The sequence below is a fragment of the Petromyzon marinus genome, unplaced genomic scaffold (genome assembly GCF_048934315.1).
Source record: "Petromyzon marinus isolate PM22_M1 ecotype Great Lakes invasive population unplaced genomic scaffold, UKy_Petmar_22M1.pri1.0 PM_G_Scaffold_19, whole genome shotgun sequence".
In the NCBI taxonomy this organism is placed as follows: domain Eukaryota; kingdom Metazoa; phylum Chordata; class Hyperoartia; order Petromyzontiformes; family Petromyzontidae; genus Petromyzon; species Petromyzon marinus.
In genome coordinates, this window is record NW_027422750.1 from 1,673,342 (window position 1) to 1,741,191 (window position 67,850).

Consider the following 67,850-nt stretch of genomic DNA (forward strand, 5'->3'; position numbering starts at 1 on the left):
ATAATAGGAATGCGGTTTTGAGCATGACTATTGATTGATATTTCGGACTCATTTATGACAATAGATTGATGATTAAAGTGCGATTTTGTTTTGCTCATCAATCAGGATACTGTTAATGATGCGCATGCCCATAAATTGTTGAAATGACTAGAAATGCAAGTTGTGTATACTCTCCAACCCCATTCCTCTACCTACCCATTCCCTTGACGGGCTCCGTGCCCACTTAAACCCATGACGATGGCGGTGATGATTCCACCTCTCGCTGTAACAATCAAAGCACCTCCAACTTCTGAATGCAAAGGTGCTGGTTGGTGCAACGCCAAAACACATCGTCAACGCCGCTCCCAAGCCCGCCCTACGTTAGTTCAATCGTTAGAATCAACAAAATAAAAAGTTCCACAGAGGAAACTAAAATGACATTACGCAATCCCCAAAGTCGCACGAGGTAGGCTACACGACTCAGAGAACAACGTCAGACTTCAACACTTGCATCGCCATCATCATCATCATTCTTCCTCTCCACAAGTCATCGCACGTCAATATTCAATAAGCTGCACACACGTGCAAGTAACCTCTCGACCTGCCACCTGCATAGTTAACGCGATCAGACCCGGGGGTCAAATTAAAATTGTGTCGTCTTTGGTGACGTATTGCAATCGGTGTAATTTTAATGATGTACGTACAGCAACTGGTGTACGTACATCAAATTATATCGTTGACAACGGGGTCCGCTTTTGTGATATCTGCGTGCGGTCTTTTAATAATATATAGATACGTAGTCAGTTCATTAGTATGGGGTTCCTCTATAAGGAATTGTAATTGTAAAATGTATTACTTAATAATACGATTCCAGGCCGCACTTAGCTTGAAGCAGTCAGAGCAGTTAAAATGACTGTACATGTGTAGGTATGAAATAAGATACATTTAATTTAAATACATTTTATTTATTAAAGCATTTAATTTAACGTAGGTATAAAATAAATGTAATTTAAATAAATTTACTAAAAAAAATTTAACATAGGTATAAAATAAATGTAAATAAATGTAATTTATAAAAAATTTAATTTAACGTAGGTATAAAATAAATGTAATGTAAATAAATGTAATTGATTACAAATTTAATTTAACGTATGTATTAAATGTAAATAAATGTAATTTATTAAAAATTTAAATTAAACGTAGGTATAAAATAAATTTGAATAAATGTAATTTATAAAAAAATTCAATTAATTTAACGTATGAAATAAAATTTAATTTATTACACATTTAAATTAAATTTAACGTAGGTATAAAATACATTTTAATTAATTTAATTTAAATTACATTTAACGTAGGTAAAAAAATGTAATTAAATTAAATAATAAATAACTTTTATTTTCTACCTCCGTGACTTTACCGAAAGACACAAAGAGTGTGGACCCACGTGACATCAAGGCTGTCCTAGTCTAGGCAAGGCCTCAGGGTGTACCGGGCCTTTCACAACAACAGCAGCAGCAACAACGGTTCTCTTGAGAAAATGCTTTAAAAAATAAAGTCAACGTAGCTTACCTTGACACTCGCGAACTTTAATAATTAAAATAATTAAAACAAAACTAAACACTCACACGCACTTGGGCGCGCGGCGTTCAGCGTGCAGGGCATTAAAAACTACAGGGGCATCTCACTCCTCAGTGTGCGGGAAAGGTCCTGGGGAATCTCCATATGGTACAGATATAATCGAAGGCTGATCGACGCCCGGGTGCGGTCAAGGGATGGCTCCCTATTGCTCAACCACGTTATGTATGCTGATGATTTGGTAATAGCTGCTCATTCAGAGGAGGAGTTAGAGACGCTGTTGCTGAGACTGGAGCGTGCCACTAAGAGGTGGGGCCTTACCATCAGCCCCACCAAAACTAAGCACCTGCCTGGGTATTTTGTACCATCGGACACTCTGCCCCCACAACTCCCAATCGGTGATGGGGCCGTTGTGGAGAGAGTGGAGAGTTTCCCATACCTGGGCAGTGTGCTTATGACTGGCTCCAGTTTAACAGCAGAGGTCTCACTCCGAATCGGTCGAGCGGCAATATCTTTCATCGGTTGCGTAACGCTGTGTGGAAGCTACTTGGTCTGTCGCTCCACACTAAGCTTCAGGTCTTCTCGGCCACGGTCATTCCCTCCCTTCTCTACGCTTGCGAAACGTGGACCCCCCTAATGAAACATCTTCGCCGGTTAGGAACATTTAGGCTGGCCTGCCTACGATCCATCCTGGGTTTAACCAGACTGGATTGTGTGAGGAGCTCAAAAATCCTTGAAAGATCTGGGCAAGGTCCCATCGGTGAGCTCCTCCGGCGGGGAAGGCTGCGATGGCTGGGTCATGTAGCCCGCATGCCCAGCCACCGCATGCCGAAACAGCTTTTGTTCGGCCGGATTGAGGGGGCTAAGCGGGCGTGGCACGGGCTAGAGAAGAGATGGAGTGATGTGGTACAGGAGGACGTGGAGCTGAGTGGACTTGCCGATGACTGGTACCAGCAGTGTCAAGATCGGCCTCTGTGGAGGAGGCTCGTGAAGGACGCTACTGGGCAGTTGGAGGCAGTCGCCCTCCAACAACAACGGAGGGCGGAGGAGCGACGCTCAGAACAACGAGCGGAGCGCCGGGTGGCTAAAGCACAGCAGGTTGCCGCAGTCAGTCGACCCGTGGCACCTGGGTCTGCCCCGTGACCTCCTGCCAGCGGGCGTTCGACACTTCACGTGGCCTCAGGGTGCACATAGCCTGGCACAAGCGTCGTGGTGACGTCACCGCCACTTAGTGGCAAATGGCGGTTGTTGTTGTTGTTGTACGTGCGTGTGCGTGCGTGCATGTACGTGCGTGTGTGTGCGTGCGTGCATGTACGTGCGTGTGTGTTCGTGCGTGCATGTACGTGCGTGCGTGTGCGCGTGCGTGCGTTCGTTACCCAGCACGGTGAGCCTGATGGTCTCCTGCTTGATGAAAGTGCCGAACTTCACCTTGCACGTGTAGACGCCGGCGTCGCTCGCCCGCAGCCCGGCGATCTGCAGCGACGCGTCCCTCCGCGTCACGTTGCGGGCGAAGCGCACGCGGGACGCGAAGTCCGGGTAGATGTGCCCCTCGCCCCCGGCGAACGTGGCCACCTGAGGGCAGGGGGGTGGGGGACGGACAAAAAGGGCTCCGCCATCGCCACCGCCGCCGCCGTGAGGCTATCCGCACGTACAAACACGGAGACAATTTCAACTGAGGAGAAGGATTCTGGGCTTAGCAATCGTTGGAAGGATTTGATAAACCATTTCAGGTCTTGATTGATTGTTCACGCTTACGGTTACCAAGAGAGATTCGTTCATGAGGCTATCCGCACGTACAAACACGGAGACAATTTCAACCGAGGAGATGGATTCTGGGCTTAGCAATCGTTGGAAGGATTTGATAAACCATTTCAGGTCTTGATTGATTGTTCACGCTTACGGTTACCAAGAGAGATTCGTTCATGAGGCTATCCGCACGTACAAACACGGAGACAATTTCAACCGAGGAGATGGATTCTGGGCTTAGCAATCGTTGGAAGGATTTGATAAACCAATTCGGGTCTTGATTGATTGTTCACGCTTACGGTTACCAAGAGAGATTCGTTCATGAGGCTATCCGCATATACAAACACAGAGACAATTTCAACCGAGGAGATGGATTCTGGGCTTAGCAATCGTTGGAAGGATTTGATAAACCATTTGGGATCTTAATTGCTTGTTCACCCTTACGGTTACCAAGAGAGATTTGTTCATGAGGCTATCCGCACGTACAAACACGGAGACAATTTCAACCGAGGAGATGGATTCTGGGCTTAGCAATCGTTGGAAGGATTTGATAAACCATTTGGGGTCTTAATTGATTGTTCACGCTTACGGTTACCAAGAGAGATTCCTTTTCCGAACATAGATGGACTCGTCCATCTGAACAAACTTCCAAATCGCTCTCCGTGGTGCTGACGTTAAAAAAAACCCGCCACTTTTATTCAAATTGTTCTTGCTGTGGTTTTCACACCTGACGATGATGATTGCTTCTTGTGTTGCAGTCGAAACGTCGTGAGAATTTTTTTGTTTTATATTTTTATTATTTTATTGTTTCCCTTCTACGTGGCGGTGACTTTACCGAAAGAACCAAGAATAAGACCCTAATAGTTCAGTGGGCTTTACCAGGTTTAAATTTATATTTATTTTTATACTGTTCAATTGATTTGTTTTCCTATACGTTGCACTCCTGTCACGTGTTCTTGTAGCCGTTTGTTGTTGGAACGTTTTGACCCACCCCATCTGTGAACAAAGAGCTTTACAGCTCATTGGATTCCTCCTGCAGTGTAGATACATATTCCGATTCTGTTTCGATTTAAAGCTTTCATGACTGCAGGGATTCACATTCTTGGTTCTTTCGGTAAAGTCACCGCCACGTAGACTGGAAATAAAATAATGAAGTCAAGTAATAATGCAATTCTCACGACGTTTCGGCCACAACACAAGTGGCCTTCTTCAGGTGAAGAAACAGGGCTATCAAGAAGACGGAGCTTGAATGAATGCTGTTAAGCAAGGACCGCGTCTTTTGAAGCTGTGTGGGCGGAATTTTGATTTAAAGCTTTCGTGACTGCAGTGATTCATATTGTTAGCTCTTTCGGTAAAGTCACGTTGAAGGGAAACAATAAAATAATAAAATATATATAAAACAATAAAAATTTCTTGTTATATATTTGATTATTTTAATATATTTTATTATTTTATTATTGCCCTTCAACGTGACTTTACCGAAAGAGCTAAGAATATGTGTGGGCAGAGTTGAATTAGCATGTTACCATCCCACCTCCCTCTCCGGATGTGAGGCTGGTAACATGCTAATTCAACTCCGCCCACACAACTTCAAAAGACGCGGTCCTTGCCTGACAGCGTTCATTCAAGTTCCGTCTTCTTGATAGCCCTGTTTCTTCACCTGAAGAAGGCCCACTTGTGTTGTCGCCGAAACGTCGTGAGAATTGCATTATTATTATTTTATTTCATTATTTTATTTCCAGTCTACGTGGCGGTGACTTTACCGAAAGAACCAAGAAGGTGAATTCTGATTCTGTACGAGCCTGGGGGGGCGGCTTCTGTGTAGGAGCCTGCTGGTGTCTGTGTAGGAGCCTGCTGGTGCCTGTGTACGAGCCTGTGGGGGCGGCTTCTGTGTAGGATCCTACGGGCGCCTGCATAGGAGCCTGCTGGTGTCTGTGTAGGAGCCTGCTGGTGCCTGTGTAGGAGCCTGTGGGGGCGGCTTCTGTGTAGGAGCCTGCTGGTACCTGTGTAGCAGCCTGCTGGTGTGTGTGTAGCAGCCTGCTGGTGCCTGTGTAGGAGCCTGCTGGTGTCTGTGTAGGAGCCTGCTGGTGTCTGTGTAGGAGCCTGCTGGTGTCTGTGTAGGAGTCTGCTGGTGCCTGTGTAGGAGCCTGCTGGTGTCTGTGTAGGAGCCTGCTGGTGCCTGTGTAGGATCCTACGGGCGCCTGTGTAGGAGCCTGCTGGTGCCTGTGTAGGAGCCTGCTGGTGCCTGTGTAGGAGCCTGCTGGTGCCTGTGTAGGAGCCTGCTGGTGCCTGTGTAGGAGCCTGCTGGCGCCTGTGTAGGAGCCTGCTGGTGCCTGTGTAGGAGCCTGCTGGTGCCTGTGTAGGAGCCTGCTGGTGCCTGTGTAGGAGCTACAGGCGTCTCTGAGTAGGAGCTACGGGCGTCTCTGAGTAGGAGCTACAGGCATCTCTGAGTAGGAGCTACGGGCGTCTCTGAGTAGGAGCTACGGGCGTCTCTGAGTAGGAGCTACAGGCATCTCTGAGTAGGAGCTACGGGCGTCTCTGAGTAGGAGCTACGGGCGTCTCTGAGTAGGAGCTACGGGCGTCTCTGAGTAGGAGCTACAGGCGTCTCTGAGTAGGAGCTACGGGCGTCTCTGAGTAGGAGCTACAGGCATCTCTGAGTAGGAGCTATGGGCGTCTCTGAGTAGGAGCTACGGGCGTCTCTGAGTAGGAGCTACAGGCATCTCTGAGTAGGAGCTACGGGCGTCTCTGAGTAGGAGCTACGGGCGTCTCTGAGTAGGAGCTACGGGCGTCTCTGAGTAGGAGCTACGGGCGTCTCTGAGTAGGAGCTACAGGCGTCTCTGAGTAGGAGCTACGGGCGTCTCTGAGTAGGAGCTACGGGCGTCTCTGTGTAGGAGCTACGGGCGTCTCTGAGTAGGAGCTACAGGCATCTCTGAGTAGGAGCTACGGGCGTCTCTGAGTAGGAGCTACGGGCGTCTCTGAGTAGGAGCTACAGGCGTCTCTGAGTAGGAGCTACAGGCATCTCTGAGTAGGAGCTACAGGCGTCTCTGAGTAGGAGCTACAGGCATCTCTGAGTAGGAGCTACGGGCGTCTCTGTGTAGGAGCTACGGGCGTCTCTGAGTAGGAGCTACGGGCGTCTCTGAGTAGGAGCTACGGGCGTCTCTGTGTAGGAGCTACGGGCGTCTCTGAGTAGGAGCTACGGGCGTCTCTGAGTAGGAGCTACAGGCGTCTCTGAGTAGGAGCTACAGGCGTCTCTGAGTAGGAGCTACGGGCGTCTCTGAGTAGGAGCTACAGGCGTCTCTGAGTAGGAGCTACAGGCGTCTCTGAGTAGGAGCTACGGGCGTCTCTGAGTAGGAGCTACAGGCATCTCTGAGTAGGAGCTACAGGCATCTCTGAGTAGGAGCTACGGGCGTCTCTGAGTAGGAGCTACGGGCGTCTCTGAGCAGGAGCTACAGGCGTCTCTGAGTAGCGATGTGCGTCTCTGAGTAGGAGCTACAGGCATCTCTGAGTAGGAGCTACAGGCGTCTCTGAGTAGGAGCTACGGGTGTCTCTAAGTAGGAGCTACAGGCGTCTCTGAGTACGAGCTACAGGCGTCTCTGAGTAGGAGCTACAGGCGTCTCTGAGTAGGAGCTACAGGCGTCTCTGAGTAGGATGTACGGGCGTCTCTGCGTGTGCGATGGGCATCTCTGAGTAGGAGCTACGGGTGTCTCTGAGTAGGAGCTACAGGCGTCTCTGAGTAGGAGCTACAGGCGTCTCTGAGTAGGAGCTACGGGCGTCTCTGAGTAGGAGCTACAGGCGTCTCTGAGTAGGAGCTACAGGCATCTCCGAGTATGAGCTACAGGCGTCTCTGAGTAGGAGCTAAGGGCGTCTCTGAGTAGGAGCTACGGGCGTCTCTGAGTAGGAGCTATGGGCGTCTCTGAGTAGGAGCTACAGGCGTCTCTGAGTAGAAGCTACAGGCGTCTCTGAGTAGGAGCTATGGGCGTCTCTGTGTAGGAGCTACAGGCGTCTCTGAGTAGGAGCTACGGGCGTCTCTGAGTAGGAGCTACGGGCGTCTCTGAGTAGGAGCTACGGGCGTCTCTGAGTAGAAGCTACAGGCATCTCTGAGTAGCGATGTGCGTCTCTGTATCCCTCTCTCTTCCTCACGTAGATGTTCGTAGTGGGCATCTGCAGGAACCACTCCACGTCCAGGACCTCGGTGTCCGTGGGGTCGCCCGTCCAGGTGCAGCCCAGCACCACCGTCTCCCCCTGCACTTTCTCTATCCACGAGACGGCTGCAAAGAGGGGGGAAAGGGGGTGGTGGTGGTGACACGGTTGTGAAGCAATATCTTCAAGTAGACTCACACAGAGACCCGTAGACTCACACAGAGACCTGTAGACTCACACGAAGACCCATAGACTCACAGAGACCCATAGACTTCACAGATACCCGTAGACTCACACATATACCCATAGACTCACACAGAGACCTATAGACTCACACAGATACCCGTAGACTCACACAGACACCCGTAGACTCGCACAGACACCCGTAGACTCACACAGAGACCTGTAGACTCACACGGAGACCCATAGACTCACAGAGACCAATAGACTTTACACAGATACCCGTAGACTCACACATATACCCATAGACTCACACAAACACCCGTAGACTCACACAGATACCCGTAGACTCACACAGAGACCCGTAGACTCACACAGAGACCCGTAGACTCACACAGAGACCCGTAGACTCACACAGAGACCCGTAGACTCACACAGAGACCCGTAGACTCACACAGAGACCCGTAGACTCACACAGATACCCGTAGACTCACACAGAGACCCGTAGACTCACACAGAGACCCGTAGACTCACACAGATGCCCGTAGACTCACACAGAGACCCATAGACTCACACGGAGACCCAAAGACTCACAGAGAGCCATAGACTTTACACAGATACCCGTAGACTCATACAGAGAACCGTAGACTCACACAGAGACCCGTAGACTCACACAGAGACACGTAGACTCACACAGATACCCTTAGACTCACACAGATGCCCGTAGACTCACACAGAGACCCATAGACTCACACAGAGACCCGTAGACTCACACAGAGACCCATACCCAGAGAATTACATGGGGACCTATCGTGGCCTCTTGCGTTTTCACCCGCTTGAAACAAAATCAGCTAAGGTGACCCACTCCTGGGCGGAGGGGTACGTCTATATGCACGCTGAACTTCTTTCGCACCACCGTAACGTAGCCAACCGTGCGAATCGGAGGTGCGGGGGAAGGACAAAAAACTAAACGTTAAAAGCAGATTGTTGTTGTGGTGGTGGTGGTGGCTAGACTCTCGTCGCGAAAGCTCCCTCCTCGCGGTGGCCATGAACAACACAGAGCTGCCTCTGAGCTGCCTGCTTCTTCAAGTGACTCTCTGTGGTTCACTGGGAACGGAACCCGCGGAAGTGGACATCACAGAGCTGCCTCTGAGCTGCCTGCTTCTTCAAGTGACTCTCTGTGGTTCACTGGGAACGGAACCCACGGAAGTGGACATCACACATTGAAGTGTCACCTATGAAGTGTCACCTATGAAGTGTCACCTATGAAGCGTCACCTATGAAGTGTCACCTATGAGTATCACCTATGAAGCGTCACCTATGAAGTGTCACCTATGAAGTGTCACCTATGAAGTGTCACCTATGAAGCGTCACCTATGAAGTGTCACCTATGAAGCGTCACCTATGAAGTGTCACTTATGAGTATCACCTATGAAGTGTCACCTATGAAGTGTCCCCTATGAAGTGTCACCTATGAAGTGTCACCTATGAAGTGTCACCTATGAGTATCACCTATGAAGCGTCACCTATGAGTGTCACCTATGAAGTGTCACCTATGAAGTGTCACCTATGAAGTATCACCTATGATGTATCACCTATGAAGTGTCACCTATGAAGTGTCACCTATGAAGTATCACCTATGAAGTGTCACCTATGAAGTGTCACCTATGAAGTATCACCTATGAAGTGTCACCTATGAAGTGTCACCTATGAAGTGTCACCTATGAGTATCACCTATGAAGTGTCACCTATGAAGTGTCCCCTATGAAGTGTCACCTATGAAGTGTCACCTATGAAGTGTCACCTATGAGTATCACCTATGAAGCGTCACCTATGAGTGTCACCTATGAAGTGTCACCTATGAAGTGTCACCTATGAAGTATCACCTATGATGTATCACCTACGAAGTGTCACCTATGAAGTGTCAACATCACCGTTATCATCACCATCACTGTCATCACCGTCAACATCATCATTACCATCATCACCGTTATCATCATCACCGTCATCACTGTCACCGTCATCATCACCGTCACCATCATCATCACCACCACCACCGTCATCGTCACTGTCACCGTCACGATCATCACCGTCATCATTACCATCATCACCATCACCGTCAACATCATCATTACCATCATCACCATCACCGTCAACATCATCATTACCATCATCACCGTCATCATCATTACCATCATCACCACCATCATCATCACCATTACCGTCATCACCGTCACCGTCATCATCACCGTCGTCACCATCATCATCATCATCATCGTCATCACCATCACCATCATCAACCTCATCACCGTCATCATCACCATCATCACCATCACTGTCATCATCACCACCATCATCACCGTCATCATCACCACCATCATCACCGTCATCATCACCACGTCATCACCGTCATCACCGTCATCATCATCACCGTCATCACCGTCATCACCATCACCGTCATCATCACCATCACTGTCATCACCACCGTCACCATCATCATCACCGTAATCATCATCATCACCGTCATCATCACCATCACCGTCATCATCACCATCATCATTACCATCACCATCATCACCGTCACCATCATCACCATCATCACCGTCATCACCGTCACCGTCATCATCACCATCACCGTCATCGTCACCGGTGGACCAAGCAACTCTCCTCACGTGACCCCTCAACAACAATGGACTACACCCACGGGCGGAGTTTTGGGGTGGGGTGGGGGGCAATGCCCCTCCTAACCTGCACACCTTCATCAATGTATGTTCAGTAGTTTACAAGTTAGGGGCGGGGGGGGGTGGAAGTTTTATTAAATGGACCCGCGATTCCGAACGCGAGGGACAAAGCGAACTGGAACCCAACTGTGCTTCCATTCCGCTGCATCTTGCATAGAGAGCGATGCAAAATAATCCACCGCATTCTCCTGTTCAAACTCGACAAGTACTTATTAAATTACACAAACCCCCTGCCACTAACTACCACCCCCCACCCCCCCCCCCCCGGTAAATATGAAAATCAAACGCTGCCTATGAATACGACGCAAATCCTGATGCAGGTTTCTGTCTCTAGATCATCGGGCGTTCTTCATCGCCCCCAGGGGGGATGCGAGATGCCCTCTCTGGGCGTGCGAGACGACACGGCCAGACGTTTCTTTAGAAGGCAAATCGGAAACACAAATCAGGCGCGGGCACGTTGGCGTTGCAGCTCTTTCTTACGTCTCAACGAGAGCATCGTGGGGGTGGGGAGTGTTTGAGGAAGGGAGGGGGAGCGGTTGTCGTGCATGGAGCGACCGGTGACAGTGCTTTAGTAGCAATGTGGAATTTCCACAGACCAATTCAGGACCTCATATTCTTGGTTCTTTCGGTAAAGTCACCGCGTAGAAGGGAAACAATAAAATTATAAAAATTAAATCACGACGTTTCGACAGCAACACAAGCAATCATCATCAGGTGTGAAAACCACAGCAAGAACCATTTGAAAAAAAAAAACGCCACTTTTTTCAAATTTTCTTGCCGTGGTTTTTCACACCTGATGATGATTGCTTCTTGTGTTGCAGTCGAAACGTGGTGATTTAATTGTATTGTTTTATATTTTTATTATTTTATTGTTTACCTTCTACGTGCTGGTGACTTTACCGAAAGAACCAAGAACATGAATCCTGGAGTCACGAAAGCTTTAAATAAAAAATTCAATTCAGGAGCGTGAACAGGGAAGAGGCGGTGACGGAGCTCAGCGCTCGCTTGAGGCTCAGTCTCTGAAACGAGACACTCCGTCGAGTTACGGCAGACACACGGTCGGTATGAAAAACATCACCAACGTTTATTCAACTCGCCATCGTACAGCACGCTACGCACGGTCACACGGCAGCGGTCACACGGCAGCGGGGGAAATGAACAACCTTCTTTGGTTCTTTCGGTAAAGTCACCACCACGTAGAATGAGAATAAAATAATAAAATAACACGATAAAATTCTCACGTTTCGGCCACAACGCAAGCGGCCGTCTTCAGGTGAAAGAAACAGACCTGTCAGGACGACGGAGCCTCTTCTCTGTTCACAGAGCTACATTGAAGCTCTGTCGTCCCGGCAGGTCTGTTCCTTTCACCTGAAGAGGGCCGCATGTGTTGTGGCCGAAACGTCGTGAGAATTTTATTGTGTTATTTTATCATTTTATTCTCATTCTACGTGGTGGTGACTTTACCGAAAGAACCAAAGAAGATGAATCCTTGCAGTCACGAAAGCTTTAAGTCGAAATTTAAAATGAACAACAATTATAGCGCAACGCATCCTCACGCAAGCACCCTCCTGAAGCGTGCGTCCCGAGACTCGGGCGAGGATTTCCCGGGAAATCGACGACGCATCATCGTCATCATCAGAAGAACGGTTAGCGCGCCGTCCTCTGAACCCGCTGACCCGACCTTCATTGCCGGCCGCGGTAACTTAAATGGCAAGCGATGTCCGGATCGGTCCCCTTCAGCAACCCGCGCCGACCGGCACGGTGAAGTATGGCCTCGCAACCCCCCCATTACATATCTTAGCTCTTTCGGTAAAGTCACCACTGGCAGAAAAACTGACACCTTTATTCAAGGCATCATGTTTGCAATAACCACGACACAAGCAGTCAAAATGCAAACAAAAAAAAGACAACTCTAATAATAATATTGGCACTGTCCTTGAATTTGATTGGTCCACACCCGAGACAGCTTTTCTTAGAGCCTAGTCTCCAATGGTGTTGGACCAGAAGACGCCAAAAGGTCCAACACCAGTGGAGACTGGGCTCTAAGAAAAGCCGTCTCGGGTGTGGACCAATCAAATTCAAGGACAGTGCCAATATTATTATCAGAGTTGTCTTTTTGTTTGTTTGCATTTTGACTGCTTGTGTTGTGGTTATTGCAAACACGGTGCCTTGAATAAAGGTGTCAGTTTTTGTGCCAATTAAAAGGGTAAAACCTATTCCTATATCTTGTTACTGACAAAGGAGGTCTCATAATGAGAATGATTCTGCGAGGCTGTTGGCGATGGAGGTTAAGCCCATCGGCTCGCCGTCAACTCGCCGCGCGCTCGCGCCGAAAGGGCGAGCCGTGTCCGTGAGGAACCAACGCCGGCTGAAGCCGCGATCGAACCGCGGGAGTGGAGCCCGTGGTCCTCGGTGGTCCCCCAGTCCACTGACGGAGCTCAGCCCCTCGTGGACACCCGCCCGAGGTACACGCAACAACCTCCTTCCCGACGTGCGACACGCGACTCCGTCACGATCGCGCCGCAGAAACCACACCGTGGATTTCGTGGTGGTTTCCATGCCGTTCCCGCCCCACCCCCCCCCCCCCCCCCAAACATTTTTATATCATTAGAACGTAAAACAACGTAAACAACGCATTATAATAATCTAATTATACGATGTGCATGGGCATCGTTGGGTATTCAAGAAAAGAACGAGGTTTTGGTAACGGATGCACCGGGGCTTCCCAAACTTGTCTCCGTTGTCTTGTGGCACTGGGCGGAGTCGGGATGCCCTCCAGATGTCTGCACTTTGACGCCGTTTGCAAAACCTTAAAGGGAAAAGAACCCCGCCACAAAGAACAAGGAATGAAGATCCGAAGGCCGGCGGTCCCTCCCCACCCATCGGCGGTCCCTCCCCACCCACCGGCGGTCCCTCCCCACCCATCGGCGGTCTCTCCCCACCCACCGGCGGTCCCTCCCCACCCACCGGCGGTCTCTCCCCACCCTTTCTCATCGTCTTCATCGGCCAAACCTCCACTTCCTCCCCCTCTCCTGCCGGGAAAACAACAACAATATATAATTGTTTTTTTACCCTTTTATCTGGCAACAAAACTGACACCTTTTGTACAAGGAGTCGTGTTTACATTGACGACAATACCTGCGGTCGGAACGCAAACACAAAACACTGATAATGTATGTGGCACTGTCCTTGAAATTGATTGGTCCACACCCGAGACAGCTTTCTTTAGAGCCTCGTGCATACATTATCAGAGTTGTTGTTTTGTGTTTGCGTTCCGACCGCAGGTATAGTGGTCAATGTAAACATGACTCCTTGTAAAAAAAGGTGTCAGTTTTGTTGCCAGATAAAAGGGTAAAAAAAACAATTATCATATTTTGTTACTGGCAAATGAGGTTTCCAATGGAACAACAACAACAATTACCATCGTCATCGTTGCCTGTAGATGGTTGTTGCCTTCAATGCCGTTGCAAAGTACCTTCGTCTTAGAGAAATCAATGTCGTGTGAGCCCACCACTTTAAAACAATGATCAGCACACGGCCGAGGTATTGGTCCTACCGTGTTTCAGATCTGACTTATTGTCACGAGAACGGTCCGAGACACGTCGCTTAGTTTCCCCAATGTAACGACAGCCTCAGACACAGCTTAGTTTGTAGACGCCGGGGTATTGCATGTCAGGGATCACATCCTTCACAGATGGGATCAGATCACGAATTTTATGTGCTGTGTTAAATCGAACCTGAATTTTGTGTTTGCTCATTGTTTTTTAATTATTTTTGGTGACCTCTTGCTATGTATGGCAAGGTGATGGTTTTGATTGGGTCCTCAGACGGTTCTTTCCCAACGGTTGGGGTGATAGCTTTACGGATTGTGTAGTCTGAATATCCATTCATCTTGAGAGCTTGGTGTACGTGTTCAAGTTCACTGGCTCGGTGATGACGGTTGGAAATACATTGAGCTCCATGGTGTAGAGCTTTGATGAGGGAATTCTTCTGGGAGGGATAGTGGTGGGAGTCAGGTTTTAGATAAGCATCCCGTATGGGTGGCTTTCCTGTAGACAGAGTGTCCCACTGAGCCATCTGGTCTCTTGCCATCCTTTTCCACTTCCATTGTGAATTTGATGTCTGGGTGTATGGAGAGTTGATGCGGTTGAGGAATCTGTTTAGTGCTGGTCGGCCATGTGGCTAGATGATGAATTTGTCATCCACGTACCACAAGGATGAACGTAGGGTGGATGCCTGGACGGCATTCCTTACAAAACTGTCCATGATAACACTGGCTAGGATTGGAGATAAGGGAGAACCCATTGGGGTACCTTCAACTTGTTTGCAGAATGTTCCATTCCAGGTAAAGTAAGCGTTGGTGAGGCAGTGTGTCACCAGGGCCGGTACATCAGCATTCAGCCCTTGTTGGACCAAATCTCCAATGCTTGCAATGGTGTCAGGCACAGGAACTTTGATAAACAAAGAGACTACATCAAAACTATCGCCAGCAGCAGTGGCGGCGGTGGTGGTGTTGGGAATGGTGATGGTGGAGCTCCTGGTGGTGGTGGTGGGGGTGGTGGTGTTGGGAATGGTGATGGTGGAGCTGCTGGTGGTGGTGGTGGCGGTGGCTACCTACACTTGGCAGAGACGGCGTCACTCATCAGCAGGCACTCGGGAACCAGGATTGGGGCGCTCCGTCGCTCCCTCGCTGGGGGAACGAGAACATCACGCGCAGGGTGGGGAGAAAAACTCAACAACGCACGGAACTCCGTTGACGCTTCCCGAAATACAACAACAGCAGCATCAAGCAGCAGCAAGCAGCAGCAGCATCGTCAGGTCTGTTGATGTTTCTGCTTGTTGTTGTTGTTGTTGTCGTAGTTACCGGTGAAATGTCACCAGGTACTCGAATTGTAAAACGCTGTAGTGGATTTACTCTCCAACACACAACCAGTTAGTACTGAACTAGTATACTACACAATAGACTACACTATACACTACACTATAGACTACACTATACACTACACTGTACAGTACACTAAGTTTCAAGTTTCATTTATTAGGTATAGCCCTGTGAGCCATGCGGCTCTTAAGTCGGGTGCAACCGCAACAAACAAAACTTGAACACAGAACATCTTAAAGCGACAACGCGTAACAGAAACATCCTGGAATAAACCAGGAAATATTCCACTAAAAAAAAGTATTAAAACGCTGTGTGTTAAAATCAATGTGGTGCAAGCCAACAACAACAACAACCATAAGACAATTTAGATTAACCATATGTTTTCGAATCACCAAAATAAAGCTGTAAAAACAATGTAACAACAGTAATCATATACACTGTATACTACACTACACTATAAACTACACTATAATTGTAAATGTTGTAGTGGATTTACTATCCAACACACAACCAGTTAGTACTGAACCAGTATACTACACTATAGACTACACTATACACTACACTGTACAGTACACTATACACTGTATACTACACTACACTATAAACTACACTATAATTGTAAATGTTGTAGTGGGTTTACTCTCCAACACACAACCAGTTAGTACTGAACTAGTAGACTACACTATACACTACACTGTACAGTACACTATACACTGTATACTACACTACACTATAAACTACACTATAATTGTAAATGTTGTAGTGGATTTACTCTCCAACACACAAACGGTATGTGTTGAACTCGTATACTACACTATACACTACACTGTACAGTACACTATACACTCCACTATACATGAAACTGTATACTACACTACACTATAAACTACATTATAATTGTAAATGTTGTAGTGGGTTTACTCTCCAACACACAACCAGTTAGTACTGAACTAGTAGACTACACTATACACTACACTGTACAGTACACTATACACTGTATACTACACTACACTATAAACTACACTATAATTGTAAATGTTGTAGTGGATTTACTCTCCAACACACAAACGGTATGTGTTGAACTCGTATACTACACTATACACTACACTGTACAGTACACTATACACTCCACTATACATGAAACTGTATACTACACTATAAACTACTTTATAATTGTAAATGTTGTAGTGGGTTTACTCTCCAACACACAACCAGTTAGTACTGAACTAGTAGACTACACCATACACTACACTGTACAGTACACTAAACACTGTATACTACACTACACTATATACTACACTATAATTGTAAATGTTGCAGTGGGTTTACGCTCCAACACACAACGAGTTAGTGTTGAACTAGTATACTACACTATACACTACACTGTATACTACACTATACACTCCACTATACATGAAACTGTATACTACACTACACTATAAACTACATTATAATTGTAAATGTTGTAGTGGGTTTACTCTCCAACACACAACCAGTTAGTACTGAACTAGTAGACTACACTATACACTACACTGTACAGTACACTATACGCTGTATACTACACTACACTATAAACTACACTATAATTGTAAATGTTGTAGTGGATTTACTCTCCAACACACAAACGGTATGTGTTGAACTCGTATACTACACTATACACTACACTGTACAGTACACTATACACTCCACTATACATGAAACTGTATACTACACTACACTATAAACTACATTATAATTTTAAATGTTGTAGTGGGTTTACTCTCCAACACACAATCAGTTAGTACTGAACTAGTAGACTACACTATACACTACACTGTACAGTACACTAAACACTGTATACTACACTACACTATATACTACACTATAATTGTAAATGTTGCAGTGGGTTTACGCTCCAACACACAACGAGTTAGTGTTGAACTAGTATACTACACTATACACTACACTGTATACTACACTATACACTATACGATAAACGAGTAACTACTGAGCACGTTTTGTTTATGTGACACAAACCTTACTAATTGGCTGTGTCAGGTGATGGCGGGTTTAACGACAGAGCATTTATATTTACACCATCTCACCCAAACAAACTCTACTATGGACAGGATCAAAATCTCGTGTTTAGAAAGAGAGAGACGCAGACTTCAAATGTACAGCAGACATCAGGGTCAGACCCATGACCTCCTGCATATCGGGCGAGGTAGTTAACATCTCCTAGCCACCGTGATGATGAGAGACACCACAAATTCAAAATACAGAACAGGTGGCGGGCGTCAGCGCACCTTGCAGACGAACGCGGCGACGACGGCAGCAGCCCCGGCCACCAAGCCCAGCGCTGTCAACGTCGCCACCGCCACCACCACCACCATCATCAGCGACGTCCCCTTCGTGGACGAGGGGAGCGGCGCGGTCGCTGTGGGGTCGGAGGCGGCGTCGCCATTGCGCCGCCGCGGGGCTGACAGAGAACCGGGGCGGCGACAGAGAAGGGGCTCGGTGAGACCAGCACGCGGCGCCACCGGCTCAACGCGGCTTCGCGTTTTGTTCGTTCGCTGTTGTTGCACCCGACTTGAGAGCCGCACGGCTCGCAGGGCTACGCCCGATAAATGAAATGAAAAAAAAACTTGAAACTTCGCCTGCGGCAGGCAGACAATTTCAACCGAGAAGATGGATTCTGGCTTAGCAATCATTGGAAAGATTTGATAAACCATTTCATGTCTTAATTGATTGTTCATGCTTACAGTGGCTTTCAGACAGCATACATTAATTTTTCGTCTCCCCCCTCCTCTTTTCAGAACATAGATGGACTAGTCCTTCTAAATAAACTGCCAAATCGCTGTGCGTGGCGGTGACGTTTTATATAAATAAAAACACCGTTTAAAAATAAATAAATTAATGCTAACCGACACACCTGATGACGACCGTTTGTGTTATGGTCGAAACGTCGTGAGAATTTTTATTGTTTTATATATATTTTATTGTTTCCCTTCAACGTGACTTTACCGAAAGAGCTAATAATATGAACTGAGTGTTCCCTTCTCTGGTTGGGCATTTAATGAATTGTATGTATTTGGGAAGTTCGTGGCTGAGATTACCTTTGTTAAAGTCGCCAAGTACGATAACCAACGAATCTGGATTTGCTCGCTCCACACTCAGAATCTGATCGGCGAGCATGCGTTGGGCCTCTTTAACCTGAGGACAAGGCGGCAAATAAACTCCGACCAAAATGAGCGACGCGAACTCGCGAGGCGAGTAAAACGGTTTACAGGTTATAAAAATTGATTCAAGGAGTGGAGAACAATGTTGCAGAATCACTGTGACATCTACACACCAGCCACTATTAATGTAAAAACAAATACCACCGCCTTTCGTCTTGCCGGAGAGTGCTATGTCACGATCCGATCTTACAAGATGGAATCCTGCTAGTTGTAGCGAAGTGTCCGGAATCAAATCACACAGCCATGTTTCCGTGAAGCACAATGCAGAAACTGAAAGAAAGTCTTTGTTTTTTACCATCAGTAGCTGAAGTTCATCCATTTTGTTGTACAGTGAACGTACGTTGGAGAGGAAAAAGCTCGGAAGCACTGTTCGGATCCCGCGTCTGCGTAGCCGTACGAGAGCCCCCGACCGTTTACCCCTTGGGCGGCGTTTCGTTGCTTGAGCAAAGCCTAGCGCGGCATTGACTAGAATGCCTACTAATTCTGCCGCTGGAAGCAGAAAAGTAGGAATTAAATCCACAGGAGTTGTTTCCCTGATATTTAAAAGTTCGTCTCTTGTTAGAGAACTCCGAAAATCTTGGCAAAACACTGAATTGACAGACAAAACAAGACAAAACAGGGCGCACCGACCGGCTGAGGCTACTATCATCAGCGCCATCTTCGCACCAGCACGGGTGTGCTGAACAGCAGGCCTCTCTCACCAGCACTGGTGTGTTGAACAGTAGGCCCCTCTCACCAGCATGGGAGTGGTGAACAGCAGGCCCCTCTCACCAACACGGGTGTGATGAACAGTAGGCCTCTCTCACCAGCATGGGAGTGAACAGCAGGCCCCTCTCACCAACACGGGTGTGATGAACAGCAGGCCCCTCTCACCAGCACGGGTGTGATGAACAGCAGGCCCCTCTCACCAGCACGGGTGTGATGAACAGCAGGCCCCTCTCACCAGCACGGGTGTGTTGAACAGCAGGCCCCTCTCACCAGCACGGGTGTGTTGAACAGCAGGCCCCTCTCACCAGCATGGGTGTGTTGAACAGCAGGCCCCTCTCACCAGCACGGGTGTGCTGAAAAGTAGGCCCCTCTCACCAGCACGGGTGTGTTGAACAGCAGGCCCCTCTCACCAGCACGGGTGTGCTGAACAGTAGGCCCCTCAACACGGGTGTGCTGAACAGCAGGCCTCTCTCACCAGCACGGGTGTGCTGAACAGCAGGCCTCTCTCACCAACACGGGTGTGCTGAACAGTAGGCCCCTCAACAGCAGGCCCCTCTCACCAGCACGGGTGTGCTGAACAGCAGGCCCCTCAACACGGGTGTGCTGAACAGCAGGCCTCTCTCACCAGCACGGGTGTGCTGAACAGCAGGCCCCTCTCACCAACACGGATGTGATGAACAGCAGGCCCCTCAACACGGGTGTGCTGAACAGCAGGCCTCTCTCACCAGCACGGGTGTGCTGAACAGCAGGCCTCTCTCACCAACACAGGTGTGCTGAACAGTAGGCCCCTCTCACCAGCACGGGTGTGCTCAAAAGCAGGCCCCTCTCACCAGCACGGGTGTGCTGAACAGCAGGCCCCTCAACAGCAGGCCTCTCTCACCACCAAGGGTGTGCTGAACAGCAGGCCCCTCAAAACGGGTGTACTGAACAGCAGGCCTCTCTCACCAGCACGGGTGTGATGAACAGCAGGCCCCACAACAGCAGGCCTCTCTCACCAGCACGGGTGTGATGAACAACAGGCCTCTCTCACCAGCACGAGTGTGTTGAACAGCAAGCCCCTCTCAAGACAAAACTGGACAAAACTGGACAAAACAGGGCGCACCAACCGGCCGAGGCTGCCATCATCGGCGCCATCTTGACCACTGTCCTTGAAATTGATTGGTCCACACCCGAGACAGCTTTCTTTAGAGCCTCGTCTCACATGGTGTTGGACCAGAAGACGCCAAAAGGCGCACAACTAAAAGGCAATGCACCATCAGAGTATGAGAGCTCGGGGTAAGCATTTACCCCAGTGGAAACCTCATTTGCCAGTAACAAAATAAGGTGTCAGTTTTGCCACTCACCATCTTTTGCCAAGTGGCCTTCGTGATTGGACGGTCCCCCCAAACACCGCTCGCTCCGTTCACCTGCGACCGTCACGTTCAGCGTCGCCTCCCGTGCCACCGCAACGTCCTCCGTGTTGCACCGCCCGCAGACCACCATGCACCCAATCACGGGGCCGAGGCCCGCGGAGACGCGCCGGAGCCTCACGGAGCAGTCGCCCTTCGCCACGTCGCCCACGAGCGCGGCCACCCCGACGCCGACGACGTCGACGCCCGAGTTGTAGATCTGCGGACAAGAAAAAAGGAAAGGGCCGCGATCCGGTGTTGCCGCCCGCCCGCCCGCCCGCCCGCCCGACTCCGGTGCGGAGGAGGCGGCGAAGTCTCGCGATTTTTTTGTTTTTTATTCCCGCGGCGTATGAATTCGGCCGCGGTTTGATTGATGCCGATTGGCCGTGGCCCCGCCGTCATCCGCTTAAGTGGGCAGAGCCTTCTGCTGGGCAGGGGCAGTAAAGTGTTATCACTCGGCATGCGCGTCTCGTCAGTGACGTGTAAATATTCTTTGGGTCTTTCGGTAAAAGTCACGCAGATAGGTTCAAAGAAAATGAACATATCTACGTGACTTTGCCGAAAGAAGGGAAATAATAAAATAATAAACCATAATGAAATTATTATGTTTTATTTTTATTATTTTATTGTTTCCCTTCTACGTGGCGACTTTACCGAAAGAACCAAGAAGATGAATCCCTGCGGTCACGAAAGCTTTAAATCGAATTTTTACCGAAAGACCCAAAGAATATGAACTCGTAAAGTGACAAAAGCCTTAAGTCTAGTAATGTATAACTTATATTAGTGGTTTCTGGCATAGAGATCCACAGAAACTGGTTAAAGTTGTGGATTATCCGTGACTTTGAATTATCCACGGCCGTCTTCCCGATCTGTAAGTGCGGATAATCAAAGAGTCCACTTTATTTGTTTGGAACATCGCACGCTCTTTCCTTGTGCACGTGGGGCTTTATCCCTTGGGTGTGCCAGTTTCATTCAATAGGAAGCCGTTCAATTACGAAATTAGGCAAACTTCTTAAAACGAGATCCTTATTTAAAACAACAAAAAAGTGGCACTCGACGAGACGTTAGCTGGGTCGTTAAGTGACACCGTCACTCCTCCGGAGCAAAACCAACACGCGCAAATAACGCGCCGCCGGTTAAACAGAAACCGCGGCGTGTCAATGCCAGCGGCGACACGGACGGGGGAGTCAGGTCGTTCAAAGTTAGAGCCGGGATGAGGTCCGCCCATCACCTGGATGACGTCGCCAATGGGCGTGTTCTTCGAGTAGAACGCGGGCAACACGGACCACTTGACGATGACGTGATTCGGGTCGGTCGGCGGCGGTGAGAAAGAGCAGTTGATGGTCAAGCTCACCCCCTCCGTCACGTCCAGCCTCTCCGGCAGGGAGAGCCGGAGCTTTGCTGCGAACGTTACATCTGCACGGGAAGAGAGGAGAAAGAGAGTTTAACACGTAGTAGGCTTTCGCGACCAATATTATTCACAATAAAGGTTGTTTTTGGGTTAGATCGCGTTATTTATAAATGTGTCGTAACCCTCCACCACCCGACACGGCCAATCAGCAAAAAAAAAGTGTCACGTTGACAAAAGACAAATAGTTCACTACTTTAGCCCCACACCGGTGGTGTTGAAGAGTGAATCCACAACATTTACAGTTTGAGTATTATTAAATAATACATATTACAATTCCTTATAGGGGAAACACATGCTAATTAACGGATTACTAACGTAGCATATAATCACTAACACACATTACAACTAATTACTAATCTACAACTCATTACTAATCATAACCAATGGCTGATTACCAATCGATTATATAATTACAATTCCCCCCCTGCCTCTCATCACTGCACCTGATATGAGTTAAATGATGACGTCACCCTGCTGCTCTATTTAAGACCGGGAGCAAGCGAGGGCTTTACCATTCTGGCAAATTGCCCGATGATGCTGGATGTATTTACCAGCGAAACGTCGTACTCAAACTGTAAATGTGGATTCACTCTTTAACACACCGGTGGGCTAAAGTAGTGAATTATTTGTCTTTTGTCAACGTGACACTTTTTTTTGCTGATTGGCCGTGTCGGGTGGTGGAGGGTTACGACACATTTATAAATAACGCGATCTAACCCAAAAACCTTTATTATGAATAATATTGGTCGCGAAAGCCTACGTGTTAAACTAATCAAAGAGGAGTTGTGTTAAGATGTTCCAACACCAAATAGACACCTTTTGCAGGGAACCAAGTCTGAAAATGACCACACATACGGTACGTGTGGTGACCATGCAAACAACCTCTGATAATATATGCAGTGCTTTAATAATAATAATGTAACTATATTCTTGGTTCTTTCGGTAAAGTCAAGTAGAAGGGAAACAATAAAATAATAAATACATTGCTTGCCGTGGTTTTTCACACCTGATGATGATTGCTTGTGTTGCAGTCTAAACATCGTGATAATTTTATTGTTTTATATATATATTATTATTTTATTGTTTCCCTTCTACGTGGTGACTTTACCGAAAGAAGCAAGAATATGAATCCCTGCAGTCACGAAAGCTTTAAATAAAAAAAGTAACGTGACTATAATGTTATATGCATTGTCTTTGAGAAACCGATTGGTCTACACCAGAGACAGCCTTGTTCTTAATGGCCTAGCCTCACCATTGTCAGACCAGGGAACGCCAACAACAGTACAAAGACAATGCGCTATTTCTAGATTTGAAGATTTCGTGACTGCAAGGATTCATACTCTTTGGTTTTTTCGGGAAAGTCACGTGGGTAAAAAAAAATCTATAAAATAAATGAAAACAACTAAATTAAATCATTTAATTTAGTTGTTTAATTCAGCTGTTATCATTTAGATTCTAGATTTTTTTTTTTACCTACGTGACTTTACCGAAAAAACCAAAGAGTACAATGCACTATATATATATTTTTTATCAGACCATGTCTGTTTGCATGTTCACCACAAGTACGTGTAGCTGATGCAGTAATTGATTCCTTGACAAAGTTATCTATTTGGTATTTGAACATAATAACATGTTTTCTTGGTCATTTCGGTAAAGTCACATAGAAGGGAATTTTATTGTTTTATATTGTTATTATTTTATTGTTTCCCTTCTACATGGTGACTTTACCGAAAGAACCAAGAATATGAATCCCTGCAGTCCCGAAAGCTTTAAATTAAAATATAATAACATCTGTTTTCTTGGTCAAAAGGGTCAAATCTATTATTATATTTAATACTTTGATACTGGTGAAAAGGTATCCCGTGATAGAGCTGCTCACCCCGAGCTATGAATGCTCCGATACGTGTGGCATTCTCCTGTAGCTCGCCATTGCTCAAGCGCAGGCCCTGGGCTGTTTATTTGTTCAATGCACAGAACACTGGCGATTCCAGCCACCCTATTAGCCTCTCCAAATGATGAACTCTGCTGATAACAGCGATGTCGGAAACCTGCTGCCACAACTACGGATTATACGATGGCGGTGCTGACGCGTCTACGGATGACGACGACGATGACGACGCTAGACAAGACGATGCCGAACAACGGCGTCAATGACGATTACCGTCACGGTGACGCTTGCTGGATGCTGCCGCTGCGGTTTCTTGTTCGTGTTATTGTTTCGTTGCGGTTGCAACCCGATTCAAGAGCCGCATGGCTCACAGGGCTCTAACCAATAAGCGAACTGGACTGGTCGGTGTTCACGGTGGTTGTTACCTCGGACCGCGACGGAGGCCAGAAGGAGCACCGCTAGACACCGCGGCAACATGGCGTGGCCGGCGCGTTCTTGCTGCCGCTGGTGTAGCTGGTACACCACCACCGTCCCCTTCTCCTCCCGCCGTGAACCCTATGTATGTTGCGTATTAAAACACAATGCATTTCACACCATTAGATTATTGATTAAGACAATGCACACACCACTACAATGACATTATACAATACAAATAAGTTAACATCTCTAACCTGCAATAAGTCGATCAGACACCATCCTTCCACCGCACTTCATATTTTAGACCTTAATAATTCACAGTATTTTATAGCATTGAAATGGACGTTCACATTCAGCTCTGAGGCGGCGACCATTGGTTCTTGTACCTCGTCAACAACACCAGCGTTATCGACTGTTACATCACAGCAACATCGCACTCTCCTCACCAAAACGCATTTACAGTGGACGACCGCTTTGGAATACGTTGAATTTGGTCCACGTCGTGTATTTGACGAGAGAAAAAATGTCTTGGGATCCGTCTTGCTTGGGGTACGACGCGCTTGCTGCAACTTGTATGGGTCGGGATGAGTCACCGCGTAGAGTAGAGCCCGTTCACGACTTAAACAAAGTGCCGCTCCTCAGTCTGCCTGTCCAGTAGATCTCGTTCAGTGCGCAACCCTTTTGCTACAACTCTCCGTGAATTTCCACGTGGTGTTTTTTGTCATTTTAACGTTAATTTTTTTTGTCAATTCATTCAAGAAGGTTAGTGAGGAAAGCCAAGCAGTGAAGAAAATGGCGAGGATCACTGTCGACGTGAAATAAGAGATCGTAGAAAAAAGTATGACAGCGGCGTGCGCGTCACTGATCTTGCGGTGGCATCGCGTATATGCCGAGAGCAACAATTTAGACGATGGTGAAGAAAACATAACGAAGCCATCGAATCAGCTAACGTTGCAAAAGGGGGTGAAATTTATATCAAACACAAAGATCACGGACATCAGAGCAAGTAGAAACATTGTCTTCTTTGGTTCTTTTGGTAAAGTCACGTAGAATGAGAATAAAATAACAAATTGATAAAATAAAATAAAATAACACAATAATATTCTCACGACGTTTCGGCCACAACACAAGCGGCCTTCATCAGGTGAAGGGACGAGACTGTCTGGTAGGACAGCGCTGGAGTGAAAGAGCCACGTTCAGATCACGGCCTTTAAGCTGTGTGAGAGGAACAAAGCGCCTTGACAAAGGAATTAGCATATAATTTAGCATTGAAATGGCTGAATGATTAGCTTGTGACTGGTCACAGAAATAGTTATGTTAAAAGTTAAAGCATACACATCCGCAGAGGCACCCCTTGACAATGGAATTAGCATAGAATTTAGCATTGAAATAGCTAAGTTAAAGCATACACATCCGCAGAGGCACCCCTTGACAATGGAATTAGCATAGAATTTAGCATTGAAATAGCTGAGTGATTAGCTTGTAACTGCTCACAGAAATAGCTACGTTAAAGTCAGACCATACACATTCACCGAGGCACTTAGTACAAATCAAACAGGAGAATTTAGCATTGAAATAACTAGGCGAATTTAGCATTGAAATAACTGAGTGATTAGCTAGTGACTGGTCACAGAAATGACTATGTTGAAGTCAAGGCCTACACATCTAAGCTATTCACAGTACTATATAGTGAACCAATAAACAACTAAAATAAAAATTACCTTAATGTTATCAATAAACTCTATATTCTCCAATCAGCTAAGCTACCAATAATAAGTCGTTATATATCACAATGCTATATGGCGAAAAAATGGGTGGATTCTTACCCTCAACTTTAGCACCACGGATAGCTACGGGCCCCGTTCAGACGGACGAGTTCGTCCATGGTCGGAACAGAGGAGGGGGAGAGAGACAGCTGCGAGGCCCTAGTATACTCCATGTTGTAAAACCATACCATTAACCGTGGTGTGAGAGGTATTAAGAGGCAATGCTGGCGAAAGAGCTGCGGTCTGAAGGTCATCGTAAAAATACAATTAATTAAGAACAGAAATGATTTAAAACATCTTTCCAGTGGTTACTAAGCCAGAATCCATCTTCTCGGTTGAAATTGTCTCTGTGCTTGTATATGTGAATGGCCTCATGAACGAATCTCTCATGGTAGCCGGTTGGTTTGCAAAGAACCTCCGTCTTGGAGAAGTCAATGTCATGTGAGCCCACTGAATTATAACAGTGATCTGCCACGGCAGAGGAGTTCGTCCTACCGTGTTTCAAGTCTGCTTTATGTTCGCGGATGCGGTCCGAGATATGTCTTTTGGTTTCTCCAATGTAGCTACTACCACAGAGGCACTTTAGTTTGTAAACGCCCGGGTACTGTATGTCTGGAACAGCATCTTTTACAGATGGAACTAAATCACGGATTTTATGTACTGTGTTGAATCGGACCTGGATCTTGTGTTTATTCAGGATTTTGGAGATCTTTTTTAGTGACCCCTGCAATGTAGGGTAAGGTGATGGTTTTGAGTGGCTCCACAAGAGGATCCTTCTTCATGACTGGAGTGATGGCTTTGCGGATTGTGTAGCCGGAGTAGCCATTAGCCCTGAGAGCCTGGTGTACGTGCTTGAGTTCACTGATAATGTGTTCCTGGTCGGAAATGCATTGGGCTCTATGGCATAGAGTCTTGATGAGGGAGTTCTTCTGGGATGGATGGTGGTGGGAATCCGGTTTCAAGTAAGCATCTGTATGGATAGCTTTCCTGTAGACAGAGTGGCTCATTGAACCATCATGTCTCCTTTTAATTAAGACATCCAAAAAGGGTAGTTTGCCATCTTTTTCGACCTCCATGGTAAATCTGATGGCTGGGTGTATGGAATTGATATGGTCGCGGAATTGGTCTAGAGCAGGCTGGCCATGTGGCCAGATGACAAAGGTGTCATCAACGTACCTCTTCCATAAGGTCGGGCGTAGAGTGGCAGTCTGGATGGCGTCAGTTTCAAATTTTTCCATGAATACGTTGGCTACAACCGGAGATAGGAGGGAGCCCATTGGGGTGCCCTCAGTTTGTTTGTAGAAAGTTCCATTCCAGGTGAAGTATGTGTTGGTTAAGCAATGTCTCACCAGGGGGAGTACATCAGTATGCAGTCCTTGATGAACCAGGTCTTCAATGATAGCGATGGTGTCAGGTACCGGGACTTTGGTGAACAAGGACACCACATCAAAACTGACAAGCAGGTCGTTTGGGGACAGGGAAATGCCTTTGATTGTCGATAGCAGGTGAGTAGAATTTAGTACCGCAGACGTGGTTTTTCCAGTGAAAGGTCGCAGTATATCAGCAAGAAAACGTGCCAGTTTGTAGGTGGGGGAGTTGATAGTAGAGACGATGGGACGAAGGGGTGTATCTTCTTTGTGTATCTTTGGAAGGCCATATAATCTTGGTGGTCTGGCAGCAGAGGGTTTCAACGAGAACTGTTTGATCTCATCAATTAATGCTGTTGAATCAGAGATGATTTTGTTCGTTTTGGTGACCAGGCTGTTGGTGGGATCTCTTTTTATTTTTGTATAGCTGCCATCGTCGAGTAGTTCTTGAATTTTGTTGTTATATTCTGTTTTGTCCATGATGACAGTGGCATTGCCTTTGTCGGCTGAGAGGACGACAATATCATCCCTCTTTTTTAATTGAGATAATTCAAAACGTTCGTCTTTGCTGATGTTGCTGGGTGGCAACTTAGCGTTTTTGAGGGTTGCAGCGATTTCAGATCTTGCTACGCTGCAGAGATGTGACTCAAGCCCTTGAGTGCAACGTCGACATGGGCAATGATATCATTAACCGGTAAGTGTCTCGGTGTGACAGCAAACTTTAGACCTTTAGCTAAAACGGATTTCAGACCATCTGAAATTATTATTGTGTTATTTTATTTGATCAATTTATTATTTTATTCTCATTCTACGTGACTTTACCGAAAGAACCAAAGAAGATGAATCATTGCAGTCACGAAAGCTTTAAATCGAAATTTAACCGCCTCTACGGGGAGGGATTCCACACATCCTTAAGATCATTCAAAAGACTCCGGGATAAGAAGGCTCAACTAATCGAGTCTCTCACCTTTCTGAAGAGATGCCGCGACTCTAAGGTAATACCAACCGCATTTACACTAACCTCTGCTGTTGCAACTTCTCTCAATGCAAAACGAATTCTAGCTAGAACTAGCTTCGCTCTTATCTCGGAAAAAATCAGACTTACACGCACCGAACTCGATCAGTTAGACAAGACACTCTACAAATCACACTTAAAATTGACAGCAACAATGTCTACATCGGATTGGGAACATGTAGACAATATGACTACCTCTTCGGCTGCCACTATGTCGAACAAATGTAGGGACAATTTGATTTCCAAATTCAATCACCTCTCCAGCAAAAAATCGGATCCACACACCGAAAAGATAGACGTCAACAAAGTCGTAATTAATCGCAGTAACAGTTCCATTTCTGATGGTCTGAAATCCGTTTTAGCTAAAGGTCTAAACTTTGCTGTCACACCGAGACACTTACCAGTTAATGATATCATTGCCCATGTCGACGTTGCACTCAAGGGCTTGAGTCACATCTCTGCAGACGTAGCAAGATCTGAAATCGCTGCAACCCTCAAAAACGCTAAGTTGCCACCCAGCAACATCAGCAAAGACGAACGTTTTGAATTATCTCAATTAAAAAAGAGGGATGATATTGTCGTCCTCTCAGCCGACAAAGGCAATGCCACTGTCATCATGGACAAAACAGAATATAACAACAAAATTCAAGAACTACTCGACGATGGCAGCTATACAAAAATAAAAAGAGATCCCACCAACAGCCTGGTCACCAAAACGAACAAAATCATCTCTGATTCAACAGCATTAATTGATTAGATCAAACAGTTCTCGTTGAAACCCTCTGCTGCCAGACCACCAAGATTATATGGCCTTCCAAAGATACACAAAGAAGATACACCCCTTCGTCCCATCGTCTCTACTATCAACTCCCCCACCTACAAACTGGCACGTTTTCTTGCTGATATACTGCGACCTTTCACTGGAAAAACCACCTCTGCGGTACTAAATTCTACTCACCTGGTATCGACAATCAAAGGCATTTCCCTGTCCCCAAACGACCTGCTTGTCAGTTTTGATGTGGTGTCCTTGTTCACCAAAGTCCCGGTACCTGACACCATCGCTATCATTGAAGACCTGGTTCATCAAGGACTGCATACTGATGTACCCCCCCTGGTGAGACATTGCTTAACCAACACATACTTCACCTGGAATGGAACTTTCTACAAACAAACTGAGGGCACCCCAATGGGCTCCCCCCTATCTCCGGTTGTAGCCAACGTATTCATGGAAAAATTTGAAACTGACGCCATCCAGACTGCCACTCTACGCCCGACCTTATGGAAGAGGTACGTTGATGACACCTTTGTCATCTGGCCACATGGCCAGCCTGCTCTAGACCAATTCCGCGACCACATCAATTCCATACACCCAGCCATCAGATTTACCATGGAGGTCGAAAAAGATGGCAAACTACCCTTTTTGGATGTCTTAATTAAAAGGAGACATGATGGTTCAATGAGCCACTCTGTCTACAGGAAAGCTACCCATACAGATGCTTACTTGAAACCGGATTCCCACCACCATCCATCCCAGAAGAACTCCCTCATCAAGACTCTATACCATAGAGCCCAATGCATTTCCGACCAGGAACACATTACCAGTGAACTCAAGCAGGTACACCAGGCTCTCAGGGCTAATGGCTACTCCGACTACACAATCCGCAAAACCATCACTCCAGTCATGAAGAAGGATCCTCTTGTGGAGCCACTCAAAACTATTACCTTACCCTACATTGCAGGGGTCACTAAAAAAGATCTCCAAAATCCTGAATAAACACAAGATCCAGGTCCGATTCAACACAGTACATAAAATCCGTGATTTAGTTCCATCTGTAAAAGATGCTGTTCCAGACATACAGTACCCGGGCGTTTACAAACTAAAGTGCCTCTGTGGTAGTAGCTACATTGGAGAAACCAAAAGACATATCTCGGACCGCATCCGCGAACATAAAGCAGACTTGAAACACGGTAGGACGAACTCCTCTGCCGTGGCAGATCACTGTTATAATTCAGTGGGCTCACATGACATTGACTTCTCCAAGACGGAGGTTCTTTGCAAACCAACCGGCTACCATGAGAGATTCGTTCATGAGGCCATTCACATATACAAGCACAGAGACAATTTCAACCGAGAAGATGGATTCTGGCTTAGTAACCACTGGAAAGATGTTTTAAATCATTTCTGTTCTTAATTAATTGTATTTTTACGATGACCTTCAGACCGCAGCTCTTTCGCCAGCATTGCCTCTTAATACCTCTCACACCACGGTTAATGGTATGGTTTTACAACATGGAGTATACTAGGGCCTCGCAGCTGTCTCTCTCCCCCTCCTCTGTTCCGACCATGGACGAACTCGTCCGTCTGAACGGGGCCCGTAGCTATCCGTGGTGCTAAAGTTGAGGCTTAAAGGCCGTGATCTGAACGTGGCTCTTTCACTCCAGCGCTGTCCTACCAGACAGTCTCGTCCCTTCACCTGATGAAGGCCGCTTGTGTTGTGGCCGAAACGTCGTGAGAATATTATTGTTATTTTATTTTATCAATTTATTATTTTATTCTTATTCTACGTGACTTTACCGAAAGAACCAAAGAAGATGAATCATTGCAGTCACGAAAGCTTTAAATCGAAATATTTGTCTTTGTTGTGTGTATGAGATGCATGTGTGTGTGTGTATATGGGAAGCGGTAGTGCAGCGGTGAGCGTGCTGCACTACGAACCTGGCGACCTGAGTGATTCCCACTCACGGCCAACACCAGCGACGATGATCTGAACCAGTCCTGGGCTTCCCCTGGGTCGACTCAGTTTAAAACCTAGTAGGCTTTTGCGACCAATATCATCCATAATAAAGGGACCTTTTTTTGGGTTAGATTGCGTAAATATAAATGTGTCGTTAAACCCGCCACCACCTGACACAGCCAATTAGTAAGGTTTGTCACGTAAACAAAACGTGCCAATTAGTTACTGCTTCAGCACACTGGTTGTGTATTGGATAGTAAACCCAGAACATTTACCATTAGAGTATGACGTTTCACTGATTATTACAACCAGCTTCATCAGGCGATTTGCCATAATTGTGAAGAAGTATTCCTGTTTCCGTCTTTGAAGTCAACTCAGCCTTAAATGAGTACTTGGTGCAGGGTGTGAACATCGCCACTTGGGAGACAAATGCGGCCGGGCGTGGTGTTTGGCCACCCACCCCATCGTGTGCTGGGCCGGCCTTCATAGGTGTTGGCTCCCAGCGATTGCCCCGAGTCTGTTAAGGCTATACGGGGGTCTTTGTCTTTGTGTCTATGAGATGCATGCGAGTGTGTGTGTATGAGATGTGTGTGTGTATGAGATGTGTGTGTGTGTATGAGATGTGTGTGTATATGAGATGCATGTGTATATGAGATGCGTGTGTGTGTATGAGATGCATGTGTGTGTATGAGATGCGTGGGTGTGTATGAGATGTGTGTGTGTATGAGATGTGTGTGTGTGTATGAGATGCGTGTGTGTATGAGATGCGTGTGTGTGTGTATGAGATGTGTGTGTGTATGAGATGCACTGCTGTATAATAATGTACTACTCACTACTGAGTACACAGACAGTCCCCACTGTGTTCACAGCTACCACCCCAATGCACGCATAAACTCAACTCAGTCATTAAAAATGTTAAGTTATGTTTAGCAAACAATAGTCATTGCAACGTTATACTTGAATCTAATAACAAGTTTAAGGCACTGCTGTATAATAATGTACTTGTCACTACTAACCACACAGTACCCACTGTGTTCACAGCTACCACCCCAACGCACACATAAACTCAACACACACTCACACAGTGCGCTAACCACTGCACCGCCGCTCCCCACACACACACAGTGCGCTAACCACTGCACCACCGCTCCCCACACACACACAGTGCGCTAACCACTGCACCACCGCTCCCCACGTCCACCACAACCTGGCACCCGATGATGTATCGATCGGCCCGGCTTACCGTGGCTGCTGCGCCAAGTCACCTGCAGAGAAAATCGATTCAAATTTCGATTAACTATTCTCGCGCCGATTCCTAATGGGATAACATTAGGAATCGATTATAATAGAATTACGGATGTATGAGTCGATTTCAATTGGGACAACATGGGAACCGATTTATTTGTGGCTTAGGCTAATAAAATCGATTTGCATTGGGATAACATGGGAATCAACAGTGGTCTAAAATGAACCTTCATTAATCGATTCCTACTGTGTAGACGTGGGAATCGACCACGTTAGACGATCACGTGTGTGGGCGTGGTCTCTCAACGTCAATCAACCAGGTAGGGCGTTGACTGGTGGAGAGTTTGGGATCTGATTGATTGATTGATTGCTTCTGTGGACAGGTGTCTTTTATACAGGTAACGAGCTGAGATTAGGAGCACTCCCTCTAAGAGTGTGCTCCTGAGATTAGGAGCACTCCCTCTAAGAGTGTGCTCCTAATCTCAGCTCGTTACCTGTATAAAAGACACCTGGGAGCCAGAAATCTTTCTGATTGAGAGGGAGTCAAATACTTATTCTTAGTTTTTTCGGTAAAGTCACGTTGAAGAGAAACAACAAAATAACAAAATATATATAAAAACAATAAAAAATTCTCACGACGTTTCGACCATAACTCAAACGGTCATCATCAGGTGTGTCGGTTTGCATAAATTTATTTTTAAAAAACGGCACATTTATTTATTTATAAAAAAACGTTGGCGTCACGCGCAGCGATTGGCAGTTTGCCCAGGACTAGTCCATCTATTTTTCGAAAAGAGGAGGGGGGAGACGAAATTTTACATCACGGATGCTGTCTGAAAGCCACTGTAAGCGTGAACAATCAATCAAGAACTGAAATGATTTATCAAATCTTTCCAATGATTGCTAAGATAGAATCCATCTTCTCGGTTGAAATTGTCTCTGTGTTTGTATATGTGGATAGCCTCATGAACGAATCTCTCATGGAAGCCAGATGGCTTACAAAGAACCTCCGTCTTGGAAAAGTCAATGGCATGTGAGCCTACTGAATTAGAACAATGATCTGCTACGGCCGAGGTGTTGGTCCTACCGTGTTTAAGGTCTGCTTTATGTTCACGAATGCGGTCCGAGACATGGCGTTTGGTTTCTCCAATGTAACTACTACCACAGAGGCAACTTAGTTTGTAGACACCAGGGTATTGTATGTCTGGAATCACATCTTTTACAGATGGAACCAGATCACGGATTTTATGTAATGTGTTGAAACGGACCTGGATCTTGTGTTTATTCAAGATTTTGGAGATCTTTTTTGTGATCCCAGCAATGTAGGGTAAAGTGATGGTTTTGAAAGGCTCCTCAAGAGGGTTCTTCTTCATGGTTTGAGTGATAGCTTTGCGGATTGTATAGTCGGAGTAACCATTAGCCCTAAGAGCTTGGTGTACGTGCTTGAGTTCACTGCTTATGTGTTCCTGGTCGGATATGCATTGGGCTCTATGATACAGAGTCTTGATGAGAGAATTCTTCTGTGATGGATGGTGGTGGGAATCCGGTTTCAGATAAGCATCCGTATGGGTAGCTTTCCTGTAGACAGAGTGGCTCATTGAACCATCAGGTCTCTTTTTAATTAGGACATCCAAAAAAGGTATCTTGCCATCTATTTCGACTTCCATGGTAAATCTGATGGCTGGGTGTATGGAATTGATGTGGTCGAAGAATTGGTCTAGAGCAGGCCGGCCATGTGGCCAGATGACAAAAGTGTCATCCACGTACCTCTTCCATAAGGTTGGGCGCAGAGTGGCAGTCTGGATGGCGTCAGTCTCAAATTTCTCCATGAAAATGTTAGCTATAACTGGAGAAAGGGGGGAGCCCATTGGGGTGCCCTCAGTTTGTTTGTAGAAAGTTCCATTCCAAGTGAAGTATGTATTGGTTAAACAGTGTCTCACCAGGGGGGGTACCTCAGTGTTTAGTCCTTGATGAACCAAGTCTTCAATGATTGCAATGGTGTCAGGTACAGGAACCTTGGTGAATAAGGAAACTACATCAAAACTGACAAGCAGGTCGTCTGGGGTCAGGGAAATACCCTTGATTGTTGATACCAGGTGAGTAGAATTTTGTACCGCAGAGGTGGTCTTTCCAGTGAAAGGACGCAGGATTTCAGACAAAAAACGAGCTAGTTTGTAGGTGGGGGAGCTGATAGTAGAGACTATGGGACGAAGAGGTGTATCAACTTTATGTATTTTTGGTAAGCCGTATAATCTTGGTGGCCTGGCAGCAGAAGGTTTCAACGAAAACTGTTTAGATTGATCAATTAATGCGGTTGAATCAGAAATTATTTTGTTGGTTTTTGTGACGAGGCTGTTGGTGGGATCTCTTTTTATTTTTGTATAACTACCATCGTCGAGTAATTCTTTAATTTTGTTGTTGTATTCTATTTTATCCATGATGACAGTAGCATTGCCTTTGTCAGCTGAGAGAACTACAATATCATTCCTCTTTTTTAATTTATATAATTCAAAACGCTCATCTTTGCTGAGGTTGCTAGCTGGCATCTTAGCGTTTTTGAGGGTTGCAGCGATTTCAGATCTTGCTATGTCTGCAGCGATGTGACCCAGGCCCCTGAGAGCAACGTCTACCTGGGCAATTATATCATTAACTGGTATGTGTTGAGGTGTGACGGCAAAGTTTAGACCTTTAGCTAAAACGGATTTCAGACCATCGGAAATAGAACTGTTACTGCGATTAATTACGACTTTATTAACGTCTAACTTTTTGGTGTGTGGGTCCGGTCTTTTGTTGAAGAGGAGGTTAAATTTGGAAATCAGGTTTTCCTTACATTTGGTCGACATAGTAGCAGCTGAAGAGGCAGTCATATTGTCTACATGTTCCCAATCCGATGTGGACATTATTGCCGTCAATGATAAGTGTGATTTATAGAGTGTCTTGTCTAACTGATCTAGTTCTGTGCGTATAAGTCTGATTTTTTCTGAGATAAGAGCTAAGCTAGTTTTGAAAAGAATTCGTTTCGCATTAGAAGAAGTTACAGCAGCAGAGGTCAGTGTAAATGCGATTGGTATTACCCCAGAGTCGCGGCATCTCTTCAGGAAGGTGAGAGACTCGATCAGCTGAGCTTTCTTATCCCGGAGTTTGTTGAAGGATCTTAAAGTTATGTGAAAACCCTCCCCGTAGAGGCGATTAAATTTTGATTTAAAGCTTTCGTGACTGCAGTAATTCATATTCTTAGTTTTTTCGGTAAAGTCACGTTGAAGAGAAACAACAAAATAACAAAATATATATAAAACAATAAAAAATTCTCACGACGTTTCGACCATAACTCAAACGGTCATCATCAGGTGTGTCGGTTTGCATAAATTTATTTTTTAAAAACGGCACATTTATTTATTTATAAAAAACGTTGGCGTCACGCGCAGCGATTGGCAGTTTGCCCAGGACTAGTCCATCTATTTTTCGAAAAGAGGAGGGGGGAGACGAAATTTTTTATAATGTATGCTGTCTGAAAGCCACTGTAAGCATGAACAATCAATCAAGAACTGAAATGATTTATCAAATCTTTCCAATGATTGCTAAGATAGAATCCATCTTCTCGGTTGAAATTGTCTCTGTGTTTGTATATGTGGATAGCCTCATGAACGAATCTCTCATGGAAGCCAGATGGCTTACAAAGAACCTCCGTCTTGGACAAGTCAATGGCATGTGAGCCTACTGAATTAGAACAATGATCTGCTATGGCCGAGGTGTTGGTCCTACCGTGTTTAAGGTCTGCTTTATGTTCACGAATGCGGTCCGAGACATGGCGTTTGGTTTCTCCAATGTAACTACTACCACAGAGGCAACTTAGTTTGTAGACACCAGGGTATTGTATGTCTGGAATCACATCTTTTACAGACGGAACCAGATCACGGATTTTATGTAATGTGTTGAAACGGACCTGGATCTTGTGTTTATTCAAGATTTTGGAGATCTTTTTTGTGATCCCAGCAATGTAGGGTAAAGTGATGGTTTTGAAAGGCTCCTCAAGAGGGTTCTTCTTCATGGTTTGAGTGATAGCTTTGCGGATTGTATAGTCGGAGTAACCATTAGCCCTAAGAGCTTGGTGTACGTGCTTGAGTTCACTGCTTATGTGTTCCTGGTCGGATATGCATTGGGCTCTATGATACAGAGTCTTGATGAGAGAATTCTTCTGTGATGGATGGTGATGGGAATCCGGTTTCAGATAAGCATCCGTATGGGTAGCTTTCCTGTAGACAGAGTGGCTCATTGAACCATCAGGTCTCTTTTTAATTAGGACATCCAAAAAAGGTATCTTGCCATCTATTTCGACTTCCATGGTAAATCTGATGGCTGGGTGTATGGAATTGATGTGGTCGAAGAATTGGTCTAGAGCAGGCCGGCCATGTGGCCAGATGACAAAAGTGTCATCCACGTACCTCTTCCATAAGGTTGGGCGCAGAGTGGCAGTCTGGATGGCGTCAGTCTCAAATTTCTCCATGAAAATGTTAGCTATAACTGGAGAAAGGGGGGAGCCCATTGGGGTGCCCTCAGTTTGTTTGTAGAAAGTTCCATTCCAAGTGAAGTATGTATTGGTTAAACAGTGTCTCACCAGGGGGGGTACCTCAGTGTTTAGTCCTTGATGAACCAAGTCTTCAATGATTGCAATGGTGTCAGGTACAGGAACCTTGGTGAATAAGGAAACTACATCAAAACTGACAAGCAGGTCGTCTGGGGACAGGGAAATACCCTTGATTGTTGATACCAGGTGAGTAGAATTTTGTACCGCAGAGGTGGTCTTTCCAGTGAAAGGACGCAGGATTTCAGACAAAAAACGAGCTAGTTTGTAGGTGGGGGAGCTGATAGTAGAGACTATGGGACGAAGAGGTGTATCAACTTTATGTATTTTTGGTAAGCCGTATAATCTTGGTGGCCTGGCAGCAGAAGGTTTCAACGAAAACTGTTTAGATTGATCAATTAATGCGGTTGAATCAGAAATTATTTTGTTGGTTTTTGTGACGAGGCTGTTGGTGGGATCTCTTTTTATTTTTGTATAACTACCATCGTCGAGTAATTCTTTAATTTTGTTGTTGTATTCTATTTTATCCATGATGACAGTAGCATTGCCTTTGTCAGCTGAGAGAACTACAATATCATTCCTCTTTTTTAATTTATATAATTCAAAACGCTCATCTTTGCTGAGGTTGCTAGCTGGCATCTTAGCGTTTTTGAGGGTTGCAGCGATTTCAGATCTTGCTACGTCTGCAGCGATGTGACCCAGGCCCCTGAGAGCAACGTCTACCTGGGCAATTATATCATTAACTGGTATGTGTTGAGGTGTGACTGCAAAGTTTAGACCTTTAGCTAAAACGGATTTCAGACCATCGGAAATAGAACTGTTACTGCGATTAATTACGACTTTATTAACGTCTAACTTTTTGGTGTGTGGGTCCGGTCTTTTGTTGAAGAGGAGGTTAAATTTGGAAATCAGGTTTTCCTTACATTTGGTCGACATAGTAGCAGCTGAAGAGGCAGTCATATTGTCTACATGTTCCCAATCCGATGTGGACATTATTGCCGTCAATGATAAGTGTGATTTGTAGAGTGTCTTGTCTAACTGATCTAGTTCTGTGCGTATAAGTCTGATTTTTTCTGAGATAAGAGCTAAGCTAGTTTTGAAAAGAATTCGTTTCGCATTAGAAGAAGTTACAGCAGCAGAGGTCAGTGTAAATGCGATTGGTATTACCCCAGAGTCGCGGCATCTCTTCAGGAAGGTGAGAGACTCGATCAGCTGAGCTTTCTTATCCCGGAGTTTGTTGAAGGATCTTAAAGTTATGTGAAAACCCTCCCCGTAGAGGCGATTAAATTTTGATTTAAAGCTTTCGTGACTGCAGTAATTCATATTCTTAGTTTTTTTCGGTAAAGTCACGTTGAAGAGAAACAACAAAATAACAAAATATATATAAAACAATAAAAAATTCTCACGACGTTTCGACCATAACTCAAACGGTCATCATAATTTATAAATAAATGTGCCGTTTAAAAATAAATTTATGCAAACCAACACACCTGATGATGACCGTTTGAGTTATGGTCGAAACGTCGTGAGAATTTTTTATTGTTTTATATATATTTTGTTATTTTGTTGTTTCTCTTCAACGTGACTTTACCGAAAAAACTAAGAATATGAATTAGTGCAGTCACGAAAGCTTTAGATCAAAATATATTTTATTGTTTCCCTTCAACGTGACTTTACCGAAAGAGCTAAGAATATGAATTACTGCAGTAAGGAAAGCTTTAAATCAAAACATCAACAGGCTGATGTGCCACATCTCCTCCTTCAAGAAGTCTCACAGCCCTGCGATGTTGTGTCCACACAACCCAAACTACGGAGTGCCTGGTGGTAAACCGCTGTGCTGTAGCCTGCGCCCCTCTAGTGGAGGAGGAACAGTAAAACCTCGCTGATGCTCTCCTGAAGCACTCCTGTGCGCAACAATCATTGAGACTAGTTGCACGTGCATCGATTGTAAAACCCCGTTCCGTTTCAGGAAGTGGGGACAGTTGGTGCCATGTGCTCGTTTCACGTCGGGGTGCCACTAAAGGCGCAGGTCCCACTCCTGAGTGATCGGTTACGCGACGCTCTTTTGCACGAATAATCAATCTCTTGCAATTTTATTTAATTATTTAAATCTTTCGTGACTGCGGCGATTCATATTCTTTGTTCTTTCGGTAAAGTCACCACGTAGAAGGGAAACAATAAAATAATAAAAAAATATATAAAACAATAAAATTCTTACGACGTTTCGACCGCAACACAAGCAATCATCGTCAGGTGTGAAAACCACAGCAAGAACATTTAACTCGTAATCTCGTAGTCACTTACGTGTTAATATCGCCTGATGATGTCACTTACATGTTAATATCGCCTGATGATGTCACTTCCCTCTTAATGTCGCCTAATGATGTCACTTCCCTCTTAATGTTGACTGATGATGTCACTTCCCTCTTAATGTCGCCTGATGATGTCACTTACCTCTTAATGTCGCCTAATGATGTCACTTCCCTGTTAATATCGCCTGATGATGTCACTTCCCTCTTAATATCGCCTGATGATGTCACTTCCCTCTTAATGTCGCCTGATGATGTCACTTCCCTCTTATTGTTGCCTATTGATGTCACTTCCCTCTCAATGTCACCTGATGATGTCACTTCCGTCTAAATGTCGCCTGATGTCACTTCCTTCTTAATGTCGCCTGATGATGTCACTTCCTGCTTAATGTCACCTCATGATGTCACTTCCCTCTTAATGTCACCTGATGATGTCACTTCCCTCGCATTCAATGCAAACATGTCCAGGGCCCCGAGCCCCCCACCTCCGTCTGAAATGTCCAATGCGCCCATCGCAGAAAGCTGGTGCTACACACAGGTAACTTGTTCCCCTGTGGCCAATCACATTCAACGGGTCTCCGTCTTGTGCCGGTCAAAGTATGCGCATGGCTAATGCATTTAACTTTTACACGTTTTTTGTTCATCGCAAAGCCATCCAAAATGGTTTCATAATTATGTGTAAGTGCAATTATGGATTATCATTGTACAGGCTATTTTTGTACATCAGATTGCAAAGTTCATAGAATTGCACTAACAACATTATACTAGATAATTGTCTCTGATTTTGACTGGTAGTGTATTTTTACAAAAGGGGCAGCAGTTTTTATCAAATAAAAAAAATAAAAAGGCCTTTTATTGCACACTCTAATCTATGACATGTTGAGACTTGTGTTAACGCTGTGCAGTAATGAACATGCAAGGTAATCCCAGAACACTAATAAGACCCTTTCATGTACAGTAATGTTTCTTTCCTTATAGGCAGTTTGTGTTTTTGAGCACAATATTCAGATGTGTGGGTGAAATACTTGAGGGTTTGTCAATGGTCATGTATTTATGGTAATGAATGAGCTTTATAGCTGTTATGTGCTCGTGTATTTCAGGTTAAGGTTGTAAAGTTCTCTTATATGTGGACCATCAACAATTTCAGCTTCTGTCGTGAAGAAATGGGCCAAGTTCTCAAGAGTTCTACATTTTCAGCAGGCACCAATGATACATTGAAATGGTACAGTAAATTCTGGCTATTTTATGACATTAAAAAAAAATCACAATGCTCACGGAGGTGCTTTACTAGAACAATTTTGCATAGTGCATGTTTTAGTTCATACTATATTGTTTTAGCAATGTAGTCTGCGCGTACATACACACCTAATATGTCTTGTTTATATGTTCAATCAGGTGCCTACGCATACACCCCAAGGGTCTTGACGAAGAGAGTAAAGATTACCTATCGTTGTACTTGTTATTGGTCAGCTGTCCCAAGAGTGAAGTCTACGCCAAGTTCAAGGTTTCTATTCTTAATGCCAAGGGAGAGGAAACCAAGGCTATGGGTGAAACTACTTGTATTTAAGTATCAATTCACGTCATATGTGTATTTGGTAACAGGATTATATCATAATCAGCCATTATTTATCGACTGCTTGAAACATTGTATAAACCTTACGAACACCATCCCTCATCCTTCACATGAGCTGATCTAATATCTCCTTGTCTACGTTTGACATCGTCTTGGGCATGTACTCTACTTTTCTTCCTATTCGACCACTAGTCTCATCCATCAACCATCCCATTTAGCGATGTGTCCTGTCCAAGCCCAATCTATATTTACAACAGTCAATATGTTGTCTCTAATTTGCCGTTTTGATTTGACCAACGTGTTCCTCTTTCAGTTTCTCACTGTAATTCTCAACATACTTCTCTCCACGCTTTGTGTACTTTTTGGTTTTGTTCCATTTGTCAGTGTTTCTATTTGTAATCAGTGTTTCATAGTAGGTAATATGCACTAGATTGGAATCTTTCATCCTGTAGCACATTGCAACTTTTCATTATCAAATTAATATTCCAAAAGTGCTCTTGATCCTGTTCCACCTTCAGAAGTTGCCATTATGCATATTTTTTGTGTTTTCCATGATATTGACCCTCCAATAATTATTTTATTTTGCTTAGTGTACCTGGACATTGTCATTCACGGACATTTCTTTTCCTAGTTTTACAATCTTCACCATGTGTTATTCCATTGTAATTTATCAAGTGACGGCTTTATTTTTCTGCTTGCACTCACTGTTTATTACAACTTCATTATTTTTGTTTGTATTCTCATCCATTTTTTTATTCATTTCTGGTGGTTTTACAAAGGTTGGCATTTTCATCCCATTTCACACTTCTCCTTTACCTTGCTTTAGTGGTTCATATTGTTTGTTTTATAATTGCCTTATTACTTTCAGGATACTCTTTCAATGCGCGATAACTATTTTAAGTGATGACATCCATACATTTACTGTGCTTTGCTAAGGCTATTAACATGTTTCTGAGAGTCTAAATCTATCTTTTTGTTTTAAACTTTCATGTTTTTTTCTTATTATTTGCTTTGGTGTTGTCTTTGGTAATGTTAACATGTAACTCACGTCACACAACCATGTTTACAAAGACAAGCATTATTAATACACAAACACATTCAACTAATCCATATGAACTATATCTTCATACACTTAAATCCAGGTCTGATTTTCATCTACCTTGAAGTTAAAAGCTAAACTGAACTATTTTTATTTTACCAGGCAAGGCCCACTGAACTACAGTGTGGGAAAAAAGTATTTGATGCCCTGCTGATTTTGTACGTTTGCCCACTAACAAAGAAATGATCAGTCTATAATTTTAATGGTAGGTTTATTTCAACAGTGAGAGACAGAATAACTACAACAAAATCCAGAAAAACGCATGTCAAAAATTGTATAAATTGATTGGCATTTTAATGAGGGAAATAAGTATTTGACTCCCTCTCAATCAGAAAGATTTCTGGCTCCCAGGTGTCGTTTATACAGGTAACGAGCTGAGATTAGGAGCACACTCTTAAAGGGGGTGCTCCTAATCTCAGCTTACCTGTATAACAGACACCTTTCCACAGAAGCAATCAATCAGATTCCAAACTCTCCACCATGGCCAAGACCAAAGAGCTCTCCAAGGATGTCAGGGACAAGATTGTAGACCTACACAAGGCTGGAATGGGCTACAAGACCATTGCCAAGCAGCTTGGTGAGAAGGTGACAACAGTTGGTGCGATTATTCGCAAATGGAAGAAACACAAAAGAACTGTCAATCTCCCTCGGTTTGGGGCCCCATGCAAGATCTCACCTCGTGGGGTTGCAATGATCATGAGAACGGTGAGGAATCAGCCCAGAACTACACGGGAGGATCTTGTCAATGATCTCAAGGCAGCTGGGACCATAGTCACCAAGAAAACAATTGGTAACACACTACGCCGTGAAGGACTGAAATCCTGCAGCGCCCGCAAGGTCCCCCTGCAAAACAAAGTACATATACATGCCTGTCTGAAGCTTGCCAATGAACATCTGAGTGATTCAGAGGACAACTGGGTGAAAGTGTTGTGGTCAGATGAGACCAAAATGGACCTCTTTGGCATCAACTCAACTCGCCGTGTTTGGAGGAGGAGGAATGCTGCCTATGACCCCAAGAACACCATCCCCACTGTCAAACATGGAGGTGTAAACATTATGCTTTGGGGGTGTTTTTCTGCTAAGGGGACGGGACAACTTCACCGCATCAAAGGGAAAATGGACGGGGCCATGTACCGTCAAATCTTGGGTGAGAACCTCCTTCCCTCAGCCAGGGCATTGAAAATGGGTCCTGTATGGGTATCCCAGCATGACAATAACCTAAAACACACGGCCAAGGCAACAAAGGAGTGGCTCAAGAAAAAGCACATTAAGGTCCTGGAGTGGCCTAGCCAGTCTCCAGACCTTAATCCCATAGAAAATATGTGGAGGGAGCTGAAGGTTCGAGTTGCCAAACATCAGCCTCGAAACCTTAATGACTTGGAGAAGATCTGCAAAGAGGAGTGGGACAAAATCCCTCCTGAGATGTGTGCAAACCAGGTGGCCAACTACAAGAAACGTCTGACCTCTGTGATTGCCAACAAGGGTTTTGCCACCAAGTACTAGGTCATGTTTTGCAGAGGGGTCAAATACTTATTTCCCTCATTAAAATGCAAATCAATTTATAACATTTTTGACATGCGTTTTTCTGAATTTTGTTGTTTTTCTGTCTCTCACTGTTCAAATAAACCTACCATTAAAATGATAGACTGATCATTTCTTTGTCAGTGGGCAAACGTACAAAATCAGCAGGGAATCAAATACTTTTTTTCCCTCACTGTACATAGCTCTTTTTCAGAAGTGCCCCGGCCACAAACGATAGCTTAACGAGATGGCTTATTGTGTGGAAATGTATAGCAGCCAAATACTCTGGATTTTTATAAATATGGAGGGAAAAACCGGAAGATCTGGATAAAAATACATGCAACCACAAGGAGAACATGCAGATTCCAAATATACAGGCATCAGGGTTGAGATCGAACCCATGACCTATATACCAGGCGAGGTAGTTGACTGCCACCGTGGCGCAGGGCTTTAGAATACATTGCTGTCTTTACACTTTGAAAATAGAATAAAAAAAAAAATTCCCATTACATGAAATTACCACCGTTTATTGTAAGAACTGGTGAGTATTGTTTGAAATCTATTTTTTTACAGAGAGCCCGCGAGCATACCGCTTTTTCCAAGGAAAAGACTGGGGATTTAAAAAATTCATTCGAAGAGATTTTTTGCTTGATGAATCTAATAGCTTGCTTCCAGATAACAAACTGACACTATTTGGTGAAGTAAGTATGACATGCTGCAGCTAATGTGTAATTTTCTATTTTAGTCATTACAATTGCACAGTTGGAGTCAATATTCTACTTAATTGAAGATTGTAATAATTACTTTCCCTGTTCCATACAAGGAAATTGTTAACATGAGTTTTACAAGCACGTTTTTCCTCCACTGGTGCTAGAGTTAACATAGCACAACAATTAAATAATCAAGCGTAATTTTTTTTAGGTTTTCTCCCTCTGGATAGTGTTTATATTTAAACCTTGACATTTTTATAAACTAGAATGTCAGGTATTACATAAAGTGTTTTGTTTAAATGTCGCCACATGAATTCCTTTTCCTATTCTCGGACATCAGCCAGTTTGATGTAAATGTTTCTTGTCCTTAGGGGGGTCCTTTTAATCAGCCAGATTTATATTTTTTACCTTTAAAATACTTTACAAAATACAAGCATTTTTGATAATGAAAGGAAGCACATCAAGAAGGGCTGTTCACTTCCTCTGTTGTTGTGCAGAACCCATAATTAGGGGCCTCACTACCTGTTTAAACTGTTTATACAGTGTAAAATAACTTGACAAAAATATAGAATGAAAATTGATTAATATGAAAAACATTTCACGGACCTCTATTTTGGCATTATTCACAACACTTGTTCTGATATAGGATGTCTGTGCAGATTTGCTTGCTTGATTGAACCAAAGCCTACATCTTCATGCAAAATGTGTAGTTAAGTGAGGATTTGTAAAAAAAAATCATCAAATGCCTTCTCAAAGCTGGTTGATGTCTATGCAGGTTAGTGTGGTGCAGGATTCCGTGAACATTTCTGGTCAATCCAGCATGAGTACATTGATAGTGCCAGATTGCCGGCTGGCAGTTGACTTCGGGGAGATCTGGGACAATTCCCGCTTCACTGACTGCCTGCTTCGTGTTGGTGGCCAGGAGTTTAAAGCACACAAGGCCGTATTGGCAGGTCTGTGCCACAACAAGCAACACATGCGTCGTTTAGTGTACAATAGAACCATATAATTAATGATACTGTAATTAGTTTGGGGTAATCAACTACAGCCATTTCCTGTTTTACACTGAATTTTATTAACTAACACTGGCAAATGCTTACGTCAATTTGTAATGCTTTTTGTTAAAGGATACATCAGTAAATATGTGTAATGTATTCAACTGAGTCACAGACGCACTTCTTCAACCGACACACGGGGTACTACCCCGTAACACATGAACAACCTATGGTGGTGGACCACCAGGCTATCTACACTAATTACACGGGAATTAGCTACGACGGACCGGACCCTGGCCGGGGTCCGGGTCCACGTGTTGGTGACTCTTGTAGGACGTAGATTCTTCAGGATGAACAACAGCAGCCGGTCCCTCTCAGGGACCCGGCTTTTATCCTCTGTGGCGGGGGTGGCTCCGCCCTTGGCCACGACCACCTTCTGGAATCCTCTAGCGGGTTCCCGGCCCTGACACGTGACCACCCCTAGCCCCCACCTGGGGGCCCTGTGTACACTTTACCGGTCACGTGTCCTTCGTGGTCAAGTGCCATGGCCCTTGGTAACCCCATTCCCATGGCCAGCACTCTCACACCCTATCCTGTAGGGGTCGGCACCCCACGCAGAGCGTGGTGCCACTCAGCACTGTCAGACAGCGCTCACCATGCCCCTCTCGGGCCGGTACTGCACCCACATCCACGTGGTGCCCGCGATGTTAATACATCGCACGCCGTGCCTCTCTATAGCCGGCATTACACAGTGACATTCGCGATGTCACTACATATATAAATGTAATATTGTATTGTGTGAGAGATGAACATATTTAATTAGCCTGTTGCTAAAGTTTTTATTCCGTTTTTATTTACTTCACTATATCGTTGTTGTGCAGGAATTCATTTTTCACAATGCAGTTATGGTGTAGGTTTTGAGCCTCTAATTTGGACATTTATTTGCGTCCATGTTTGACAAATCTGTAATGGATATGCCATATGAAATAAAATATGGATCTGGATTTTACCTCTTTTGTATCTAGATTATTTGATCTCTAGATATAACATCTAAATGTGTCTGTACCACATTCTGGTGTTTTTCCAATTCACTGTACAGTAAAACCTTGAATTGCGAGTAACTTGGTCTGCAAGTGTTTTGCAAGACGAACAAATTTTTTTAATAAATATTAATTTGATAAACGAGTGAGGTTTTGCAATACGAGTAGTACGTATACGCTTTGTCTGCCGAGCGTCACGTGATCACAACTGATATACGAGTGCTTTGATATACGAGTGCTTTGGATTACAAACACGTTTCCGGAACAAATTATTCTCGCAATCCAAGGTTTTACTCTATTTGTTAACAGTTGCTTTACCTTTTTCAGGTCGGTCACTTGTTTTTAATGCTATGTTTGAACATGAAATGGAAGAGAGCAAAAAGGTATCTTTAAATGCAATCTTAATACAGCACATTAATACTGTGATCATACATTTCCAAGGTGCATTTGTCACAATGGATCGGTTGATAAGTATCTCTTGAGAGTGCTGTCAAATGTTGAACTATTACCCTAGTAACTCTTTTGGCGCATTGCACGTTTATTATCAAAAAGTATTCATTCCGAGGGAATGTTAGATTGTATTTTATAGCTATTTTTTATACAACATTTCACAGAAGGCCATTGCATGTGTGTCAAGAATGGATTTATTACGCGCAATAAATAGTCATCGGCAAGTTGAATACAACTTGAATGGAGCCACTTTACATGTGTTGTGTAGATATAAAGGATGTTTATTTAATTTAATGCTATATTTTCGTCTCCCAATATATGCCGAAGTTAATTTGAATATATTGTGTTGCTACCTTGCAGAATCGAGTGGAGATTAATGATGTGGAGCCTGACGTGTTCAAGGAAATGATGAGTTTTGTCTATACGGGAAGGGCTCCAAACCTGGAGAAGATGGCTGATGAGCTGCTGGCCGCTGCTGACAAGGTTACACGCTTAAAATATTAACATGAGATCGCACCACCTTGTGATGTATCGGTATGCAGTTGTAGGTCGCAAGTGAAATTAAAACAGCATTTAGGTATTTTCTAAAGCCCGTGTCACAAATAATATGAATAGCAAATGTATATGATGTAGACGTTCACATTAGTGCTTTCAGGTTTTGGAATTGATGTCCTGGGAGATGATTGAATTTTCAACAAAAAATATAAATTGTCATGCAATTTCACAATTGAATTGAATGTCAAACTGGTATTAGTCCATGCTAGAGGCTAGTACGTGTGCATTGAAGTGCATTCACATGCAGCATTTTTATCCTAAGTGCAACCATTTGGCTGTGTGTTCTTGTATTGAGGGTTTTTTGTTAATCACATTAACAATTGATACAATTAGTAATAAAATAAAGGGAAGTGTTTTAAAAGATTGTTTGATATGGCATGGCTGTATAGAAATAAATTGGAACAAATATACTTTTATTAAGGAAATGGATATCCTGCTGTTCCTGAAGATCTGCCAGATAATCAGTTAAGAGTCATTACTCTCCCTTCTGGAACATCATATTCAATAGTTCCTAAAGCGATTGTAATGAAATAAGAATACAAATCGTATAAAGTCGCATGTTCAAGCTTTGTTCATTAAAGTTTAATATTCTGCTAGAGTTGAAATATGGTGGCTTGCAGTTGCATTGTTTATCAGCTTAACAACCAAACTCTTTAAGCTCTTGGAAAACAACATCTCACCTCCTTTGTAATTTGCATGACTTTGTAACCAATATAATAAAGTTTAGGACAAGGACCCCTAATTATAGTAGAGATCAATAAATACATGACTTAAAACATAAATATGCTGAAAGGTTGATGCCATGTTTTAAGAAAATTCTCAAACATTTGACTGCTATATACTGCGTTTATAAAGTAGTTCATGGGGTAAGGGAATGTTATGCAAGCGAAATAGGTAGAGAAAATAGTGTTCTTAATACTGAAATTGCACTTTGTTTTTACTTTTCTCAAGTATGCATTAGAGAGGTTGAAGGTGATGTGCGAGGAGGCACTATGCACAAACTTGTCGGTGGAAAATGTTGTAGAGACTTTGATCTTGGCCGATTTGCACAGTGCAGAGCAGTTGAAGGCCCGGGCCATTGACTTCATAATAAACAGGCAAGTCTAGTGAGAGTGTGACTGTCACTGAGCTGCATAACATTGATGATGTTACCTGGCAATTTGCATTACAGTCCCTTTTAATGGAGACTAACCGTTTGCCCCAATCCTTATAGACACTGCTTATTAGGAGCTCGCTTAACCCTGACTTGTACTTGCAGTCATGCGATGGACGTAATAGAGACGGCGGGCTGGAAGTCCATGGTTCTGTCTCGCCCTCACCTGGTTGCGGATGCTTTCCGTGCCTTGGCCACGGCCCAGTCTCCACAGCTGGGACCTCCATGCAAGCGTCTCAAACAGACTTAACGGTGGCAGGCAAAGAACATCTATGACCAGGAAAACTTTGGCTGCACGGTGCGGTTATTTACCTGTGGCCTCCATGCAAACAACCGTGAAGACTTTGCATTAGACTACCAACTTTCCTCTGCTTTGAAAATAATGTTAATTTAAGCAAATATGTTTACTTTCACAAAAAGGTGGCCAAATTCACTTTACCATGTAATATAGTGTTACATCTATACATCTACAACTCTATAAACAAGTATATATGTAGAAAAAGTGGAAAACTACAACCTAATAAACACCACGACATATCCCAATTGAGAGAGTGTAAAATAAAACGTTCGATGTGATTGTCCCTAGGTGGCAGGACAATTTGGTTCAATTGTTTAGTTAAGCAAAAACAGAATGGTCTAAAACCCTGCAATGTCTACCTTAACGTGAAGGATGAGTATTCGTCCAGTGTCTGTGTACTCAAGGTTACAGATAGTGGTATAGGGAACAACCAGTTCTGAAAGATAAGAATGTGCCAAGCCATATAAGGCCTTAATTCAAGAGGTAAACTTTTCAGATTGATTTTTCATTGCACAGACAGCTTATGCATTGACTAGAACAGGAGTACTATGATTGCGCGAGTTTGAAGACTGACAAAGATAATATTGCAGTCGTGTATCCTGCGTATAACAAAGCATGGATGGAGTGCTCGGTGTAAGAAAAGGCAAGGCACAGCATCAATTTGGCCATGTTACGCAGTTGATAACATTTCACTTTTTTGCTCGTATGGGCTTTCATGTATGACCCAAAGGTTTTTGACTTACAACAAAAGTAAATCTTATGTCCATCAATTTAGTAGTTTGTATTCACGGAAACAAGATGTGCTGTTTTCTAAGTTTTGTTTCGTATTATATTGTAATGATTTGTTTTTATTATGAATTTCATCTATTACCAACTCGTAGCATCATGTCAACCCAGAGTTTTACGTGATTGGAAGGACCATAATTTTTGCATCAGCGCTGTTTTACGTAACCTCTCACTTAAAATTAAATTGTACATAAAATTGCATAAGCTTCGAAGGATTACACACATAGATTTGGAAGCACAGATTTAAATAATATTCAAAGCTGCAGGATATAATATGAAAGTACAACAAATGAGCAGTGTCATGGATTTGAGTCGATTTTAAGAATATTACAATCTAATGCAATGTGTTGGGATATGAACAAATGCAAACGACGAGAATGTTGGAGTTTTTTTTACGTGTTAAACGTACAAAACAAGTTGGATAATACATGCAAAATTAAGGATAGCCAGTGTTGTAAGCAGTCTATTTATTTTGTTATTTGTTTAATATTTTAGTTTCGTCCTTATATATATTTGATGCTAAAGATGTATATGGTACATTGCACTCTACCTATTCAATTAAAAACTGATTAGGTGATTCGGGGAAGTTATTTGTTGTCATGGTGAGAGTTAAAGCATTGAAATCTGATTGGGGTTCTAATCTGCAGCAAGTCTATGCTGTCATAAGTGAGTGTGAGTGCGGTGGACTAATTGACCCCTGAAATGTATCAGGCAGTTACCGATAATGTACTCTTCAAATTGTTGCCTTGTATGACTTCCGAAATTGAAAACACTTTGCGCCAAATGTAAATGTTTATTGGAAAATGGATATACTGTAACTGCCAAAAAATATATATAATTGCAGAAATAATAATATGGTCTTTGTAAAAAGTGTGTGTTTTGAAAAAGTGTGATTGCATGCAAGACAGTTTTGGGTTCTTCCCACGAGTTTTTTTGCATATTCAGAGATGAAAATATGTTAATTGGTTAAATTAAAATTTTTTGCTACAATTGTAATACAAAAATATAAACTTGAAGCTAGAAATGCGGTATAGTGCCCCAATGTTTGACCTTTTTATCTTTTTCCATTACAGATAATACTGTTTTGGATGTAATATAAATGTTTTGTAAGGCCCTTTTACAATGAATTGTCAGCAGATGATTGGAATTGCAAAATGAACCATTCTTGTATATTACGTGTTTTCTAAATTGATTTGCATTATAAATGGCAATATAAACCCTTTTCATGTGGTAAATATATTATCGTTATCTGATCTCTTCTAGAAATCAGTATTTGGATATAAGAAAAAAAGCTGCTTTTAGCTCTGCACCACTTATTCCACATTTTTTTCATTAAAATTGTTTTTGATGTTAATATTTTCATTCATGACATTTTGCAGTGTTACACTTTTTATTTTCGGTAAAGTCTCGTCGAAAGAAATTACTACACTTTACCCGAAAGAACCAAAGAGTCATTCCTGCAGTCACGAAAGCTTTGAATCTATTTTGCTGTGTATTTAAAAGTTGAAAAAACATGAATGTACCTGGAAATATGTCCAGTTTAAGTTGTCATGTTCTTTACTCTGGGAATGTTACAGATATGTGGATATGTCAAATTTCAATTGACACCCAACAACAACATTTTAACAAGTTGTATTTTGGAGCCTTGCCACTTTTATAGGCATGTTTACCATGTGTTGATAAACAGTTCACTGGAGAATTGTAATGCGTTCACTGTTCATCATTTACAGCGTTTTGTCAACCCACTGCTTAAACGAAGGCCTCACCACACCATGTCGGTCATTCTTCACCCACTGATGTTAACTGTGGCTGGGAATTGAACTGGTTGTTTCGTCAGTTTCCTAGTGCCACCACTCCATTCAATTACATCCTGTTTAATGTGTATAATTATAAGTGGCATTCTTACTCTTTGGTTCTATTCGGTAAAGTCACGTAGGTAAAAAAATTAAAACAACAAAAATCACGACGTTTCGGCCACAACACAAGCGGCCTTCATCAGGTGAAGGGACCAACCTGTCCAGCGGGCAGCGTTGGAGTGAAGAAAGCCAAGCGCTGGTCGCCTCCCTTTAAGCTGTGAGGGGGCAAACAGCAAACGCTCTGACAAAGGAAATTAGCATGAAACGCACCACTGACAAAGTTTGGAATTAGCACAAGATGATAATACACCTCCCTGGGAGTTTGGAATACCACTATGCATGTTGTTGCGTTGCAACAACAACATGCATAAATACAAACTGACAATTTCATCCTTGCAGTCACGAAAGCTTCAAATTTAGAAGTCGCATTCTATTTTTGGTGGTCATACGTTCAGTATTTTCTGCTGAACTGAGTGTTGGATTTATTTATTTTAAATGTACTTTTTGCTTGGTTACATTTTGCTCAGGTAACAGCTCGCATTTGCGGTAATTGGTGCCATAAATCAATGTCTTGTCTGGCATTAGACACGTCTGTACGAACAGTGTTTTCATTAGCCTCCATTTATCAGTTAGGGGAACAACTAAGCTCGAAGGGGCAGTACGTGTCGTTCTGGTCACTCAACACGACGTGTACTGTTCACGGACCACTGAGAAAACGCGTTGCAACAACAACATGCATAAATACAAACTGACAATTTCAGCCAGTGCAGCAGCTTTATATAGCATGACCACATCGATTCAAGTTTCACAAACCTCTTATTCGTATGTGCAGACGTGTAGCAACTACAATAATGTTTCTTTGAGGTGGTAGAGCCGGATGACTGCGTCAGCTGTAGCAGATTGTATCACTGTAATGCCTCCATTATGTTTGTGAATCGGGCATTGAATTGTTATATGTTCCATGGTTCTGGGTGAGCCCAGTCACACACTGGAGAGTTTTTTCTGTTTTCCTTTTTTGTGCATCGACCGGATGTTGTTTAGGGTAGCCCGTAAGCTTTACGGAAGATCGAAGCCAGGTACCTTTTACATCGGGTCTTTCATGAGGTGTTTGTGTCTTGTGGACTTCATTCGGATTTCCAAGAATCACGTTTGAATGTTGACTTAAAGCTTTCGTGACTGCAGGAATTCACATTCTTGGGTCTTTCGGTAAAGTCACGTAGATAGGTTCAAAGAAAATAACAAAAAAACTACGACGTTTCGATCACAGCACAAGCAATCGTCATCAGGAGAGCAATCTTATTATCCTTGAGATCAGGGCTAGGCCAGCCCTGAACAAGATCCGTTTACCATTGGGAGAAGTGAACTCACTCACCCACTCTCTCAGCCACTCACCCACTCACTCACCCGCTCGCTCACCCAGCCACTCACCCACTCACTCACCTGCTCGCTCACCCAGCCACTCACCCAGCCACTCACTCACAACAATCGCCACTAATTGGCGGTGACGTCACCACGACGCTTGTGCCAGGCTCACGTGGTTAGCGGTAATCAATTGAAGGTGGAGAGGGGCTTAGTTAATTAATTACTGCTAACCACGTGAGCCTGGCACATGCGTCGTGGTGACGTCACCACCAATTAGTGACGATTGTTGTGAGTGGCTGGGTGTGTGGGCGACTGGGTGAGTGGGTGGATGTGTGTGGGCGGGTGAGTGAGTGGGTGGTGAGTGTCTGGGTGAGTGTCTGGGTGAGTGGGTGGGCGACTGGGTGAGTGGGTGGATGTGTGAGTGTCTGGGTGAGTGGGTGGGTGAGTGGGTAACCCCTCCACCTTCAATTAAGTAAATGAAGGTGGAGGGGTTACCAGCCCCTCCACCTTCAATTAATTAGCCACTATAGTGGTCGCAAATGCACCTGACAGAAGAGGCCGATTGGAATTGGCCCTCCACCCCACAGCACTGTCCGGCACCACGTGGAGGTAGGGAGTTGTTTTTGACAACAACAACAACAACAACCGCCATTCGCCACTAAGTGGCGGTGACGTCACCACGACGCTTGTGCCAGGCTATGTGCACCCTGAGGCCACGTGAAGTGTCGAACGCCCGCTGGCAGGTCACGGGGCAGACCCAGATGCCACGGGTCGACTGACTGAGATGAGTGGCTGATGCACCACCCGTGCCTCCTACTGCGCCAAACTCACCCACTCACCCAGACACTCACCCAGTCGCTCACCCACCCACTCACCCAGACACTCATACACTCACTCGTCCAGTCGCTCACATACTCATCTACACACTCACCCACCCCCTCACTCACCCAGTCGCACGCACACTCACACACCCACTCACTTACCCAGTTGCTCACCCAGTTGCTCACTCACACAGTCACCCACCCACTCATCCACCCACACACTCACCTAGTCGCTCACCCAGTCGCTCACACACTCACCTCACACACTCACTCACCCACTCACCTACACACTCACTCACCCAGTCGCTCACACACTCACCACCCACTCACCCACACACTCACCACCCACTCACCCACTCACCCAGTCGCCCACACGCTCACCCACCCACTCACCCACTCTCTCAGCCACTCACCCACTCACTCACCTGCTCGCTCACCCAGCCACTCACCCAGCCACTCACAACAACCGCCACTAATTGGCGGTGACGTCACCACGACGCTTGTGCCAGGGTCACGTGGTAAGCGGTAATTAATTGAAGGTGGAGATGGTTTAATTAATTAATGCTAACCACGTGAGCCTGGCACAAGCGTCGTGGTGACATCACCGCCAATTAGTGGCGGTTGTTGTGAGTGGCTGGGTGAGTGGGCGGGTGGGTGAGTGGGTGGCTGACTGCCGGGAGATCCGTCTCTGCATGTTCCATCCGAGCCGGATCCCGTTTCCAGGCCCTTCGCCTTCGGGTAGTAGGTCTCCATTTCTTAAGCTTTGCTCCGTGTGCGTCTCTCTCTCTCTCTCTCAATGCCCCTCCTTCCTAAGAGTGAAACGACTTCCCGTCCTTTAGCCGGCGCGGCGCGTCCATAATGAACACCGCATGCAGTGGGCCCGCCTATTTATGTTTTCTGCACCCTCACGGAACCCCCTCCTCCACCTCCCCCTTCACCCCCACGGATCAACAGCAGCACGAACGACGTGACAGCTTAAATGCCCCTACGCGTATGACAAGACGGCCAGCGCGAACGATCACAGCGAGCGTGGTTCGCCACGTGCGCACGTGCGAAGAAGTTCAACGCCGCTCGAACCATTCAGCGCGCGCTGATCCTGTTTATCTCGGAGACCAACGAAGTTGATCATTGAGTCCTCTGAAGTGCGCCACGAGGGGGTTGCGTTCGGCGGCGCCTTTCCCTACATCGCACGGCGTTGCGACCATTTGGCCGACTGGTGCGGCTGCAGACATAAGCGACCCCACGACATCAACACCCACGTCTGGGTTATATTATTATTGTTGTTGTTATAGCGTTGCCACCTTGTCCTGGTTTTCTCCCATAATCGTGGCTGTGCTGGGAATCCAGTAAACTGTTCCCCCCGGGGAAAGTTAAAAGTCTAGTTTTTTTGTCAGTTACGTAAGATTACAACTACACGAGATGATGCATTAACACGTGGTTCCTCCCATTTTCAGCTCATACAACGTATTATTCTCACGATATGTTTAAGTGGTTTGTCCCTCAGAGATGGCAACCCAAATCATATAAGTAGAATGACTGTGGAAGAAGACGTCGCTATTTCATCGTATTCATTACTTCGCCCAGTGTTGGTGTGCGTGTGTGTGTATCTTTGTGTGTGTGTGTGCATGCATCTGTGTCCCATGTAGTGTAGCGGTTAGTGCACTGCATCACGAACCCGGCTGCCCAAGTTCGATTCCCGCTCACGGCCAACACCGGTGACGATTATCTGAACCGGTCCTGGGTCTCCCCGAGGTCGACTCGGACTCAAATTAGTATCTGATGAGGTGTGTAAACATCGCCACTGCGGGGAGACAAAGGTGGCGACCGGGCGTGGTGCTGCCCACCCCCTCGCGTGCCACAGTGCCGACCTTCATAGACGCTGGCTAGCAGCACTTGCCCCAACAGTCTGTTAATGCTATACGAGGGGACCTTTGTGTTTTTTTTGTGTCCCACATTACCTTCAGCCCGGTCGTGGGGCAGACGTCCTGGTAAGCAAACCGGGGCGAAGCTTTAGTCTTGCCGATAGCCTAAGTGGACCCCGACCTCTCCTGCACAGCGAAGAAGAGTTGGGCCCCGTGTGTCGACTGAGTGGGTTCGTCAAGGACACGGGGGTCGTCTAACGTTGACCTCGTCTCAAGTAATCTCGGCCAAAAGTCGCCCCCCGCCTCTACCGCAAAAAAAAAAAACCTCTACCTTTGGGCGTTTTTTTTTCGCGTTCCCAGTTTCAGGTTGCAAGCGATGAATTTATAATCAGGAACTTTGTGGTAATGTAGAAACTCGTGGCCGATTGTTACGGCTGCCGCTGTGGTGCTCACCTCCGTTGAGTCAGCGGTGAACACTCCCCATTCCCATTGGTGGGGAGTCAGTCCTCTCGAAGGCAACCCGCTATCTATAATGGGATCCTCGTTTTATTGTGCTTGCAGAGATGAGGGGCTAAATTGATCCCAGACTCGGGTGTGAACTCATCGCCTTGATTGTGAGATGGATTGTGAGTTGGATGCTCACTGCAGAAAAGCTGAGTGGACTTTATTCCTACCTCCCGGAAGAAGCTCTGATGAAGATATTGCCTCCGCATTCCAAATGTTCCAGGAAAGCACTTGGCCCATAAACAACTGATGCTGGCAAAGCAAAGATGGCATTTTCCAGCTACCGTATTAACCCACCAATTGGAGCCACACATGCCACCGTTTCATAAACATAACTCCTGTCCCACCGCCCGACCACCTTGCGACACATTGTTCCGCACATCCGATCAGCACAGTTGGCTACGTACGGTGCGAAAGTTCAACATATATGATTATTTTAATGGCTTAGTTGCCTATCACTTCACATCATTAGCCCCAAAGTTTCGCTACTCAGTAATATACGTACAGTGAGGGAAAAAAGTATTTGATCCCCTGCTGATTTTGTACGTTTGCCCACTGACAAAGAAATGATCAGTCTCTAATTTTAATGGTAGGTTTATTTGAACAGTGAGAGACAGAATAACAACAACAAAATCCAGAAAAACGCATGTCAAAAATGTTATAAATTGATTTGCATTTTAATGAGGGAATAAGCATTTGACCCCCTCTCAATCAGAAAGATTCCTGGCTCCCAGGTGTCTTTTATACAGGTAACGAGCTGAGATTAGGAGCACACTCTTAAAGGGAGTGCTCCTAATCTCAGCTTGTTACCTGTATAAAAGACACCTGTCCTAATGTGAATCCATTTCATTAGAACAAATCACTATAATTCCCATGTTATCGAAAATGTATTCGATTACATTTTCCACTCACGACCAACGTCAATTCCAATGCAGTCCCAATAGGGATCGATGCCATCGGCTTCATTTTTGACCACTATCAATTCGCATTTGTTATCCCCATAGAATCGATCCGAGTTTTAATTTAACCTTGAATCGATTTTCTCAGCACATGGCTTGGGTGAGGAGAGCGCGTGGCTGCGTGTGGGGTTCATGGCGATGTCGAAACTCTACAAACTTGGCCTACTCTTCTCCCTCATCCTGCCTCTCCTCCTCCACCACCACCACCTCGTCACGTGCAGCAGCCACGGTGAGCAGAGCCGGAGGTGATCGATAAATCGGGTGCCAGTTTGTGTGATTGTGGGGGGAGCGGTGGTGCAGTGGTTAGCGCACTGTGTGTGAGTGAGTGTGTGGGGAGTGGTGGTGCAGTGGTTAGCGCAGGGGGAGTGGTGGTGCAGTGGTTAGCGCAGTGTGTGTGAGTGGTGGTGCAGTGGTTAGCGCACTGTGTGAGTGTGTGGGGAGTGGTGGTGCAGTGGTTAGCGCACTGTGTGTGTGGGGAGTGGTGGTGCAGTGGTTAGCGCACTGTGTGTGAAGGGGAAGTGGTGGTGCAGTGGTTAGCGAACTGTGTGATTGTGTGGGGAGTGGTGGTGCAGTGGTTAGCGCACTGTGTGTGTGAAGGGGGAGTGGTGGGGCAGTGGTTAGCGCACTGTGTGTGTGTTTGGGGAGTGGTGGTGCAGTGGTTAGCGCACTGTGTGGGTGGGAAGTGGTGGTGCAGTGGTTAGCGCAGTGTATGTGTGTGGGGAGTGGTGGTGCAGTGGTTAGCACACTGTGTGTGTGAGTGTGTGGGAAGTGGTGGTGCAGTGGTTAGCGCACTGTGTGTGGGGAGTGGTGGTGCAGTGGTTAGCACACAGTGTGTGTGAGTGTGGGGAGTGGTGGTGCAGTGGTTAGCGCACTGTGTGTGTGGGTCTTTGTGTGGTCTTCCCACCCAGCCCCTCGTGTGGGTGTTGAAACGGACGGCCAGGTCACGGCGGTCGTCGGCCAGAAGGTGGCGGTGCTGCGCTGCGTCCTGTGGGGTGCGGCCGTGGTGGTGGTGCAGGCCAACTGGCTGAAGGCCTCCCGTGACGACGTCTGGGCGGGGGCCAATTTGGCCGCGCTCAGCCCGCTGCACGGCACGGCGTACTCCAACTCGTCCCTCGCGGGCCGACTGCGGTTCCGCAGTGGGGGGCCGCCCGGCGACGTCTCGCTGGAGCTGCTGGACGTGCGTCATGGCGACGGGGGCCTCTTCCTCTGTCGTGTGGCCACCTTCCCCCACGGCAACTTCGAGGGGAGGGTCAACCTCTCTGTCATCGGTGAGAATTGGCACTGCCCCACACAGAGACCCATAGACTCATCACACAGAGACCCATAGACTACTCACACAGAGACCCATAGACTCACCACACAGAGACCCATAGACTCATCACACAGACACCCATAGACTACTCACACAGAGACCCATAGACTCATCACACAGAGACCCATCGACTCATCACACAGACACCCATAGACTCATCACACAGAGACCCATCGACTCATCACACAGACACCCATAGACTACTCACACAGACACTCATAGACTACTCACACAGAGACCCATAGACTATTCACACAGAGACCCATAGACTACTCACACAGAGGCCCATAGACTCATCACACAGAGACCCATCGACTCATCACACAGACACCCATAGACTACTCACACAGACACTCATAGACTACTCACACAGAGACCCATAGACTACTCACACAGAGACTCAGACTACTCACACAGACACCCATAGACTACTCACACAGATACCCATAGACTACTCACACAGAGACCCATAGACTACTCACACAGAGACCCATAGACTCATCACACAGACACCCATCGACTCATCACACAGACACCCATAGACTATTCACACAGAGACCCATAGACTACTCACACAGAGACTCAGACTACTCACACAGACACCCATAGACTACTCACACAGAGACCCATAGACTACTCACACAGAGACCCATAGACTACTCACACAGAGACCCATAGACTCATCACACAGACACCCATCGACTCATCACACAGACACCCATAGACTACTCACACAGAGACCCATAGACTACTCACACAGAGACCCATAGACTACTCACACAGAGACCCATAGACTCATCACACAGAGACCCATAGACTACTCACACAGACACCCATAGACTCATCACACAGAGACCCATAGACTACTCACACAGAGACCCATATACTCATCACACAGAGACCCATCGACTCATCACACAGACACCCATAGACTCATCACACAGAGACCCATAGACTACTCACACAGAGACCCATAGACTCATCACACAGAGACCCATCGACTCATCACACAGACACCCATAGACTCATCACACAGAGACTCATAGACTACTCACACAGACACCCATAGACTACTCACACAGAGACCCATAGACTACTCACACAGAGACTCATAGACTACTCACACAGACACCCATAGACTACTCACACAGAGACCCATAGACTACTCACACAGAGACCCATAGACTACTCACACAGACACCCATAGACTACTCACACAGAGACCCATAGACTACTCACACAGAGACTCATAGACTACTCACACAGACACCCATAGACTACTCACACAGAGACCCATAGACTACTCACACAGAGACCCATAGACTACTCACACAGAGATCCATAGACTCATCACACAGAGACCCATCGACTCATCGCACAGACACCCATAGACTCATCACACAGAGACGCATAGACTGCTCACACAGACACCCATAGACTACTCACACAGAGACCCATAGACTACTCACACAGAGACCCATAGACTACTCACACAGAGACCCATAGACTACTCACACAGAGCCCCATAGACTACTCACACAGACACCCATAGACTACTCACACAGGGACCCATAGACTCATCACACAGAGACCCATCGACTCATCACACAGACACCCATAGACTCATCACACAGAGACCCATAGACTACTCACACAGACACCCATAGACTAATCACACAGAGACCCATAGACTCATCACACAGAGACCCATAGACTCATCACTACTCACACAGACACCCATAGATTACTCACACAGAGACCCATAGACTCATCACACAGACACCCATAGACTACTCACACAGAGACCCATAGACTACTCACATAGAGACCCATAGACTCATCACACAGACACCCATAGTCTACTCAGACAGAAACCCATAGACTCACACAGAGACCAAAAGCTCGTTATCTTCTGCAGATGTAGATGCCACTGGTTCTTCACGCTCTGCAGATGTAGATGCCACTGGTTCTTCACGTTCTGCAGATGTAGATGCCACTGGTTCTTCACGTTCTGCAGATGTAGATGTCACTGGTTCTTCACCTTCTACAGATGTAGATGCCACTGGTTCTTCACGTTCTCTTCACATTCCACAGATGTAGATGCCACTGGTTCTTCACATTCTACAGATGTAGATCCCATTGTTTCTTCATGTTCTACAGATGTAGATGCAACTCGTTCTTCATAATCTGTAGATGTAGATGCCACCAGTTTTTCATATTCTGTAGATGCCACTTGTCCTTCTCGTTTTGCAGATGTAGATGCCACTGGTTCTTCACGTTCTACAGATGTAGATGCCACTGGTTCTTCACGTTCTACAGATGTAGATGCCACTGGTTCTTCTCGTTTTGCAGATGTAGATGCCACTGTTTCTTCACGTTCTGCAGATGTAGATGCCATTGGTTCTTCTCGTTTTGCAGATGTAGATGCCACTGGTTCTTCACCTTCTGGAGATGTAGATGCCACTGGTTCTTTACGTTCTGCAGATGTACATGCCACTGGTTTTTCGTATTCTGTTGATGTTAATGTCACTGGTTCTTCTCGTTTTGCAGATGTAGATGTCACTGGTTCTTCACCTTCTGGAGATGTAGATGCCACTGCTTCTTCACTTTCTGGAGATGTAGATGCCACTGGTTCTTCACGTTCTACAGATGTAGATGCCACTGGTTCTTCACGTTCTACAGATGTAGATGCCACTGGTTCTTCACGTTCTACAGATGTAGACGCCACCACCGCCGTCTGTTGCACGCCAGTTGAACTCACGACTTTCGGTCCGAACAGGCAACTCGACACACAAACAGGTTTGTTCGCATCTCTGAATGTTGCATGCGTGTGTGTCCTAGTATGTGTGTGTGTGCAACCATGTGTGTTGGTGCGTGTCTGTCCGTGTGCATGCAAGTGTGTCCGTGTGCATGCATATCTGTCCGTGTGCGTGTGTGTGTGCCTGTCCGTGTGCGTGTCCCTGTTCTGGCCACCCATCCCCTCGTTTGTCACAATCAAGGCCTTCATAGTTGCTGATACTCGCTAGCGGCACCTGCCCCAACAGTCTGCTAGGGCTTTTACGGGGGAACTTTGTCTCTGTCTGTCCTTCATCTCACTCCCTCAACCCGCAACGCCTGGGTGCAAGCAGCACGAGCCTTAAAGTGCACCTAGCCTGGCGCGTGTTGTCATTGCGGTGGTTGTTGTCGCGATGGTTGTTGTCGTCGTGCTACAGCAGCACGCTAACGCCACGCGGGGGATCGTTGTGCCACGCAGAGAAGGCGGCGGAGGCGGCGGCGGCGGGCTGGGCCAGCTGGGCCATTCCGGCCGCAATCCTCGCCGTGTCCCTCGCCCTGGCAGCCAATCTGCTGCTCTGCTGCCGCCGCCGCCGGCAGCGGTAGCGTCGTCACGAGCCCTGGGGCCCCACGTGAGTCGCTCGCTTCTCTCGGACGTCGGGCGGACGTTGGCGGTGCCTGCGGGGTTACCTGTGTGACGACCTGCCGCTGTGCCCCCCCCCACCACCCCCCCCGCTACCTCACCACCCCCCCCCCCGCTACCCCCCCACCACCCCTCCACTACCCACATGCGTGCAGGGAGGAACCCCCTACTCTCCCCAAGCCACCGCGGAGAAACGCGGAGGACGACCTTGGCTACGTGAGTGGCACACCGCCCGCGCACAGAGGCCCATTCCATCCGTGTCTCTCTCCGTATTCTGTGTAGTGTATAGTGTAGTGTATAGTAGTGTAGTGTATACAGTGAGGGAAAAAAGTATTTGATCCCCTGCTGATTTTGTACGTTTGCCCACTGATAAAGAAATGATCAGTCTATAATTGAATGGTAGGTTTATTTGAACAGCGAGAGACAGAATAACAAAAAAAATCCAGAAAAGCGCATGTCAAAGATGTTATAAATTGATTTGCATTTTAATGAGGGAAATAGGTATTTGACCCCCTCTCAATCAGAAAGATTTCTGGCTCCCAGGTGTCTTTTATACAGGTAACGAGCTGAGATTAGGAGCACACTCTTAAAGGGAGCCATTGGTGGGCGGGCGAGCGGTGAGCAACTTCTGGCCACCCCAGGGGCGGGGGGGGGGTGGAGTCGGTCACCGTCTCTCTTATTTATTCTGACCCGCGCAGGTTTTCAAAGACGAAGATGACGACGAGGAAGGGGAGGAAGATGTTTGAGAAGCGGCGCGGGGGGGGGGGGGTGCCCGAGGAGGGAGAGTGCTCCACCTTGCCGTGCTCCACCTTGCCGTGCTCCACCCTGCCGTGCTCCACCTTGCCGTGCTCCACCTTGCCGTGCTCCACCTTACCGTGCCTCCAGTTGCCGGGGCAACGCTGGGGATTGTCGCCGTGGGCGGCTTCACGAGCGGATGAACCCCCGCGTGCGACGATCTGGACTGTAGCGGAGACTGCAGGGATTCATCTTCTTTGTTCTTCCGGTAAAGTCACCACGTAGAAGGGAATTAATAAAAATAAAACATAACGTGATAAGATTCTCCCGACGTTTCTGCTGCTTGTGTTGTGGCCGAGACGTCGTGAGAATTTTATTATTTTATGTTTTATTTTTATTATTGTATTATTTCCCTTCTACGTGACTTCACCGAAAGAACCAAGAAGATTTGTTGTTGTTGTGTGATCCCAACAATCAGTGCCAAAGTTTGGCTTTTGACTTGTTTTTTTGGGGGGGGGGGATTTTTTTTACGAAAGAGCTCTCTGTTACTGGACGCAGTTTTTTATTATTTTATTTTAGACTCGTGACGGTCTCTCACCTGCCAGTGCTTTCCCCCGGCATGTGCCGTTGGAAGGGAGGCGACTGGGCATGGTGCCAGGGAGCCAGGGAGAGGGGGGTGGGGGGGGGGAGAATTTAAATTCGCCCTCGCGTGGCTGGGGGTCAACGAGCGGCGACATCGGCATGGTCCGTCACGACGTCCGGCACGAAGGGAGTTCCACATGTGCCGGCCGGCCGGCGGTTTATATTATTGTTTTATCGAGGCAACAAGCGGCGTCACGAGGCGCGTACAACGCCGTGAGCCTTCGTGCGCCCCGTCAGCGTCTCAGTTTTTTATTTCTCCCCGAACCCGGCCAGTTTCATCGGCCGCTCCCGCGATGCCGCGGTACTTTCATAGTTTGACACTGTTGGTTTTCGGCGAACCGATATCAGCCGGGTTAGATTGTGTAAATAAATCAATGTACAAATGTGGCTGTCGCCTGATGAAGCTGGTTGTTGTGATTGCTGGCGAAATGTCATGGTATCCAGAGTGCAAATGTTGTTGCTTGGCTCGCTAACCCACCAGTGTGCTGTACTAGTGTACTACACTACACACTACACTACACACTATATATACTACACTATGTATACTACACTATACACTACACTATACACTACACACTATATATACTACACTATGTATACTACACTATACACTACACTATACACTACACACTATATATACTACACTATGTATACCACACTATACACTACACTAGACACTACACTATACACTACACTATACACTACACTATATATACTACACTATATATACTACACTACGCACTATACACTACACACTATATCAGGGGTCGGGAACCTTTTTAACTAAGAGAGCCATGAAAGCAAAAAATTTGGAAATTTATTTCAGTGAGAGCCATATAATATATTTTAAAAGTGAATTCAACTAAATGTCAGTATAATAAGCCTCTGAATTTATTCTTTTAAATAATGTTGTTATAACACTCACCATTAATGCGACTTCTGGTGCTGCATGGATTTGCTGATGTCTTTGTAGTCGGGTTGGTACTTGGTGAGGTTAAGCTTCATGCAAGCGTTGAGGCTTTCATCCGTTAAACGTGATCGTAGGTTGGACTTGATGTTTTTAAGATGTGAGAATGACTGCTCACATGCATACGTAGATCCAAACATGGTCAATACAGCAATACTCACACGCTGCAGTGTGTGGTATGTGACAGGAAGCGCGTTCCAAGTTTTGAGAATCAGCTGGTCTTCGGGTTGGAGTTTTTTCATTTCTGTCCACATGTGCTTGCTCGCCAACTCCGCTTTCTGTCGTGTGATTCTTTCCAAATCTTCATTCAGTGACTTGAACTTATTCACCCACATGTCTGAGGCCTTCAGGTCAGCCACTTCTGCTTCAAAATCTCTGACGGAGACACCAGGGATGTAATTCAGGTCGGCTGTGTTCAGTGAACACTCGTTTGGATGGGTGATGAACTTAAAAAGACGAGTGTGCTCACGAAATTCTCCAAAGCGTGCTTTGAAGGACTGTAGGAGACTGGATGTGCAGCCAGCTAGCTGGTGGAGATCAAGGTTTTGAATGGGCTCACTTGCTGTGCATGCATCTTTAAATTGGCTCAGTTTTTCAAAATGTAGTAAACGACCTGTTTCAAGATCCGTGATGAAAAGCTCCAGCTTGTTTTCAAAAGCAAATACAGCTTGTTGAAGGGATAACACTGTATTTCCAATGCCTTGCATTTTCACGTTGAGCTGGTTCAGATGTTCAGTCAGATCTACGAGATAGTAAAACTTGAGGAGCCACTCGGTGTCGGCTAGCTCAGGATGCCCGACGCCTTTCATTTCAAGGAAAGTCCGGATTTCGTTCAGGCAAGCCGCAAAACGGCTAAGCACCTTCCCTCTTGACAACCAACGCACATTGCTGTGCAAAATCAGACCAGGATAGTTATTTACAACTTCATCCAGCAGTGTTTTAAACTGGCGATCATTTAAGGCTCGGGCAACAATAAAGTTGATCACACGAATGACCAGCGACATCACTTCGCCAAACTGCCTGTCACACATCTGAGCACAAAGTGCCTCCTGGTGTATAATGCAATGGAAACTTAGGATGGGTCTATTTTCATGTTCACGGAGAAGCGCCACAAATCCTTTGTTTTTCCCCACCATACACGGAGAACCATCAGTACACACTGAGAGAAGTTTATCCATAGGTAGACTTTTTTCTTGAGCAAACTCCATGAAAGACTTGAATAAATCCTCACCTCTTGTGGACCCTTTTAATGGCAGAACAGCAAGACTTTCTTCGCGCAGTGTGTCACCAACAGCATATCTTGCAATCACGCTGAACTGCGACAAATGGCTCACGTCTGTTGACTCATCCAAAGCCAGAGAAAAGAACAGCGCTGCATTTATGTCCTTCACTTGCGTTTCCTCCACTTTGTTTGCCATCACGATGGTACGATCATGAACAGTTCTTGCCGACAGAGGCATGTCTTGTATCCGTTTGATTATCTTGTCTTTGTTCGGAAGATCATCAAAAAGTTCATTGGCTACATCCAGCATGAACGTTTTAGCATACTCGCCATCTGTGAATGGTTTTCCGTTCCTCACTATTGCTAAAGAACCAGCAAAGCTAGCCGAATTATAGTCACCTTGCCGGGTCCATACGCGGAGTTGCTGCTGGCTAGCTTGCACCCTGCTCAGAAGCTCTTGGCACGCTTTCTTTCTGCTGTCTCCCGCAGGGTATTTTGATGCAAAGGTAGCGTGGCGCGTGTCGAAGTGCCGCTTTACATTCGACCGTTTCAACGATGTAATTTTGTCATTGCAAATTAGACACACCGTAGAACCCGCTCTCTCCACAAAGGCGAATTCTTCGGTCCATTCGTCCTGAAATGTACGATACTCGTCGTCTTTTTTTCTTTTCGCCATCTTCTTCGTCGAAGGGTTAGCTTTGAGCTAATGACCGAGCAGACGCAGTCTCAGACTGATTCAAAAGGGGGCGTTTACCTGTTTTACCCAGCAACGGCAAACGTAGGCCAGTATCATCCAATTAAAATAATGGACAATTGCTCCTGCAGCCCTGAACAGGACATGCGCAGTGAAAAATCGATGGATGGATTAAAACAAGTGAGAATATTTTGTTTTATCTGCGAGCCATATGCAATCATCAAAAGAGCCACATCTGGCTCGCGAGCCATAGGTTCCCGACCCCTGCACTATATATACTACACTAGACACTACACTATACACTACACTATACACTACACTATATATACTACACTATATATACTACACTACGCACTATACACTACACACTATATATACTACACTATACATTACACTATACACTACACTACACACTATATATACTATACTACACTATACACTACACTATACACTACACTACACACTATATATACTACACTATACACTACTATACACTATATATACTACACTATACTACACTGCACACTATATACACTACACTATACACTATATATACTACACTATACACTACACTATACACTACACTATACACTACACTATACACTACACACTATACTATACACTACACACTATATATACTACACTATATATACTACACTATACACTACACTACACACTATATATACTACACTATATATACTACACTATACACTATATACTACACCACACTATATACACTACACTATACACTACACTACACACTATACACTACACTATACACTACACTATACACTACGACACACTACATTAGTAGGATCCGTCGATAATTGTTCACGTCATTGTTTTGTGATGTTCTTACTTCTGTCCGTTCACACAGAGCCTTACCGCTTATTCATATTCTGTTTTTTTCAGTAAAGTCACGTAGATAGAAAAAAATAAAGTGAATAAAAAATACCACGACGTTTAGATTGCAACACGGAGAGCCATCGACTCACACGGAGAGCCACAGAATCAGAGACATAGACTCACACGGAGAGCCATCGACTCACACAGAGATCCACAGAATCAAAGAGCCATCGACTCACACAGAGAGCCACAGACTCAGAGCCATAGACTCACACAGAGAGCCATCGACTCACACAGAGAGCCATCGACTCACGCAGAGAGCCACAAAATGACAGAGCCATCGACTCACACAGAGAGCCACACACTCACAGAGCCATCGACTCACACGGAGAGACAGAATCACAGACTCACACAGACTCACACAGAGACCCATAGACTCGTGCGCAGCCAAAACAAACTACAAATCAATTCACGGCCAAACACATCTGAAGAGAGGCGCCCGACAGACACCCGAGTTCGATTCCCGCTCACGGATGCGCCCTACCCAACACCATCAAAGACGTAACCGGTCCCTCTGGAGTTGGGGGGGGGGAGAGACAAAGGCGGCCGGGCGTGGTTGCTGGCTCACACACCACCCCCCCCCGTCTCGTGTGATGTCTTTAAATTCAAAAGCGCTGAAGCTTGCGCGTGGCTTGACAATGGCGCTTTTTAGTGGATGCACACGCGTGGTGATCGCACTTTGTTGAAACACATTCCTGCGGAGGGAGCTGGTAGGAACGTTGGGTTGCTCGGTCAATGGCCAGGGTCAACGGCGGCACCACGTGGTGCATTCAGCAAATATGCCCGTCTGTGAGGGCGGGCACAAGCCGGCGTGAGTAGGTTAAACGTTGAGTTTTATAAGGGCACCACGGGGTGACCAGCCCCTCCCCACCCAGCTCCACCCCTCCCACCCCCACCCAGCCCCTACCTCCCCACCCAGCCCCTCCCCACCCTCCCCACCCAGCCCCTCCCCACCCAGCCCCACCCCTCCCACCCCCCACCCAGCCCCACCCTCCCCACCCAGCCACTTCCCACCCTCCCCTCTCCACCCAGCCCCACCCCTCCCATTTTATCCGGGTGTTCGGATACATGCGTACAGACATCCACAGACATACACAATTAATCCCCTGCCTCCTGTGAGA

At 45.6% G+C, this 67,850-nt stretch overlaps 3 protein-coding genes across 3 annotated transcripts; 2 read left to right on the plus strand and 1 right to left on the minus strand.

Moving 5' to 3' along the window:
* Nucleotides 1-14,978: 14,978 nt before the first annotated feature.
* LOC142912152 (uncharacterized) lies at nt 14,979-32,470 on the minus strand. The gene is made up of 6 exons (XM_076060463.1): nt 32,400-32,470; nt 24,282-24,411; nt 21,789-21,973; nt 20,513-20,777; nt 17,529-17,701; nt 14,979-15,051 (listed from the first exon to the last, which is right to left on the minus strand). Exons 2-6 carry the CDS (start codon nt 24,331-24,333, stop codon nt 15,004-15,006), a joined length of 723 nt encoding a protein of 240 aa, XP_075916578.1. The 5' UTR covers nt 24,334-24,411; nt 32,400-32,470; the 3' UTR covers nt 14,979-15,003.
* A 7,242-nt stretch (nt 32,471-39,712) lies between these two features.
* On the plus strand, nt 39,713-51,177 carry LOC116958724 (speckle-type POZ protein-like). The gene is made up of 9 exons (XM_076060405.1): nt 39,713-39,830; nt 40,393-40,514; nt 40,688-40,839; nt 44,059-44,186; nt 44,971-45,148; nt 46,558-46,613; nt 47,041-47,163; nt 48,187-48,341; nt 48,494-51,177. The coding sequence occupies exons 1-9, from the start codon at nt 39,753-39,755 to the stop codon at nt 48,636-48,638; spliced, it is 1,137 nt and encodes a 378-aa protein (XP_075916520.1). The 5' UTR covers nt 39,713-39,752; the 3' UTR covers nt 48,639-51,177.
* A 5,751-nt stretch (nt 51,178-56,928) lies between these two features.
* On the plus strand, nt 56,929-63,327 carry LOC142912100 (uncharacterized). The gene is made up of 6 exons (XM_076060406.1): nt 56,929-57,065; nt 57,745-58,104; nt 60,699-60,947; nt 61,402-61,552; nt 61,719-61,779; nt 62,262-63,327. The coding sequence occupies exons 1-4, from the start codon at nt 56,969-56,971 to the stop codon at nt 61,524-61,526; spliced, it is 831 nt and encodes a 276-aa protein (XP_075916521.1). The 5' UTR covers nt 56,929-56,968; the 3' UTR covers nt 61,527-61,552; nt 61,719-61,779; nt 62,262-63,327.
* Nucleotides 63,328-67,850: the final 4,523 nt, after the last annotated feature.

Bases quoted from the DNA above. Each gene is read 5' to 3' on its own strand.
- LOC142912152 (XM_076060463.1), bottom strand. From the start codon at position 24,333: ATGTTGCCGCGGTGTCTAGCGGTGCTCCTTCTGGCCTCCGTCGCGGTC. The intron at 21,974-24,281 runs GTAACAACCACC...CTTCCCGTGCAG, and splicing joins GGCCTCCGTCGCGGTCCGAG to ATGTAACGTTCGCAGCAAAG. The intron at 17,702-20,512 runs GTGAGTGGCAAA...GTTCTCTGTCAG, and splicing joins AGGCCACTTGGCAAAAGATG to CCCCGCGGCGGCGCAATGGC.
- LOC116958724 (XM_076060405.1), top strand. From the start codon at position 39,753: ATGTCCAGGGCCCCGAGCCCCCCACCTCCGTCTGAAATGTCCAATGCG. The intron at 39,831-40,392 runs GTAACTTGTTCC...CGTGTATTTCAG, and splicing joins AAAGCTGGTGCTACACACAG to GTTAAGGTTGTAAAGTTCTC. The intron at 47,164-48,186 runs GTTACACGCTTA...ACTTTTCTCAAG, and splicing joins TGCTGGCCGCTGCTGACAAG to TATGCATTAGAGAGGTTGAA.
- LOC142912100 (XM_076060406.1), top strand. From the start codon at position 56,969: ATGGCGATGTCGAAACTCTACAAACTTGGCCTACTCTTCTCCCTCATC. The intron at 58,105-60,698 runs GTGAGAATTGGC...CTCGTTTTGCAG, and splicing joins GGTCAACCTCTCTGTCATCG to ATGTAGATGTCACTGGTTCT. The intron at 60,948-61,401 runs GTTTGTTCGCAT...TGTGCCACGCAG, and splicing joins GCAACTCGACACACAAACAG to AGAAGGCGGCGGAGGCGGCG.